The sequence below is a fragment of the Epinephelus lanceolatus genome, chromosome 21 (genome assembly GCF_041903045.1).
Source record: "Epinephelus lanceolatus isolate andai-2023 chromosome 21, ASM4190304v1, whole genome shotgun sequence".
NCBI classification, from domain to species: domain Eukaryota; kingdom Metazoa; phylum Chordata; class Actinopteri; order Perciformes; family Serranidae; genus Epinephelus; species Epinephelus lanceolatus.
In genome coordinates, this window is record NC_135754.1 from 28655733 (window position 1) to 28716680 (window position 60948).

Below are 60948 nucleotides of genomic sequence, written 5' to 3' on the forward strand. Positions count from 1 at the left end.
AACCGTACTGCTCAGTGGAAACAGGGCGTTTGTAATCACCAAGATTGATTAGTAACTTAACTGAATTACATATTTTTTCCTCAGTAACTTATTACATTTACTTTGTAATGTAATTACATTGACAAGTTAATCCCCTGCACTGCCAATAATATAATATAAAAATAATCTGAAGGGGCCATGCTGCATCATAAACACTTATACTTTTCGTACTTTGAATATATTTTGATGCTAATACTTTTGCACCTTTACTTGAGTAAAATTTAAATGCTGGACTTTTACTTGCAACAGAGTATTTCTACACTGCCGTATTGCTGTTTCTACCTGAGTGAAAGATCTGAGCACTTCTTCCACCACTGGCTCTAAGTATTAATAGTAAAAGTAGGTATTTAGAGGACGGCACAGACACACACACATCACAGATAAAATGCAAATAAACTAAAGTACTAAATAAATAAAGCATGTGCAATAAATGCATAACAACCAGTAAGTCTTGTGAGTATCTGTATGTGTGTTTCTAGTGTGTCTTCCTGGTGATGCAGGAAAATCTAACTGCAAGATTCCTGTAAAATTCGCCTCAAAGACTAAAGGTACATTCTGCAGTACCTCAGACTAAACTGGATTATACTGGATTACTTCTTCATACTGTGAATGTTTGCACATCGCTGCACAAAACTGCACAGCTCTGCATTTGGAGCAAAAACATACATACTTTCATAGCATTTCATAGCATAGGTATATACAGGTTTGGAAATTTGCACCAATCACCAGCCAAATGCTGCTTAAATATACAAGTGACTGCTAGACTTGCTTCACTCACCAGCCAAAAAAAAAAACCCACCTAAAAAACAATGGTACTCTACTGAGTGACTCGTAGATTTTGGAATCCACCAGCCACATTTGCAGGTGGACTTTTTTGGTATTTTCTCTTACTACGTTAACTGTATGCATCAAAACACCAATGCAAATTCTGTATACATTTATTTACTGTCTTGTTAAGGACGTACATTTTCCCACAGCACATTTGTACTTTGATTGAACAGAGATCTGACTTTAGCTACAGTCACAACATTTCATTTTGCTGTCTGTTCCTTAAAGGCGCTCTATGTAAGAATGTGGCCAAAACGTTTACTGCACTCTAATTCAAAATACTGCCGCGAGTCGTGTCCGCCCCCCCTCCCCTACAGATTCGAGGTTGCTGGACGGTGGCACTCTGGAGACTGATTTGTTTGCCCACGGACGGCAGGGCCGTGTTGCCGCGTCCTTGATCTTCAGTTTTCCAGCGGACCGTTCGAGCAAGTTTGGCTTCTCTGCTGCTAACGCTGCTGCTGGGATACAGCTCATGAGGAGCTGGCCGCTAATGCTATGTACTGGGACACTGCTAATGCTGCTTGCCGTGAACATTATTCCTTAGTCTCTGTGACATATTAGGAGGATTTTATGACTATTTGCTTTGGATTTCTTACATATAGCTTCTTTAACTCGGACTGAGCTGGGAAAGAAAGCTTTCATGTGCTCTGCTCCTGTTACTTGGAATAACCTTAAAAATTATATTTGTACATATACTGTTTCTATGTTTTTATTGTGTGGTTGTTTGGCTGTAATTTTTTGTGTAAAAGAATTAAATAAAAATCCTCTAACATTCTGTGTATACATGCAACTACTGCTTAATATTACTTCATATTTTATTTGTTATATTTTTATATTGATTTTAACCTACAATACTTTATATCTCTATATCCTAATCTTTAGTTTCTATTTTTGTTTCTACTTGTACGATTTTTATTCTTATGATAATCTGATTATTTTTAAATACATATATATCCTCCTGAGACCCTGTGTCCTCATATGAGGACATCACATTTTGTATTTACCGGACCTTATACTTCATTCTGTTGAACTTAGAACTGTTGTCCTCGTTCTTAGACACTTCTTTGTGCCATCTAATGGTAGTCAGAGCACAATACACTGATCCATGTAAAAACAAGATGGCAGCCATCTCTGCCAAGTCAGTCTGCATCCGATCCTGACACAAAAGTGGACAAGGTCCAAAACCTGATCACATTTTAAGGTTGGAACTTGTTTATTTATGGTTAATAATGTTTGTAGTTTGATATGGCAACAAATTTGACCAATTTTAGCAACAATAATAAGGTAGGACACTCTTATTTAGGAAGTACTCCTTTGAGGACATTGAGACTTTATTATTGTCTCATTTGAGGACATTGGGCCTTAATTATCATTGACTATGTTTCGTTTTTTTAACTTATCAGGTCCTACTGATCCCACATAGCTAGGAGAAATTAAAAATGCATACCAAACAAAAGTTCAGGTCTCAGGAGGACAACAGAGAGTCTGTGACCCAGGTATTTCAACGCCAACAACTGCTCTTTAAACTGTTGTTCATTTGACAAGAAATAACCTTAACCTTGAACAAATTCCTTGCATATGAATACCTACTTAGCAATAAATTTCACTGACTTAAAATTAGCAGCAAAGAAGCAGAAGAAATTAGTCTGGGAGAAACGTGTTTGAAGAAATTCTGGATAACATGGCACTGAACACTTAGTAAGGACAAAACAACCATTTATTGGTCGTCTGGCAACTAGCGAGAAATTTAGGCATCACTTTTGATTCTCAATTGAAACTTGAATCACATGACAATAACCTCATTAAATCCTGCTACTTCCATCTATGGAATATAATCAAAATCAAATCAGCTGTGTCTTTTTCTAACCTAGAAAAGCTTATTCATGCTTTTGTATTCTCGCATCTCGTCCACTGCAATGCACTGTTTACGTGCCTCAGTAAATCTTAAACAGTTCGGCTTAAACAAGTCCTGAATGCTGCAGCTCGTATTTTAACTGGGACAAATGGTAGGTCACATATCCCCCCAAATCTCCCTTCCCTCCACTGGTTGCCAGCTAACTTCAGAATTTAAGATTTAAAGCTCAACATGGTTTAGCGCCGAGTTATATAGCTGAGCTTCTGACCACCTATGCTCCAAGTCGTGACCTGAGATCCTCAAGCCTACCCTCACTAGTCGTCCCTACACTGAGGCTGGTAACTAGAGCTGACGGTGTTTTTGTCATCAAGGCCCCCGAAGCTCAGGAATCATCTGCCTGAGGAGATGAGGCTGGTCAGCACATTACTCGTTTTTAAATCACTGCTTAAAACATATTTTTATAGAAAAGCTTTCCATTTTAATGCCTGATTTGTAACTTTTGTGATTTATTTACTTTGTCTTGTTTAGTCTAATGTTATGCACTTTGTGAAGCACTTTGTAACTTTGTTTAGATAAGTGCTACACAAATAAATATTATCATTATTATAACATGAAATATCACACACTTGGCACTTTATGACTGATATTCAGCCAATGGAAAAAGACAGTCTACGTTTAATGTTATACTCCTGTCTATCATCTATCATGGACAACACCCATCACCTCCCTGCATGAGACTGTAGGTGCACTGAGCAGCTTGTTCAGCAGCAGACTGCTGTACTCACAGTGCAAGAGAGAGTGCTTCATCCCATCAGCAGTCAGACTCTTAAACATCAATACCAGTACGACTTAATGCAGCACTGTTACATCACATTACACATTCACTTCCCTTACCTTGTGCAACACAGTATATCGGTGCAATATTATTTAATCTCCAATGTGAACCTCACTGCAAGTTAGCCTGTACAGCTGTCAATATAAACCCATACATACACTGATCAGCCAAAACATTCAAACCACTGACAAGTGAAATGAATAACTTTGATTATTTTGTTCCAATGCATTGTTCTCCTGGGAAACCTTTGGTTCTGGCGTTCACGTGGATACCACCTGACATGTTCCACCCACTCAAACACCGGTACAGACCAAGTACCCCCCCTCATGGCAACAGGATAATGCAGCATGCCACACTGCAAAAACAGTTTAGAAATGTCCTGTGGAGCGTGACAAAGAGCTCAAGGTGTCGACCTGGCTTCTAAATTTCCCAGGTCCCAATCTGCTCAAGGATTCTTGTGATGTGCTGGTACCCCAGATGTACCCCTTGGATCGGACTTGCTCTGACCTGTAGAGGCATGGACACAGGATCTCTGTGAGTGTCCTGTGATGTCTGGCACCAGTGCGTTGGCGGCGGATTGTGAGGCGGGTTAACAGCACGTGCCATAGATGCTCATTCAAATTGGGATCTGGGGAATTCGGAGGCCAGGTTGACACTTTGAGGTCTTTGTCACATTCCTTGGGTCATTCCTGAGCGATGTTTGCAGTGTGGCATGCTGCATTGTCCTGCTGGGGGAGTACTGTTGCCATGAGGGGGGGTACTTGGTCTGTAACGGTGTTTGAGTGGGTGGAACATGTCAGGTGGTATCCACGTGAACGCCAGAACCAAAGGTTTCCCAGCAGAACAATGCATTGGGAACAAATAATCAAAGTTATTCACTTCACCTGTCAGTGATTTGAATGTTTTGGCTGATCGGTGCATATTCATATAAACATACTCTTTTTCATTCTTTTGGTCATTATCTCTCCCTGTTTCTTTTTATGTCTCATTTTGTCATATGGATCACTGTACATTTATTGTGATTATTTTTTTATTTAACCTTTATTTAACCAGGAAGTCCCAGTGGTATTAAAAATCTCTTTTACAAAAGAGACGTGACCAGCAGCCAATCAAAACACATTCAAAATGCAGCACATTAGACATCTAAGACAAACTCCACACAACACCTCTTCAACTAACCATAACTTTTTTTCTGAGATTTTCTTTTGTACAATGACGGGAAGCCCCGCGGCAGCAGGGCATCAAAAAATTGAGTAAAACTCTTAGTGTTCCTCTCCACGGAAATCTTTAGTAAAAGGCGAAAGATTTATACGATCTGAAGAGAAACAAGAGTGATCTGACTTCACTGACGGACTCTGACCGACCAGATTCGCAACCACACTAATCTAAGTCCTGGTTCACCCTGAAATACACTATACAAAACCAACACCACGCGATCGGCTAACAGAGAAACACATAGGAATACATTGCTACGGACTTCTTATGTAAAAAAAACACACGTTAATTCAACATCGGTTAGCCAATGTTGCTATGCCGCAATGCATGATGGGACTGCACTTCCGCATTGTGTTACGGTTTAAAGTGTTATTATCTCTCTACGTTAGTTACGTTCACTTATTTTCAACCCCACAATCAAAAGCACAACTACGCTGCCAGATGATTAATTATGAATTATTTCCAATTGCTTTAATGACCCGAGTTTTAAATAAATTTTAAATCAAGTTTCGTAAAGACCCGCCCACACACACACTATCACAGAGCTGGGTGTTCAGGTATAGAGGGGTAAATGGTCTACTAACTATAAAGTAGAGACATTAACATTAACTACTTTAAAGATAGGATTAACTGACATACATTAAATTATTTGACTGTGTCCTTATATTAAAATGTAGAAGCAGAGGCAGGAGCAGATGGTAAGTTTGTGATTGTAGAAGCTGTATGTATTAAATCAGGTGACAATAAAGGGAAATATATGCGATGTATACGTGCTGAAATACTAGTGCAGTGTTTTATATTCTTTGCTGACATACTAGAAAGCTCAGCAATGAAGCAGGGCGTCCAAAAATTGAGTGTCCTTGGTTTTGTATTACGTCTATAGCATGTATTTGATCTAATTTTACATACAATAGTTAATATACAGACTGGAATGGCGATTTTTTTTTTTAATATTGTTTGTATTAAAATTTTCACACACACTCACTCACAATATATGAAGCGGTAGGTTACTGAGAAATAGTGATTTCTAAATGCCTGCAGCTTTCATGCAGAACAACGACACCCTGTGGTGACACACTGTTGAATTTCTCACTATTGCATTGACCCCAAGCAGCATTTATAGTGATTTTATCGCTTGGTTTTATCAGCAGAAAGAAAATAAAACTATTGTAGGTCGAAATTGCCCACCACGAATGTAAAAGCTACTTCTACTCCAAAAAATAAGACTTTGTCGAGTTTTAACTTATTATTATACTTATTATTATTGCGTAAAAACACACCAGGAATTCATTAAATTAAAAATAAAAAGTCCAACAGGTGAGGTGGAGTCAGTTTTGAGGGTGTGGATGTGACGTTACTGTTTATTTCGTTTAAAAGGAAGCATCTGAAACCTTTCTGTTGTGTTTTCTTTTGTTTGCAAAATAAGAATAAAAGAAATGGATAATACTCCACCCACTGACGACTCAAGTAGCCCCTTCGTCATCACTAAATAAGTTTTTTATGCCCCTGTAAACACAGTTACAGTGAAAATGAAATACATTAAATAACAACTAAGGTTAACTATAAGGCGACTTACCTGTCTGTAGTTACGTCACGTTATTCCTAATACTCTTTGCTGCAGATTTAAAATAAGGTCCAAAATCCACTTTCCAGCGCAGGTCACTTTTCAGACAGATTATAAAAATTTAATTTAAGTCATGGTACCGGTCTTCGACTTGCATGTCAGCAGCTGGAGCATCATGTAGCTTGACTTTTTCTTCCTTTCTTGCGCTCCGCGATAAATCTTCTGACAGTCCGCCATTTTGGCAGCAGCTAGCTTGACTCACCTCTGCCCCCTCTGGAACGATAGCCCACCTTCTAATTGGCAAAAGGAAACCGCTCAATAATGAGTAGCTGAATTAACTTAAAATAAAATTTAACTGGAAGGTTTATTTGTTGCACTATGTATCCTGTTTTTACATTTTGGTTGATTTTTCAGGCCAGTTACAGCGCCCCATGTCATCGCTCTTTTTTTTTTTTTTTTAGCGGTGGCCCGGATGTTACATAACATTCACGACTCCCTAGGGAGATCAATGTCGAGCACACAGACAGTCAAAATATTAAAATAAAAATTGAAACGCTATAGTGAGCTCACATGTAACATGAAAAAACACTTTCAGACGACTACACATTTAATAGACACTTTATTACATGGCAAAAAAACGCCTCAGTCTATTCCTGTAGCGCAATGCATGATGGAATGTCTTGCTTGATTAGTGACCAGACAGGTTCACACTTTAGTAACTGTCTATACTCAGCCCTTAGAAAAAGTAAGTTATAAACTTAAGTGTGTAGATCTGTCTGTAGGCTACAGCGCTAATTTAGCTTAGCATACAGGTATAAACGGACCGTACCTATGTTCCCCTGGTCCTATGTTCCCCCCTATGTTCTGCAACTGATGATTCAATGCCCAAAGGCGCAGCCCTTTCTAAATATATGTGACTCTTGGGGAGCATTGTCTGCGCCTTAAGCATTGAATCATGCGATCACATGAGGTAAGTGCGTTTTTCTTTCGCATTTCAGGGGGGAACATCGGACCCGGGGAACACAGGACCCTTTTTCTGAAAAACGGGGAACACGGGACCCTTTTTCGGAAAAACAGGGAACACAGGACCCTTTTTCGGAAAAGTGGGGAACATAGAACCCTTTTTCCGAAAAAGGGTTCTATGTTCCCCGGTTGCAGAACAGGGGGGAATATGGAACCCGGGGAACATAGGGATGACGCCCCTCTAAATAGGGGAACCAGCTAGCCTGGCTCTGTCCAAAGGTCGGCCAGCAGACACTAAAAGGTCGCTATATTCATTATGGTCATTATATTCTATTTATTTAGTCCCTTAACAGATGGTTCACTGTTTTTGGGAGTTTTGTGTCTCCTAACAGAAAGAAGTTGTCAGGTAGCCAGTGAGTTTTGGGATAGAGTCAAGCTAGCTTTAGCTGTTTTCCTGTTTCCTGATTGCTAAGCCACACCACCTTCATGTTTACTTTACAATTCAGGCTACCAGTCCTCTAAATTACCTCAGTAAAGATGAGAGTAAACATGTTTCCCAAAATGTTAAATTATTAATTTAACAAGTGACCACATGGGATCCCACAAGAACAATACAAAATGGCTGTAATAAGAAAGCTTTTGCACAATATATTTTGATGAGGGATTTAAATAAAGACAAACTGAGCAGAAATTACCGGACAGGAAGTTACACAGTTTGCATGTGCCGACACCTGATGAACATAGGCAGCAAACTCAGGTTTCATTGCAGTGTTTTAATCAGTTTTCTTTAACTTAAACGTATTTCTTGCTAGGTGTATCCCAACAGCTGTTTTACTCTACTGCCACTTTGCAGCTGTAACTCTAATAGGTCAGCAGGTGGTGCTGTTTGATTCAATAACTTTCAGGGAAATCTGCTTTTCTAAATCAATGTAAGCGTTACTCATCTTTAAGTGCAGGATCCAGCTGAGTTAGAAATTTTGGGTTTTAATTTGCTGGAAGTGAATGCATTGAAAGATATCAATAAAGATACAGCAATAACCAATTTAATGATGAATATCTTAGTTTTAAATATTCATTTTTTTAAATAAATAATTCAATGGAAAGAATATCACAACAAAGGAAAGTTTTCTAGGAATGTCAGATGTCAACAATTAAGAATGCAGATTACAAAAATCTTCCACACATTACCCACTGGATCAACCCAACCTGTTTTTTAGCCTGTGACCCTTAGCCCATGTTTTTGCTGGTGAGACTGACACCAGTTCCCATCTTCTATAAATGGACTGCAACTGGTGGCACATCTTCATGCAACAATGGGGACAAACTCAGAGCTCTTATCAAACATTTTTTTATTCTTTTCACATGCTCTTACTTAACATTTCCTTTTATTTAATTATTAAAATACTTTTTATTATATTATCAAACATATATCTTAGATATCTCAGAATGACGCAACTTCAATTAAAACTAATTGCCACAATTAACTGAAACTGATGCAGTCTGACACAAAAGCCCTTACCTTCAGAAGGTTATAGTGTTTTTCTTAAACTGTTTTACAGGATGTGTTGATTTAACTTTTTGTTCATGGAGGCAGTAGTTTGTAGTGGTCTTAAACTGTGTGTAGTGAGAGGTGTTACTTGTATTTTGTCCACCCCATTTATATCAGTGAGAGTCAAATACATATTAAAATATCTAGGAAAGTCTAACTAAGGTGTAGAAACATCGCAGAAAGACAAACCTGTCAGTTACATACTGACCTAGATTCTTGACGCCATCCTCAGTGTATCAGTATCAGTGCTACTTCGGCTTTTCTGTCCCTTTTTCTGAGTCCGGTCCTTGATAGAGCCTCAGTATTTTGCTGTCATGTAGTTTTTTCCACATCTTCATCTCCAGGATATAGTCATGATTGATGTAGAAAACCACACGTTTTTTCATATTTCTCTGAAAGTAGTAGTTATTGTATTTCTTGTAGTCCTTAGTCATGAATCCGTACGCACTCACCTGAAAACGACAAAAACAAAGGACAGGGAATAACCAACACCAAGAAATGATTTGTGAAAAGAAAAGTTGGGCATTTTATAGAAATATTCTTGTTTATAGAGGCATGAACTGCAGTACAGATGACATGTGGAGACGTTTAAGTAATATTAACTTACAGTGTCACAGGTTTGCAGAGCCAGGAAGAGAGCAAATGCCCCATTAGTCGGTCTGTTTATTGCCCAGAATGAAGAATTCATATGTCGAGACTTTAAGAACCTGTGCATAATAAACAGTTACGTATGAACATACATAGACATTAACAATAAGTCTTCACATGTAAGATGAGACAAATAAACTTTTCTGTTTCATACAGAGTGCTGCAGGGATGTCTTGTTTTGTAGGCCAACCTGGAAGTTAGTGTCGCCATGGTTTCCTCAAGAAAAACCCCATTGGACTTTTCCATTGGATTCTGGATTATTGCAGAAAATAACATGCTAGGGATGTTAGTTTCCGTTAATTTTGCTTTTGACAGCCCTGCACTCATTAATTAGAAACTAAATGGATATTTTTTAGAATATAACCCAATCCCTCCCTCTCCAAAAAAACTACGCAAAATTACACGCAATACAGGAAGCCCTTCCTTTTAGTCCCGTGCTCCAGTGACTCGGCTTTAGATTGCTATCCAGTTAGGTGGTGAAATTTTATTGTTTGTGATGTAAATATCTCAACTTTAATTCTAATCTCTGTTGGCTTTGCTGCCAGACAGCTGGTTAGCAGCGTTGACACACAGAAACACAGTGCCCAATGCCCACCCTCTTGTCTACACTGGTTAGCTAACGTTAGCCTTGGCTGCTCTACTCTGCACACCTCCTAGCTAGCAGCGCCACTCATTCAACGGTTACTGCGGGTCCAGTCTTCCCCCAGGTAACCCCTGTGAGAAAGCGGCTTCATTTAAAGCTGCAAAAACCACTTTAGCACTGTTAACAAAGTTAGCACCATTAGCCATGCTGACATTGCTAAAGGAACTGAAAGAGCTAACAGTAGTTAACGATGCTAAAGTTGGTGCCGCTAGTTAAATGTACTTGCGTGTTATGTTTAGCAAGATGATCTCCACAAATTAACACCACTTTTTTGATTTCTTAAGCGTAAATGCCATCGCCAAAAGTAAAAAGCTAACTTTAATTAACAAATGAAATACATTACAGTCACAGGACTTAAGCATCACTACCACTAAGTGTTCGTCCTCAGTGTGATGACGTTTAATGTCCCCGTCCCCCGACAGCCTCTGTAGTTTCATTTAGTCACTTGTTAGCAACTGCTAACAAGCTTCAAAATTCACAAGCGGGATATTTGACGTATTTTATGTCGTAGAAAAAAAATATGAAAGTCTAATAAGCTTGTGTCAAGTTTAGACCTTATTTCAGGCATCTAACCAAGAACCCATTAAAAAAACCCACTGACTTCCAGTTGACACGAATTTCGAACTCAATCCTGGGTCGTGTTAAGATAGTAATCCCAGATTTGCGAAAACTCCTTAACCCAAACCATCATCTATCCCTATAACCAAGTGTGTTTTGTTGCTAAAGCTAACCAGACCTTAACCACAGCATTTCCACGTCATAAAACAGTGAAACAAGAACATTTTGCAGCGGCTTGCTATAGTTTTGCAAATCTAATGCTACCATTTTACCAATTTTTATTGAAGTCCAGAAGTCCAAAAGTATTGACATCAAAATATAATAAAAGTACCAAAAGTAAAAGTAGTCATTATGGAGAATGGTTCATTTCAGAATTGTGTTCATTATATTACTGGATTTTACTTATTGATGCATTAACACATTAGTATAATGTTGCAGCTGGTAAAGGTGAGGTTCATTTTAACTGCTTTTTATGGGGATCAATAAGGTTTTATCATATACATAATATTACTTAATAATTTGTGGGTTGATTATATTGTATAACTGAAGTTAATAAATAAATGCAGTGGAGATATATGTCCAATATTGTCTCTGAGATGTTGTGAAGAAGAAGTACAAAGTAGCAGAAAATATCAACGTAAAGTACAAGTACCTCAAATTGTACTTAAGTACAGTACATGACTAAATGTATGTAGTTACATTCCACCACTGGTTATTATCATTGTTATCATGAATCATAAAGAGTGAAAGAGCTGGGTAGGATTGTGAGAGGACCTGTTTCGAACGTATCTGAGGAAATCCTGGTGCAGAACATAGAAGCGGGACTCGTTGTACTGCCCAGAGTAGTACATTCTTGGCCTGTGGGGTTAAAATACAAAATCACATGGTGATAATGTGGCAGTTGTAGTTCATCCAAAGCAAATGCCACAGCTCCCTAAAGAGTAGTTAAAAAAAGTTACTGTACAGGCTATGTCTCGCCTAAAATGTCTTCAGAGACATATTTTAGTGCACCGTTAAACTGTAATACGAGATTGAACACTTCATGAAGAACTCTCAGTGCTGAATTTAGAAACACTGTTTCGCAAAGTAAACTGTATAAGTTAAACGGCCTGATTTTTGAGGGGAGTTTTGTGACTTCCTGTCTGAGCCACAAAGGAGCATGAAGTGTTTAACATGACTTGTAACCTCCATGAAATGTACTAACGAATGCTTTCTTCCATTTTTTTGGTAACTCGTGAGTCAAAGTTGATTAAAACTTAAAAACCGGACTGTCTCCATAAACATGGTGACCTGATGACACATTTCCAGGCCCAATCCAATATGTTCCAGCACTGGATATACTGTGTACATGTTTTAGTGTTTGTGTGTTCATGTTACCTTCTACTAATAATAATATTTAGACAGTTGATACTCACCTCCTGTTTTTATATGAGCCATTATTAATCTTTTCTCCTCTCAGAAGACCACCGAGCCAATTGTAATCCCTCCTCCCCTCAGGTATCATCACGTATTTTATACCCTGCCAAAAGGAAGAGGATGACAGGTAAGTGTGTATGTGTGGGGTATAAATTACAAATTACAATATTACACATTACATTCATTCAAGCTTTAATACCTCATCATGAGGGGCGGCTTTGTATCCGAACCTCTTGAATAAATACGTCGCCGAATGGATGGAGTAGGCCGTGTGAACGTACACCGAAGTTCTGTTTCCCACGTCCTCCTCGTAACCTTTAGTGACTGCACCGTTCACCCTGCCGCACAAACAGATCCAAATGTCAAAGTGACCTCCATAAATTAATTTCAATCAGCTTAGAAACCAATTTATGGTTATTATTTATATGATGAGTTTACTATAAGATCAAGCACGACTGCGGCTGTCAGTCACTCTGAGCTTACTCTACTTACATGCAAAAGGCAAACAGGTAAAAATAAATGAATTGAAAGTTACATAAATCTGTGTAATATATCCATGTAAATGCACATTCATTGTGATACAGAAATGTAAAGGCTGTTGAACAAAAGTACCATTTTGACATGGCTAAGGTAAAAGTTTGAGTGTGAAGTGACACACCCCCATTCAGTTACTCAGGGTATCACATGACGGACCAGGAAGTTGTAATTCTACTGTTTGGACATGATGAATATACGTAGAGATAATAAAGAGATTATATAACAAATATATAACATAAACAAAGGGGCATTTGATCTGGCATAAATAATTCATGTTGTCTTAAAAATATGTCAGCAACCAACCTATCTGTCCTTTTCCAAATCCCTTCAATGATGTGAAATGAGGCTGACTCCTCTTGATGTACATTAGGTAGCTAGTTAGCTAAAATAAGATAATTTCACATTTAACCTGGCTGACACCATTGATCTAGTATTGGACTAACACCTCTTGCTCTGGCTATAAATTAGGTAGCTATTTAGCTAAAATTTGCTAATTTCAAATTTAACCTGGCTGAAGTTGTTTATCTGGCATTAGACTAACTCCTCATAAAAACTGTACATTGGGTAGCTAGTTAGCTAAAATTAGCTGATTTCAGATGTGACCTGGCTGACCCCATTGATCTGACATTAGGCAAACTCCTCTTGATGTAGCTATACATTAGGTAGCTAGTTAGCTAAAATTTGCCAATTTCAAATTTAACTTGTCTGACACCATTGAGCTAAAATTTGCTAATTTTCAATTTAACCTGGCTGACCCCATTGATCTGGCATTAGACTAACTCCTCTTGATAGTGTAACCCTCTTTTCTTGACTTTTAGCGTTCCCAGTTCTTCCGGGCTGTGGGTAATAAAGCGGGCTACAATATATCGTTGTTTCTCTCTCTCTTTTAATTATCGCCAACACGGTAGACAGTAACAGCATGCTCCAACTTCAGGGTACAACAACTTCTCTCTCTCTTACTCATTCAGCACGAGGCACTCACCATGCGTCACTAATACCTGTCCCCACAAAACAAGGGCAGGTAGGAACCAATTCACTCATACAAGGGAATACAATAACTACTTAAAAAAAGAAGTGCACATGAACATATAAATGAGACAATATACTAAGTACTATAAATGACAATAAAATAATAATTAACAAGTAACTCAATGATGCCGTAAAAATACTATTACTTAAATATATTAATAATATATGTACGGTACTGCTTAATAAAAAAAAAGACAAAATGACACAATAACTTAAGTAATAAAAATAACCTAAAAATATAATGTGCAGTAATTACAGTTACAATAGCTATACACAGAGCTGCCAACTCTCACGCATTGACCGTGAGACTCACGCAACTGACACTTTTCACACGCTCTCACGCCACATGTCCATTTTCTCACGCAGTGAAAACTAAATTCATAACTGATAACGTCGTGGCGTGAAAAGAGGATACTGACAGCGCACGGACAGACAAGACAGAGCAGCAAAACGCAGCAGCATCACCGTGTTATCCAGGTCATCAGGGGGAAAGCAAGAAATATACAGATATCTATTATAGACGAATTCGGCGAGCGATTTGTGTATGCCACCATCTTGCGGCAGCGCCATTGCTGCGGTGACATGTGTCAGTCACCGTAGCCTGTCCATAATGATTAAATGTCACGCTGCTAGCTAGCTAACGTCAGCACACGTACCGTATGCTAACGTTATATTACACAGTGTTTAATGATACAGTCTATTATCTCCCTATTTCTCTAATCTGTCCTGCTTATCGCTCAAACAAATGATGAATTTCGAAATTAATTTCTGTACTCATTTAAGATACCTTCATCAGTTACCGGAGGCCACTGTCTAACGTTAACATCATCAATCCAGCTATTCATGATGCTGTCATTGTAGAGAGTCAGTTCACAATGACAGCATAATGAATTGATGACTGACACATGTCACAGCAGCAATGGCGCCGCCGCAAGATGGCGGCATACACAAATCGCTCGCCGAATTAGTCTATATTGTAATTTATTCCCATGCATGCAGCAGCATCTCAGTCAGCGTCTCTTCCTCTCCTCTCATGCCGTGCGCAGGAGCGAGTGAGTTACTATGGTTACAGGAATGCTCTGTGTCTCTGTCACTTTCTCACGATTCTCAATAATAGGTTTTTAGGTTGGCATGCCTATGTGTAGCGGTAGCCAGTAAGTACAGTGCTGTGCGTAAAACCTCACTCCCCGACACATTAAGATGCGCACTAGCGACAGACACTCGGGGCCATGGATTTTAGTCTGGATTATGTATGTAACTATCTCAATGCTAAAATCTAGTAATATAATTTTACATTTTTGGTTAACATTATACATGGTTGCTCTTTCTTGTCTTAATCCAAGAGGTTAGGTGGTGTAGAAATGCAGGTAATTTGTTTTAAATGACATGTTTTTTGAACAAATCTCACTCCAAGCTGAAGTCAAAAGTTGGCAGCCCTGTATACATTAGGTAGCTAGTTAGCTAAAATTAGCTAATTTCAGATGTCGGCTGACACCATTCATCTGACATTAGGCTAACTCCTCAATGTAGCTATTTGTTAGCTAATTAGGCAAAATTAGCTAACTTTAGATGTGACCTGGCTGAAGTTGTTTATCTGACTTTAAGCTAACTCCTCTTGATGTAGCTATACAATAGGTAGCTAGTAAGCTAAAATCAGCTAATTTCAGATGTCAGCTGACACTATGGATCTGACATTAGGCTAACTCCTCAATGTAGCTATTTGTTAGCTAGCAACTTAGGTAAAATTAGCTAACCTAAGATGTGACCTGGCTGCAGTTGTTTATCTGACATTAGGCTAACTACTCTTGATGTAGCTATATGTTAGCTAGATAGTTAGCTAGCATTTTGCTAAAATGGGCTAACTTAGATTTCATTACAGTCCGTCTGTCAAAACTGTGACAGTCCCCAAGCCACATTTTTAAAACATCTTTAAAATTTGGTTTTCTTTTCAACATGTTTTAACCAGACATTGTATTTTAAATATAACACGAAAGGGGAAAGTTGACCGTGGTCTTGTCGAGGATATATAAAGAGACCTGGATACAGCATGAAAATTGCTGAGTGGTGTATGAAGCCAGGAACATTCAACCGCCGTGTGTAAAATTACCAAGATGATAAGTGCTGCTTCAGCATCATTTGGCCCATAGACAAAGTGCACTCGAGACTTCCGCCTGTTGAGCAAGCTACTTCCTGTTTAGCGCCCCGCTACCTTGAATGAGGATAAAATCATTTAATCTTGTGGCTCTTCTAGACTTTCCAAATGTTATCGGACCAAATTAATCAAATCCTGATAGTGAAACAAGTCATTTTGCGGGGGTTGTAATGCTAAAAAAAAAAAAAAAAAAACAAGCACTGATTTACTATTTCCCAATGTAAGTTATGGTAAAAAGTTTCATCAGGAGACAGACTCTGGAGTTGTAATTCCACTGTTCAGCCAAGTGAAAATTGGCTTCAGAGGACGGAGGGCCTGGCTCTGCTGTGTTCCAAGCTTGCTCAACTGTTAATGGAGCACAGGCAAAAAGGGGCAGGACTCAGGAACTGCTAATTGTTGTATGGAAGTGGATGAACGGCTATAGGTTGTACATAGTGCCTGATACCACAGTTCACACAATCAAGCACAGGTAGGACCAAGTCACGACTTTGCCAATCACAAGAAAGTCTCAACTCTTTGCACTTACTGTGACGTAAGTGCAATGAGACTTTCTTGTCAAGTGTCAAATCAAGACAGGCAAGTCCAGTTTGGGCCTAAAAAAAGGTTTCTTTCTTACCGGAAAACGTAGTCATGAGCATCGATCTCTTTCCCCATCTTGGAACCGTTGAGGATTCCTCCGGTGCCCACCACAGCACAGCGCACACACCCATCGCTGCCTGGCTTTGGAAGGAGCAGTGGCTCTTTTGGCTTTGGGATCAGCTTCACTGCACTCATCACCTCTGCAGAAACAAAAATACAAACACTTAATGTGTTTTAAAATACAAAACAGTTCACAACAACAACACTCTCTGTGGTTCTGAATGTTGCATACAGAACCTTTAAAGGAGCTTTTTTTTTTTTTTAAAAGCAGCTCGGTCAATCTGTGGCACTGAACAGCTTTAGCTTTTAGAGAAAGTTTCTCATTACATTGACGTTGCCAGTTAGAAAAGCCATCATTCTTCCTCAAGAAAAAGGCTTTTCTTGAGATGATCCATACTAAAACTGCTTCAAGATTTACTGAACAGGTTTGTCAAAGTGGACCTCGATTTGTCACAGCTTAGCTTATGATGTCGAAAAAAAATAAGATTAGTAGTTTGGCAACACCCAAGAGGAAGAAGTAGCATGAATAGAAACAAGTCCATGTCCATTTCTTGGTGACCAAACTACACATAGTGATCATGAAATACTCTAAGTCTCAACACACTTGGTACCTGTCTAACACAGACACACAGAAACACCTACCGTCATAGGGAAGCTGCATAAAGCCAAAAGGATTGTTAAAATGTGAAAGCCGGTTCCACTCGCTCACGTTGATGTTGTCCTTGTGCAGAAACAAACGTATGTTGGGAAGGAAAGCCTTTTTGAAGCTCTCGTCCTCAGAGTTTCGCAGAGACTCAGCGCATGTCTGAGAACATAGGACAAAATATGAAATGAAGAAATAAACTAAGAATCTTTTCCAAATCTAAATTTAATTTGCAGTGTTCATGGTGATTTAATGAAGCCTCCGCTCACAGCTGAAGAAACAACAGACATGAAGCCAAACAGGAAGCTCCAACATAGAAAGTCTGATTAAGAGCAGTAATAGCTTTAAAGGAAAAATCAAACAGAAAATCCATGCAGGTCAAACCAGAGACACACAGCTGAACATGTGGCTGTGCAGATTACCCACTCCCACAAAGGTAATGCATATAATTATTATACTGTCTTGTCTTCTCATAGCATACTTACCCAGGGTCTGGGTGGAGCATCCTGGTTATAAACATCATCAAAATCCCACCGAGGAGCCTTCCTGAAGGATTTTTTGAAGAGGATGGGCATGGGAGTCTCAGCCACAGCAGCATGTGTAGAGCTTCTCATCTGATCCACTTTTAGTTTTGTCACCGGGTTTGTTGTTGTGGAATCAGCAGTTTTTGCCGCACTATAGTTACCTGTTATATCCCAGAAGTCAAACACTACTTCATGTTTGTGTCTCTTCAATCCTGAGACAGCAGCCAAGCTGATGTGGAAGTTTGACCAAAAAATAAGATGCAAATAAAGTTACTAAGACACACTTTTTAAACTATCTAAATTGTGTGCGGAGACATTTCTTTGAAGACAATTTAACAGGATTACCAACTAGAAAATAATACAGATGAGTTTCCTTCTTCCCTCTTGAGTTTTTCTAAAACAACTTACTTGATATTGTTTGAATAATCTCCCCATGTTACAAGAAAAAGTAAAAGGAAAACTGACATCACAAGCAGCACAGAAAAAATCCTAGACTTTGAGAGGGCCATCCCGGAGACTGACAACTGCGCTCAGTCGCGCATGAAGTCAGAGAATTCAACTCCCGCGTCTACAGTCAAGCTTGTACTCCATGCTCCGTACTTTGTAGCCCATTGGCCAGACGCACGAGGGATATCCGGTACTTCCCGAGAGTCCCCGCACGCGAGGGCGGTGCCTTCTGCTCATTAGAATAAAGGTCACAGCGCATTTTAAACTATCCAGTTTTCATCAAGCCCTCCATTATTGAAAAGGCACTGGATTTGAATATGTGCACATTCTATAGCTCAGACATTGAAACCTTAGAACAATCTTTTCTTCTCTTGTTATTCAACTTGGACATTTTTTTTCAGTATTGGTTGAGTTATAATGATTAAAATATTATGACTCTAAATTGTGAGAATATAAAGGTTGGTGTCCAACTTGAGGACAAAAGAGCAGAGTTTTGGACCAGTAATCTAATTATTTTGGCAAAATATTGTATTCACAATTTTAAAAAAAAATCCCAGTATTTTCTGCATTTCTAAATTTTATGCAAATAATATCAAATAAAATGCTGTAAAATTGGAAAGGCCCTATGTACTTTATGAATATCTGTGTACCTTTATTCCTGAATGACCCCTTGTATTTTTTTCTGTCTTTAATTGTTAATTTCTGTCTTGCAGTTATATCAATACTGTGATCTGTATTTAAATGTCAAATGATGTGTTTTTTTCTGATTATAAATAAAATTTAAACAAACAAACAAACAAAATATCCTCTGGCTCATTGATTCTATCCCGTTAAACATTTCTTGTCTTGTAATTTTACCTGTGTGCTGTGGAAGGATAAAGTTGACATTTTCTCAGATCTTACTATTTACCATAGAAATATTACTGCGATTACTGTAACAAAGATATTAATGCATTTTTCCTCATGAACCCCATTTTACTTCTTGACAAATTTACATTCACAAATGTAAATTTACAAACAAAAATAACCAAATTCATTATATTTTTGAAGGAAATGGAACAATATCTGTCAGCGATTTCTTCCTCACAAAACAAAAGCGCTATCAAAATGATAAATGTATGCACTATTAAATGCCCCAAATTAATTGACTACTTCTCTGCTACTAAAAGGTCTGTATAAATAATCTTTGTATCAAAATAAAGGCACTAGTGAGATGTACTACAGAGGTGTAAGCATCAGTATACTAGAAAATGAAGAAATACGATGGAATAAATGAAAGATTTTACCTCCACCTAACAAAACGTAACACTTTTAGTGTAAATATCCCCATGGAATTATGCAATCCAGCCCAAAAACCTCCAGCAAACCATATCACAACATCTGAATATTACCTGTGCATAGATGGGTGCTAATATAATGAAGGAGAACAAATTTAGAGAGCTTTAAGTAATGGGAGCCAAATCCTAAAATTGGTCATTTTAAGTACATTTGTTTACCATCTGTGCCTCAAAGGTAACGTTAACACTCATCTGATGTTAGGAGCCTTTAGTCTGGTGTCAGCGTAGTACCACTTTCAGCCACCAGATGACGACACAGACAGTAAAATAAGAAGCCTTGTTGGGCCCATAGGTTGGGACATGAGACCCTGACGTCAGCTGCCGGCTGAAGCTGCCCCCAGGCATTTAAATAGACCTCTTTCACAGCAGACATTTTGACTGGTCATAGTAGCGCATAAAAGCACAGGTGGATCTGGTGACCTTAACGATGGTTCAGTTCAATTAAGTTTCCCAGTGAGCTATTCCAGTGAGCCAGCATGCACAATACCAGGGCCTACACTGAGTGGGATGCAGCTATATTAAATCTTATTAAACACACCTGTGCTTTTCCAACTATGACATGTCAAAATGCCATTGTGAAAAAGGTCTCTGACAGGGCGACTGCAACTCACTCAAAACCTAGAGACTTTGGATTCATCATTTCTAGTGAATCTGAAGTTGTAAATGAACGAAGGGAAGCTTGTTCCTGATTAATTTAAAGTGTAACTTCTGTTTTTGTTTCTAAGTGATTAATGGGAACAACAGTTTAATGTCACCACCCAGGGCATGTTGGCACCGTCAATGTACGGCCACTAAAACTGCTTGTCTTTGTCACTGACAGACTCACATTATTATTACAAGTGTCAGACAACATTATGGAAAGGATCTCTACAGAAACAGACCTTTTTGTTCAAACAGAAACATCCCGGAAATCACTATCACCAAACCCACCAGACTCCATTTAAATAAACAGTCATTTTATCATCGTAAAACACGCTTCATTCAAAGTCGATAGATACAAAGTAAAACTGTCTTAGTTCACCTTTCCACTGTTCCAATGATCACCACTCTAGTTTGTTTGAAATAAAAACTTATACAACCGGTTAGATGTGAAAACATGCTGGCTCTATACGCGCTTAAATTGCCGTTTATTTAAATGGAGTCTGGTTGGTGTGATGATGGCTATTTTTGGGCTGTTTCTGGTTTAACAAAAAGGATCTCACTCTTCAACAAAAATGTCTGTCTCTGTAGGATCATCTTTATAATGTTGTCAGACACTTAGAATAACGATCTGAGCCTGTCAGTGGCAAAAACAAACACTTTTAATGGATGTATACTGACTGTGTGAACATGGTTACATTGCAGCCTGTTTTCGCTCAATACTGGACAAGTTTAAAAACTGTTCTTCTCATTAATCTCATGGGAAAATAGGGTCCAGGTTCCAAAATACCAAAGTTACCCTTAAAGTCCAACATTTACTGTCTTTTAGCTCCGTTTTTGGTCTCTACCAACTCCTGAGGGAAATATCTGTCTCTTTAGCTGCTAAGTGCTCCACTATTTTCACCTGTCTGTCTCTAACTGTGTCTGTCTGCCACGTAGTGTTGAGCAGGTAGTGTACAGATGATTTTTAAAACATTTAAGTTGGGGCTGTAGAACCAAAACAATAAGCGGAAAGATGCTACAACGCTCCGTGAAGCTGAAGGGAAACTACAGTCAGTGATAATTCTCTGCAGTTGACCTTTTGACATTACACACAGTACACTGATCTGTTGTTAACATAAATCTTTGATAAGTGCAGCTTTAAATAAAAAAGTAACAGTATCCCTTTAAAGAAGTTAAAGGCAGCCATTTTGTTTTTCTGTTTTGCTTTGTTTTGACATTTTACCATGACTGTTTTTCTTTTTAAATTACATTTCGGTAACTGGAGATTAAAGTGGGAAGAAAACTGTGCGTATGGAGAGAAGGGGATTGATAAAACTGTTTAATAAGACAATTTTAAGTCAAATGCATATAATGCTAATCAGACGAACATCTGAGAGCAGCGTTTCATGGTCAGGCACATGAACCGAAACAAAACCTTGCACCGATTAATGAATCTGTCCCATTTAAAATAAACAGGAAATCACTCAGCGACGGTTTAGTTGCAAAAACTTTATTATCCATTTGATGTTTTCTTTGACATTTTCACTCATAATTCTAGAAAAGTGGGGGTCTTACAGATTTGGGACCCATTCCTTTGATATCATACTGCGACCGGTGCCACAGAACGGCTTCATCGACACATTCGGACTGTGATCACGTGACTGTTTGCAGCTTGGATATAGTAGTGCAGTCCTCTTGACCCTAACAGTTCAGGGTCGAGGGAAAAGGGAGCCAGCAACAGATATATAACACTGCAGAAGGATATGGTCCGGTTTTCTGTGTGTGCAGTGATCCATCATCAAGTATTCTACAGGAGGGTGCAGGCTGACCTAGACTAACATGCTTACTCTACTATCGCCTCATGCACCGCAAAGTGTGTCGTCTAGGAAACAGCTAATAGTGCATTAAATGTTGATATTGTCCCTTTTCAGTTATCTGTTATGTGGGCGCACACGTGTGCACGAGTGTGTAAACGTTTACAAATTTTTCACATATTTTCATCCACATTCTAATAAACGACACAGTGTTTTGCAACAAATTAAAACAAGGGAACGGGGAACATCAACAACAGGTGAGCTATACAATAAAGTTATACAAAATCAAAACAACTAAAAGCTTCACAAACGAGGAGAGAAGAGCTCGTCGGGATGAGAATAATATGAGCATGAACAAAATGCCAGCTAACCACGGTGTGGCCTAAATCTCAAATTCACTGTATGATGCTTTTCTCACAATAACTCCCTTTACAATGGCGAAATTAAAATAAAAAATAACGTTGAAATGTGTGAATGTAACAGGCCGGTGCAAACACAGTCTTTGTTTGAACTGCACGTGAGCGTCCTCCTGCAGGAGAAAAAGGGAGGAGATGCAACTTCGGCATCGTTATTGCTTGTTATGGTACTTGTTCCAGTTGCACTACGATAATACTGACATGCTAAGATGGAGCTGCAGAAGGAGAGGATGGTGTGGTGTGTGTGTGTGTGTGTATGTGGGTGTGTGTGTGTTTGGAGAACCAGTTTCAAAGTTTATTTTTAATTCCAGTTTAGGCGACGATTTAAATGTCTCGTACATTCCCCTTCTTACAGATCCACGTCCTACATTCTGTTTGACGTTTTTGTTTCCAGTCCATTTCTGTCCAGTCCGGCCGCCAGTTCTCGGCTCGTACGCCACCTTACAGGTCCGACCGCCTCTGTATTCACATTCAGCACAGGTTGTTTGAAAAATCGTGGCGGGAATGAGAGGAAAACATCAGCAGAGGTCGAAAGCTGCATGCGAGACGGGAGCTCCCTGATCCGAGGAGAAGAGTCAGCACGTTTTAGTTGGCTAAAGTAAGGTAGTCCGGTGTGAGCTGACTTTCAAACAGTGTCCGAGCACTCACTCAACATATAGTTTATAAGAGAGAAGAAGAAGAAGTACATTAGTAATAAATCAGATTGCCGATCACAGTAGCCCCTGACTGTTTGGCTGGTAATAGAGGACAGGAAAAAGGAGGAGAGGAGCAGCATGTATTTTTCTAGAGATAGTGTCACAATGCACAGCTCTCATTGGTTAAACCTACAGGTAATAAATAATAACGTAGCAGTAGGCTAATCAATCTCACAAGTTAGGTCACAGACAAAAAAAATAAACAAAACAAAGAAACTCCTGTGAGATAAAAGTGCACAGACGACAGACACGTGATGCCTTTCTGTTCCTCTTCCCTCCTCTTTCTCCTCGAGACGAGTTTCCAGCAACGACAATCAATCCAGGAAGTGTTCAGACGGATACAGATGGAGGGGGGGGTGTTCCCTGCTCAGTGAGGACAGTATCCAGCGATGCAGCACTATGGCAGGGTAGGAAGAGCTGACTCTGGATGGAGAAGTCTGTGTGTGTCTGTGTGTGTGTGTGCGGGTTTGTTTGAGTGTGTTACACAATGAGTGGTCCGCGGCGAGGATGTTTAGGACTCTGGTCGTCCCTGTTCTCAGCCCCCTGCTCCTCCAGGTTGATGTTGCTGGTGGAGATGTGGTGGGGGAGGGGCTCCAAAACAGGCCTGTAGCCCCCGAGGTACATCAGACCTGACGGAGAGAAGAAGAGTTACATATATATATATTAAAAAAACAACAACAGAGGAAATGTCCCCAAAGCTCTTGAGGTCACAGCTGTATTTCTGGTTTATTATTTTCTGTTGGCTTCGCTGACAGACAGCCGGCTAGCTGCGTTAACATGCGGAAACTTAAGCCCTGTTTCCACCAAACACGTTCAGTATGGTACCTTTGGAACCAACAGTAACCCTTCAGACATGGTACCTAGACCCTAGTGTTTCCACCACAAACAGTACTTTTAAATGTGGGCGGGGTTGTTGTCACTCACTGCTCCGTCCGGCACTCGTTTATCATCCACAGAATGAGTCTGCACGCCAACATTTTCAGAACAAAATAAAACAGGCTGCAGTGAGAGTCTCTCTCCATGGGATATTTAAAAATAGCAGGTTTGTACATTCAGTCCTTCTCAGGCAAGCTCAGGGGTTTAGTGTTGCTGGAGCCCACAGGAACAACGCTCTGTGATGCTTTTTTTTTCTGAGTGAGGGTTAGAATATATGCAGTTCACATAACCCAACCGAAACTAATATATATAAACACTTGAAGATCCACTCATTACTAAAAGTGTATGTCATATAAAAACTAAAGTGATGGTCAAAGTTTTCACAGTGAAATTTAAGGTGTGCTGATGGATTCACGTCGTCACCTCATGCATTGAGTAACATTACAAGTTAACGTTCCACCTTAAAAGTCACCAGCAGTCGGCCCAGTGAATTAAGTTATTTTTTCTCGGACTCCAGCTGCTGTGAGAGGCAGCAAAACATCCTTTCATTTTATAGTTACAGTTTCCTAATAAAACTCTCCACAGTATGAACAGTGGTTACATGAGCCTCAAAACCAGCCACAACTCAGCCCTGAGCAGAGTGACCGTCCTCTACTGACCAATCAACAGACTGCAGTGTTCACAGCTCCACCTTTTAGTACCAGATCTGTGTGCTAGGTACCCCAACAGAGGGGGGACCAAACATGGGGACAGACCAGCTAACCAGTGATAACCAGAGGGTGAGCATTACGAACTATGCTTCTGCATGTTAACGTGTCTAGCCGGCAGTTTCGCACCAAATCGAAAATATTCTCGCAGATTAACAGTTAACCACTGACATCTCTCAGCAGGACACAGCTACAAGACGAGTACGATCTCACCTGATTTCTACTAATTTCTCTTTTCATTTTCAAAGAGCTCAGGGCGGGACGATTTGTAGTTTTATCATGTGTAGTGTGTCATACTGTGACACAACCACTTCTCACAAGGCCCAGTTTTTAACCTTCTCATGCCTGAGTTTGACGATAAGTACATTTCCAGCCACTTGTTTTCATGCAAAGTTTCACTGGCAATTTTTTAAAAGAGCTGAAATATTACAGGAAAGTTTTTAAGCTTGGATGAGGTGGAAAATCTGGTGTATCATAAAGAAAATACAACAAAATGCATTAAGAACAGACTTAAATAAATCTTGAAGCGTGTGACCTTAACAAACACTGAAGAAATGAAAACATGAGATCTGTGTAGAGCCACGAGGAGACTAAAATGTCCCTTAAATCAATAAATTAAAAACAAACATAAGTCATATTTACATCATGATTTCCACAAGTGTCGCCCTTTACCTATGAAATGTTATAATGACACCTAACTGTAGAGTTAGTGTCACCAACTACTGATCTTGATGCGCCCGACTCCTGATATTCACATGACAGTGGAGGATAAACACATTACTTCACATTTTATTTTGATTTTTTTCTGGAAACGTGGATAAAATTTGTGCTCATGTCTCGACTGTAATGAAGGTTTAAGGGCTGAAATGTCATGTGACTAAAAGGGAAATGCAGATGGAGCCAGAGTGTGTGACACTTCTTTCCTACTTCCAATGTCTTAATGACTATCTGTGTTCTATGACACTTTGACGGCTCAGTGTTTGATCCCAGACATTCGTCTCTAACCCCTCCTGCCCAACCACCATGTGAAGGTTCTTAAAGACTGCACTGACTGGTCATGTTTTTCACATGTAGTTTGACATGTGTCTCACCACGTCACGGCTGAATTAAATGCACTTAAGTCACCTAATGTGACAGAGTGGCCATTTTGTAGTTTCGCCTTTTTGCCCCTGTGATGAGCTCATGTGCTTCTAAATTCATTAATTCTGGCTGCAAACACTTACCCTTACAAGACATACTGAAATGCACAGTTTCATTTTGGTCTCTGCTTTAAATGTTTGGCTACCTGTTGGTACACGTCAATATATGAGTCATTAAAAGCAGTTTTCAGTATTCATAAATCAAAGTCTGCTGACTCATCCTGCAGTCTTGGTTGGACCTGCAGACCAGAAACCAGCAGCCTGGACTCTCTAAAGGCAGGACAATGATCAGTGTGCATATCTGGATAAAAACATCATCAGTTATCACCCTTTAAACTTACGCCGGGTGCACAACCTATTTTTCCTGTTTTAACGGAGCATTTCCCCAGCGCATTCCCCACCCCCAGAACAACGCCACGAGGTTCCGTTGTTAACGGACCTGGCCAGATGCGGGCGGCGAGCTAGCATGCTGTCGGCGAGAGCTGTTAGCGAAGTCATCATGTTGACTGTCACTGTACCAACTGAACTGAGACGAGTTGAGTAGTGTACTACTGAAAGAGCTGACATATAGGCGTGAAATGGGCTATGGAAATGAGCGCAAAATTTGAAAATATAGATTAATTATCAACCGCATAGAAATCAAGCTATGGTCAACAATTACTTTTAACAGTGGAAAAAAAGCTTATGCTTATTTTTCTTTTGCATAAATAAATGAGATATTGTTTGTTTACAACTGTGATTTAAACTTATTTCCTACTTCCGGCACCGTAACGCTCTGTTTCTCCCATGTTGTCAACGCCCAAGTAGGAAAAATCCAACACCTCCACAGTCTGATGGTCAATGGAACCGCTACCGTGCTGCGCGCTAGTCCGTTACTATCCATCATTTTCACCTCTATTGGAATGAATGACTTCTGGTCAGCGTCAATCCGTCAATGCAATAGGTTGTGCGCCTAGGGTTAGGCTGCTTGACTTGTTCCTTTGCACAGTACATGATACTCTACTTTCCTTAAAATGCACAGCACTTTGTTGAAATTATTAAATTATTGTAATTTTGACTCACAATAATCACATGTATATTTCTAGCTCCTGTCCTGTACTGAGGGTCACGTCAGTTCGAAGCGACTCAAACGCTCATCAGCCAACATGGTCCTGACTCACAGTGAATAACGGTAAATATCAGCCAGTGAATAAAATTAATTATTGATACTTTTAGGTCTGGACCACAGAGAATATGAATAATGAATAACATCAGCAATGAAAGCTACCTCACTTCAACTGTCACTGTGCAATGAGAAAATATAATGTAAGGCAGATTCTGAGAAAAGATTAAAACCTTTTTACAGATATTTATACTGTATTTTTTAGGAGAGAGATTCTTGAATAAAACTGTGCATGCAAACTACATATATGACCCTAAAGTCTGATCTACCATCTAGCCATAACTCCATACCTAGTCCTCAATGTGCACTGGGCACGACTCCTCATCTGTCCATCCGAAAGAAGGCGAGAGAAGGAAGAAAGAGACAAGGGAGACAAAGGAGAGGAGAGAGGAAGGAAGGAAGGAAGGAAGGAAAATGTCCAAGAAAAGACAGCAGAAAATGTGAAGAATGACGGGGGAAAAGGAGAGAAACAGAGAGATAACAGAACACTTTTACGACACAGAAAGAGAAAACATGTCACACCATCACAGACCAACGGGGTGACGTCAGGTTCGAGGGGATGAAGGGAAATCAGGGGCTAAGAGAGCTGCGAGACGGATGCAGAGCTAAAGGCTGTTAGGCAAGTCTGAACCCAAAACTTAGAAACACAGTAAATCAAGAACAAAATGGACGCCTTTAGCTCTCATCACAGTGACCCGCCGAGTGTTAGGAAGCAGGGAGCAGGATTAGGAGAGGACAGGAGGAAGGGAAGATGGAGGGCGGTGAGAATGAGTTGCAGATGTTTGGCAAAGCGGCTCGGAGCTGGCAGACGCTGAACATGAACTTCAAACTCTGGGATGGACCCGACTCTTTTCTCTCCCTCACACACACTCACACAAACAGAAAACACCAGCATGCAGAGAGCGCTCAAACACACCACATGATGCACTCAAACAAACACACACACACACATCAGGGCTTCAGCTAAAGGAGGGAGAGGAGGGAGAGAGTGCACAGCTAACCGGTACTGAAGAAGCAATGAAGCACCACAACACCAAAGGGTAGGGATGAAGAGAAGAAGGAAGGCTCCAGATCTTCATGCTGGGCAAAGATGCTACAAAACCTCTCTGATCTCTAACTGCTGCGAAATAAAACATCTGATTTCTTTTTAGCTTTAATTTGCGTCAGCGTGTTAGTATGTGTCAGAAATCATTAACTCTTCTGACTCATGCACTCTGTCTCCACCCCCCCCTCATCTTCCTCACCCCCCCCCCCCCCCCACTCTCATGCCCAGTCCTCAGCTCTCATCAGTCCATGTTCGAGAGGTTGCCACTCACCGGCGAATCGGCTGTCGGGAGCCTGCTCATTATCCAACCCCAAAGAGGGCGTGTCACAGAGGGCGACGCCCTGATTGTTATTGGCCAACTCTGGACACCTGCTCCGCCCACCTGCAAGCGAGGGCAAAGGTCAAACAAGAGCAGCCAGGCACAGCAGGGGGGAGGAGGGGGGAGAGGGGGGAGGCAGGCAGGGTGAAGGAGGGAGGGGAGAGGGTGTCAGAGGTGGAGGGGTGAGGACGGCCATGCTGGAACGGCATTAATAAAATAATGAATGATAGATTTTTGCATTTTACCACCATGTGTCTGATTTACACGTCAGATTTAAAGGACAGGCTTGGAGAAACAGAAATCAGCTCATTTGCTCTGATCGTCTGAATCTTACTTTTAAACTTTTTTTTTATTTTTTTATTTTTCAAAAGTTGAATTTGATTTTTTTTTTTTCTCACACAAATTTAGATTAAAAAAACCCTGAAGTATCAGATTTTCAAAAATAGTGTGATTGGTCAAATTCAGAGTCAAAAATTCAAGTAGAAAAATCTGTTTTTTCTTTTTTTAAATTCTGAAATTTAAAGTTTTGAATCTGAATTTGTGAAAGTTGAAAAAAAAATCTAATTCATCTTCTGAAATTGCAAAACAAGACATTTCATGTTTTAATTTCAAAGAGGTGAATTCAGAACAATAAATTCAGATGGTTTTCCAAAGTAAAATATTTCAATACTATGAATTCAGATGTGTTTAACTTTAAATACTTTTGTCTCGTAGAACTAGACCTTCATCAGGCAAACTGTGCACTGTTTGTCATAAAATCAGCAATAAAATCTTTTTTTTTTTTGCGAGTTAGAGAGTGTGCAGGAGTTTTTCTACAAGTTGCAACCTGCTCATCCCTCTCCTACACACCTATTTGAAAACAGATGTGCTAAGTATTCCTTTGTTCATTTATTCTGTATGTAAAATTTAAAAAAATCTGACTCAAGAAGGAACAAAAATCCAACAAGTGTGATCTGATATTAATACACAGATCGCTTCACAAGATTTAATTAAGCAGACTGACGTGTACAAAATGGACAAAGCGAAGAAGAACAAGTGATGTTCATCTTGCTCTATACCTTATTATCAATATATCAGGAGAGATTATTACTTTACCACTTTTCTTAAATTAAATTAAAAAAGTCCTACACAAAAAGTTTCATTATTACCATATTGATATATTGGTTTGGGGCGATATGAGAATATAAATTTGTCAGTCTTAACAAAATGTTGTCATACTGTTTATATTGTGGCTTAAATTATTGTGGGCAATATTTGATTTTTATATTATCTGTGTGATAAGATAACATTGATTTGACAGGTATTAAATTTAACGGGATGCTGCATCATTTTTATCCACAAAAAAAATAAAAAATAAAAAATAAAAAATAAATTATATTTGATCATGACAAAGCGTTCCCTTATGTCCTGGTTAAAAAAATAAAATAATAATAAAAAAAAATTAAAAAACGTATATCATGATTGACATATTTTTCCATGTTGCCCACTTACATTAAAAAAACAAACAACACATATACATATATATATATATATATATATATATATATATATATATATATATATATATATATAAAAATTCAGCTAATTTAATTTAAATAAATAAATAAAAATATATAGAAATACATATAAAAACTCAAAATAATAAGTAAAAATAAAATATTTAAATAAATACAAAATATGAATGAACAGAAAAGAAATCCAAATAAATTCAATCAAAAATTAAAATAAAAGTTTATATGTTATATTTTGTGTTTTCCTTGAATTTTATAAGCAGACTTGTATCTTTAAAACTACCTGCCATTTTGTTTTGAAGCCACCGCTCTGTATACATGTTATTCATGTCTTAACTCGTCACTCAACAGTGTTTGCTGATATTTTAGCACGACACACTGGAGTGAATGATCTTCTGATTTTAGTGTCTATGTTCTCATTAATCAGGCGAGCAGACAAATGAGACAGAAATATTAGTATAAACTGTCTGGATGAGCATCTTCCTGCCTTTTCCAGCGTGGCCAGATAACAGATACTGACAGGTTTCATCAAGTGCCTCATGCCTGCAGCAAGCCTGAGTGTGTGTGTGTGTGTGTGTGTGTGTGCAGCGTGTGTGTGCTAATGAGGAAGAGGATGACTGGATGATTGGCAGCTCAGCACAGAGACACAGACAGGGCACATACAGAAGCTGTCTGGCAGCGCTGCTGGTGCACAAGATGCAAACACACATCCTACAGCGCGTGTGCACATTCACAGTCTGTCAGGCAGCACAGGTCCGCTTGTCTCCTAAAGAACTGAAAGGTCATTCGGTAACTCACAGGTACACAGGTAGATTGTTTCAGTCTGGGCCCAGGTGGCGCACATACACACACACACAAACACACACACACACAATCCACAGAGAAACTAATTTACATATACATGTTTCAAACTTTTTTCTAATGAAGGTGACCTTGTTGTTTTCGCTTCAAACCTTCTCTCTCTGTCCACCACAACAACACTTCTTTTTGCACTCCACCAGTCTCTCTTTCACACATGCGCGCACACACACACGCACGCACACACACACACACAGATGCATGAAGAAGCTTTCACTTCACGATGCAGCAGCTAAAACAGCAAATGTTGCAAAGCTTTTTTGAGCACAAACACATAAATGATACACACCTCATATACACACACACACACAGTAAATCAACAGGCAAAAATACACATGTACACACAAACATATCCAGTAGATAGAGGTGCAGATCATGCAAATACAGGCCAGTCAGTCGCCTGGTGTGCAGCAGAACCTCATCTGAACCACACAGGATGCCTGTATGTGCTCATTTCCTGTTGTGAATGAAAGGATGCTCCGATCAAATGGAATCAGTCAATATTTGTTGCTAATTATTTAATTACCGGGCATTACATTTACCAATAAGGAAACCCTGATTGTAACAGAGAGGAACGACATAAATAAAAGATTCTGATTCAGAGCTGGGTCCTCGGTCTGAGGGATGCAGGGTTGATATCAGCAGGTCATTTTTATTTTCGTAGAGAGACTGGCGGGACATGTGTTAGCTTGGTGCAGCAGCTGGAGACAAGAGCTGGTTAGCCTCACCTAAAACAAGGAAAATGCTCCTATCGCTAACTCCAAAACTGTATTATTTATGTTTTGTGTGTTACTAGTCTGCTTGCAAAAGTTAGCAAGCAGGTAGCGTGCAGTCGGTTTTTAGAGCTTTTTGCTGCAAACAGCGGAAACGACCCTAATCAGCACTGATCAGACAGGAAGTGTTTCAGCAGCTGGAGGCGCTTTTTGTAATTGTTTTTAATGAGAATGAAGCTTTTTGCTCACATTTTTGCATTGCGACGCGTCTTGTGTTTCTGTGCTCTAGGCACATGGTGTTGAAAAACTTCAACTCCAAGTGGAATTATGCCCCACATCATCTCTTCTTTGGTCACTTTTTTCCCATTGTCCAATCAGATGATTTGAGAGGCGGGCCTTCTGTGGTGGTAAACAATGGAGGAGAAACTGGTGGTAGCGGTTGCTGGATGCCCAGAGCTATACGGCCTGATGATAGACAGCAGGTTGTCAAACTGCCCCTGAGTCATCCTAAAATATGCCTGGAAACATCCATCATGGAGGAGAAGCTCCTGGACCAACTGGTGGTATTCCCCATGATCCACCCTCTTTTTTAGGGTCTCATGTACCCACACAGATCTCTGTTTCCCTGTGCCCAACAAACTATTTACTGACAGCCTCTCACCCTCAACCAGAGCCACAGCAAGTACCCTCTGCCTCAACATGTCAGGAGCTACATACTGATTACTGTCAAATAACCAAAATAAATAAACAGTAGATTGATAACACAGGAAGAATAAGGAGGCGAGTTCGTGGTTGCCTGGCAACAATTAAAAAGGCGCAACAAGTGTTTTTTTTTTCACTAGTGGCATTTAATTTTAAAAAAAAAGGCAGTGGGGTGCACCTCGCATTTTGCAACCTGCAAAACACTTCCTGTGTGATCGGGGCCTAACACTTCTTTTCACTAATGTGGAACAGGCTCCGCTCTGGTTCGCGCACCTAATTTCAAACAAGTCGGAGCATTTCCGCAGAAAAGTTGGCACTCAACTGGAACCCAAAAACATATCAGGTTGTTTTTGACCTGAAGTGCAAACTGTGACGATGTCAGTGGGCGTGTCATATTCTACAGGTTGGAAAGAGAGGATGGAGAAGGCGCCTTCTTCTCATTAAAATTTGGTCCATGCTTGTTTTTTGGAAGAACCCAAATATCTGTAGTGACAGAACAAAAGCTCACAGGTAATCAGTGCGATCCGCCATCATACTACGACTGTTTACTTCTGTTGAGCATTGTGCAACGCCCTCCGTTGATGACACATCCTTGATTACAATGGTGCCACTTAAAACCGGTGGAAACTGGTTTGCTAAATAGACCAAATCACTGTGATGTCGCGCTGACAACAACAATCACTTTTGGGCAGACAACTGGCAACTGTTCTGAATTGCGGAGAAATGTGACGTTGGCAAACTTCAGCCGTAACTGTAACATTTAAAGATAAATAGTTAAACCAGACTTTGGAGGATCTGGTCTCTGAATCTGTGCACGACAGGAGGTAGTTAATGTTCCTGTCTATCCCTCCACAAATTAAAGACAAGGACTGGTGTCCGTGGAGGGACTCAGACAGTATCTTTGGGCTGCTGATGTCAGGCTGTGGTCGCAGTCTACGAGATAATGGAGGCAACGGATATGATGTGAGGAGCCAGTTCTTCCCACATCCAGTCCAGTTTTGTGACCACAGAAGAAGACTACAGTGGGACAATCAGTAATAATATTTCAATGAAGTCAGTCATAAGAGCTCAGCCTTCGCTGTGAAGTAGCCTGAGGTTCTGGTGCACACACACTGCATAAGAAGCCATTCACTCCAGTCCAGATGCTGCAGGTTGAGATGGTTTCAGCCAACATCACGTGCATTTCTAAAGGGACTGCCCCATCTAGTGGACGTATCTGAAATAGGATCCCTTTATTTTGAAAGGGTTGTCATTGCTCAGCCATGATTCAAAAAGATTTACTGACAGCAACAGTATTAAGATCGACCACTCAGTTCTTAGTTTGTATGAAAGGGTGCATTTCTTTTTCACATGGCCTGAGAGCAACAAAATGCAAAGGGAGGTGAGAGGTCAGGGGAGAAAGGTGAGGGATGGTCACCATAGTTACCTTTCCCGTTGGACGGCGAGGAGCAGTCCTCTTCAGTGACATCGTTTCCCTGAGGAAAAAAAAACAAACTCGTAAAACTTAATAAGAATTAGATGAAAACATGAAATGAGCATGAATCAGCACCTGCTCTCACCTCTGAATCCTGCTCCTCTACAGCCACTGAGTAGTTTTGTTCCTTTGGCTCCTGGGAAAACTCCTGAACCAAAGTAAAGACACAAAGGGAGACAATCCAATGAGGAGACAAAGATTTACCAGATGTACCCTCCATCCATCCACCCCTGGACTCCTCACCCCGTACTGCTGCGACGGTCCTCGGCTCTCCATGGGGGCGTCCTGGTTCTCCTCGCCCTCAGCATCTTCCCCCTCGTCCCCCCCGGGCTCGCCCTCGGCCCCGGCCAGGTAGGACCCTGACATGGAGGACATGGTGTCAGTGCTGATGTGGGAGTGCTGCGAGTGGGACGAGGCCATGGACATCACTGACTGGACCAGGCTGCAGCTCACTGGGTCTGACAGACAGACGGAGACACACATCACGGTCGGGCTCGGAGTCGGGGGACTTTTTTTGTCTTTGGTTGCCCAGTGAGATTTTTAAATAAAAAAAGCGATCCCTACTCACAGAATTACCGCCAACAGAAAACATATATTGCAGAAGAAAACTTTTATTGTTATCTTTAAAGCTTTGTTGACACGGCGAGAGAGGAGAGGGAGAGACGCTGTGCTGCTGCCAGAGGAGCCGCTGAATGAGTTCCCTCTGAGCGGTAAGTCACTAAAAGAGTCTGAGAAGTCCGGGGCTGTTCATAAAACATTCAGGATGCCACAGTTTATCTCTTGTGTTCTTGTGTTTATCATCTGTACATAAGAGGTTAAGATGAATATATTGATGTTGGAGAGCAGAACAAGATTTCATTTCGCTCTCCTTGAGCTGCCTTTACTATAATCTGATGGCATTAAATTCAGACTCGTGCCGTGCTGAAAGTGACACGGAAATGTTGTTTTCACGGTTATTAACCTCAGAGATATCTTTAAGTCCTTCACCCTTGGCGTGCTTTATGTGTGAAGTCTCTGGTGGTGGTCAAGATGACCTGCTGAAGTTCAAACGGAGCATCAGAATAAGGAAGAGAGGTGATTTAAGTGTCTTTGAACGTGGCATGGTTGTTGGTGCCAGATGGGCTGGTCTGGGTATTTACTGGGATTTTTACACACAACCATCTCTAGGGTTTACAGAGGATGGTCCCACAAAGAGAAAATATCCAGTGAGCCAAAATGTCTTGTTGATGCCAGAGGTCAGAGGAGAATGGCCAGACTGGTTCAAGATGACAGAAAGGCAACAGTAACTCAAATAACCACTGGTTACAACCAAAGTCTGCAGAAGACCATCTCTGAACCAACAACACGTCCGACCTTGAAGCAGATGGGCTACAGCAGCAGAAGACCACACCAGGTGCCACTCCTGTCGGCTAACAACAGGAAACTGAGGCTACAGTTCACACAGGCTCACCAAAACTGGACAATAGAAGATTGGAAAAACGTTGCCTGGTCTGATGAGTCTGGATTTCTGCTGCCACATTCAGATGGTAGGCTCAGAATCTGGTGTAAACAACATGAAAGCATGGATCCATCCTGCCTTGTATCAATGGTTCAGGCTGCTGCTGGTGGTGTAATGGTGTGGGGGATATTTTCTTGGCACACTTTGGGCCCCTTAGTACCAACTGAGCATGGTTTAAACACCACAGCCTACCTGAGTATTGTTGCTGACCGTGTCCATCCCTTTATGACCACAGTGTACCCATCTTCTGATGGCTACTTCCAGCAGGATAACGCACCATGTCACAAAGCTCACATCATCTCAAACTGGTTTCTTGAACATGACAATGAGTTCACTGTACTCCAATGACCTCCACAGTCACCAGAACTCAGTCCAATAGAGCACCTTTGGGGTGTGTTTGGGATGAGTTTCTCATCATGGATGTGCAGCCGACAAATCTGCAGCAACTGTGTGATGCTATCATGTCAACATGGAGCAAAATGTCTGAGGAATGTTTCAGCACCTTGTTGAATCTATGCCACCAAGAATTAAGGCAACTCTGAAGGAAAAAGGGGTCCCACCTGGTACTAGCAAGGTGTACCTAATAAAGTGGACGCTGAGTGTATATTTAAGTAAAGACAACTGAGTTTGTTCTATTATTCATTAAAGTGCAGACTGACCGGAGATACTGTTTTTTGAGACTGCTGTTGAGGTTTTTACATAAAAGTGAAGACATGAGACCGACATGTAAAATCACATTTATGTGACAAGACGCGTGTCTGAAAGAGTCTTAACACATTATGAGCATCTATTACAGTACATACAACATAGAGCATGAAGAAATAAACAATAAACACATATTCTGCATTTAGGAAATAACAACATTCATTGTTTTCAGTGCTACGTTGAATTTTTGTCAGTTTAGGTTTGGCTCTGTGTATGTGTGTGTGTGTGTGTGTGTGTGTGTGAGTGTGTGTGGGCTGGCATGCATCCCCCATCTACCCTAGGTTTACCGTGAGTATATAAAGACAAACGTGTGTGTGCGTATGTGTGATTATGTGTGTGTGTGTACCTTCAGGGGAGGTGATGGTGGAGGAGAGCGGTGTTCCCGTGCAGGACGACTGGTCGATGGCTCCAGACGAGGACAGAGTCAGGTTCTCGCTGTCTGGAGTCACTCCGTTCTGTAAAACAACAGGAGCAGCGGTATGAGAGGAGCTCACAACACCACACCATCCTCCAAACACAAACACACAAACAGACGGACACACATACGCAGTGTCTGTCTCTGTGTCACACACACACACACACACACACACACACACCTCCTGCTGGTCCACGACGAGTTTGTGGCGACAGGCCTCCGATTCACTGCAAGACTTCTCATCCTCCTCCTCGGGAAGCACAGAGGAATTCTGGGAAAGTGACCTGACGTAAACATAACGGACGAGGTTTAGACAGAAATAACGGGAGAGGGTTTGATGCACGTGTACCTGAACTGAAACAACACGACCAGACAACATATGATCTCAGGATGTGGTTATAATGACGAGTACTGTTCATGGTTCAAACAAAAGCCAGTTAATTAATGTCTAAAACCAGATGTATAAAAAACAATAATACAAAAAAAGGGAAATTAGAAATTCGTGGCAGTGACGTTAACATTTAAAATGAACAAATCTATTTTCGACTGTCTCTGTTACTCACTTGGAACCACTCTTCTTGAGTTTGAGTCCCTGACTGGAGTTGGAGTGGTCTAGAGGGGAGAGGGAGCGGGCTGGTGCCGGGTGCGGCTCGCTGCTGTACGGGGGAAGTGCTCCGGAGACGTGGCTGGGGCCGGAGTGGAGAGGGGGAGGATTCACCACGGAGGTGTTGAGGGGGCCGTTCAGCGCCTCCAGGAGCGACACCACCTCGTAGCCTGGAGGGATGTGCTCCGACGCCTGCAACCCAGGAGAGGACACTGGTGAGTTTACTGAGACTGATAATTATTTTATATCTATTCAACGTTTGTTTTTTTCTTGTGTGTGTGTCGACTCTGTCTCACCGAGTGTTCCTCTGAGTCAGAGGTCTGTGAAGTGATGACGGGGTTAAAGCTGGTGGGTGAGAGAGGACTGAGTTTCTTCCTCATGGCTCGGATCTGCAGCAGAGCTCTGAATGCTTTAAGAACAACATGGTGAATAAAAGAGATTTAAATAAGCTGTGGTTCTAAAATAATTTGCACTGACAGTGACATTTACACTTTAGGAGGAAAACAGATGTATTCAGGTCAGGATGAGACAGAAGATTTAGTTAACATCCAAAGCAATGTTCATGTTAGGAAAACAAACTATCAGTGTGTTTCACCACGTTGAGAATTGCATAGTTTCTTTGTCTTATAATTTTCAAGATCTTGGACTCAAATTGAAGCTTATGAACTTTGAAGTTTTCTATATACAAGTGAGGAAGTGATGAGGATTTTTTTGGGCATGTCGCAGGCAATATAGTGGTTAGAGCACTCATCTCTCATGTGGAAGGTCCAGGGTTTGAATCCTGCTGGGGTCGACGTTAGCGAAGGCATGTGGTCACAAGAGGTTCCCACTGCCGAATCAAACGGGATCAGATTCCTTAAAGGGATAGTGCACCCAAACATGAAAATTCACCCATTATCTACTCACCCATATGCCGATGGAGGCTCAGGTGAAGTTTTAGAGTCCTCACATCCCTTGCAGAGATGGGGCTAGCAACACAACTCCACCTAATGAAGGCTTACGGCGCCCCAGATTCAAACGTCCAAAAACACATAATTGAAACCGCAAAGTATCTCCATACTGCTCGTCCGTAGTGATCCAAGTGTCCTGAAGCCCCGACATTAAAAGTTGTTTGGAAAAATGTCATTTGAACTCTGTTTTTAGCCTCATTGTAGCCTGCAGCTCTGACTGCCTCTCTGTGCACCGCACTCACGTGTGCACACTTAAGTGAGACCATGAGATCTGTGCACCGCGTTCATGTGTCTTCACGGGCTTTTGCTGGTTTCACACGCACAGAGAGGCAGTTAGAGCTGCAGGCTACAGTGAGGCTAAAAACAGCTCAAATGACGTTTTTCCAAACAACTTTTTATGTCGGGGCTTCAGGACACTTGGATCACTACAGACGAGCAGTATGGAGATACTTTGTGGTTTCAATTGTGTGTTTTTGGATGTTTGAATCTGGGGCGCCTTAAGCCTCTATTAGGTGGAGTTGTGTTGCTACCCCCTCTCCCCTGGGATCTCCGCAAGTGTTGTGAGGACTCTGAAACTTCACCTGAGCCTCCCTCGGCATATGGGTGAGTAGATAATGGCTGAATTTTCATGTTGGGTGCACTATCCCTTTAAGGAGGCTTCAGGATAAGAGAGTAACTCCGGAATCTGAGCCAAGTCCTCAACAAGGGTGCGTTTCAAGCCCGTTGTAGACGGGAGGTTCCAGATGTAAAAACAACAAACAAACAAAAAAAAAAACAGGCGTATTTGAGTGCAAACACATGCGTATCTTTTTGGTCCCGCTGAGTCTAAAAAGCTGTAACAGTGATTCATGCTTGGCAAAAATGTCTGCATGTTGAAAAAGATATTTTTGAATGACACACACCTAAGTCGCATTTGATTCCTCTGTACCAAATTAGGCTTGAAATACTGTACTTTTTTACTGTGATAAAGTAAAAATGTTAAATGTCTAAGGGAGTAATAACGGTGGTGGAGGCAGCTTTGATCAATTTTAACATTCTTTTCTCATTTTGAAAAGAAATTCTTTAATTTTTTCAATTTTAATCAATTTTACAATTCAATGTCAGAAAAATATTCATAAAACCGCCATGTCTTAGCATCTTTAAGACTTTTAAAAGATTGATTTAAGACATTTTAACACCTATTAAGAACTCACTTTTGGATTAAAGATCTCAATGCATTGTTTAGGGATCCGCTAGAACCGTAGTTAAAGGGAGCATTAACTGGGAGTGCTTTGGAGGCATTCATTCATTCATTTTCTGTAACTGCTTATCCTGTTAGTGGTCACAGGGGGCCTGGAGCCTATCCCAGATGACATAGGGTGAGAGGCAGGGTTCACCCTGGACAGGTCACCAGACTATCACAGGGCTGACACATAGAGACAGACAACCATTCACACTCACATTCACACCTACGGACAATTTAGAGTCACCAATTAACCTGCATGTCTTTGGACTGTGGGAGGAAGCTGGAGTACCTGGAGAAAACCCACGCTGACATGGGGGGAACATGCAAACTCGGTTAAAACCAGGAACCCTCTTGCTGCTTTGGAGGCAGCTTTTATCAATATTAACGATCTTTTCTCATTTTGGAAAGAAGTTCTTGATGGTCGGTGGGAACTCACGCAGTCTGCAGATGGGGCAGCAGTTGGCCTGGTAGCGCAGAGTGTCTGCACAGGCGTTGCAGAGACACAGGTGTCTGCACGGCAGGATGAGCGTGTCTCGCACGTCCGACAAACACACCACACACTCTGCACTGTTATCGCTGATCTCGTCGTCGGCAACCTGGAGATAAAAACAGTTAAATGTTAGGAAGAAAGAGTCATCCACGTCGCTTCTTCTGACACACTCAGACAATGAGACAGAAAAACCCCTGGTGTGATTTCTACCTTTGATTCTTGGCTGTTGTATTTGTTCTCGATCCCGTAGATCTCCTGCAGCAGATAACTCACTCCATCCACCTGGGAAAAGGAACACAGTGAAGAACAAAAGCTACAGGTCTTGTGGGTTCAGGCTTAATGTTCAAGAGGGAAATAAAGCTTTGGCGTCTCTTTGTCTTTTTAACACATTAAATAAAAATGTGACACAAAAGGATGAAGGAAGAAAAGCAGGTGTATTTACCACTTGTTTCTGCTTCAGAGGCTTCACGCAGTAGCTCCCGTCCATGTGCTGCCAACGAAAGAAACAGCTGTTTATTATTTTGTCTAAGTCATTCAAAGCTTTGTGCAGGAATCAGTTCATGTTTCATTCTTCTGTACCGCATCTGACGGACACTCATCTGCACTTTAATGCTGTGTGGAGGACTTCTGATGTTTTTACATGTTAGTCACATGTCAGACAGCAGTTTTGCCTTTGCTGAGCGCCCAGATATGGAGATGTTTTACTACACCAACATTTTTTTGGTTTTTAATCATTCTCTGTAGCATCAGGTTAGCCTTGAACAGAGATCAGAGTCCATACATCTGCCTAGAAATCACAGAAAACTGCAGAACCTGCCTGACAATCATCACATTTTTTAACTTTTCTTCACTTTGAAAGTAATCTTGCGATAGCTGTCTGGTTAACAGTCCAGATTAGCTGTTCAGCATCAGTTACCACGGTGATTTATCCCGGTAAAAAGAGCACCAGCTTCATAGCACTGAAAACCCAGAGCTAACCCTGAAGTTACCTCACCTGTTTCGGGGAGGAAGAGACCTCGGATAGTTTGGCTCCCGGTTAAAATCCTCCTGAACAACACTGAAGGAATTCTAACAGGGAGACATTTCACCTTCAATCCTCACCTCTACACACCACTAAATCCCCCTAATCTTTACATACATATCACTACACCCCTGTTTCCAAGGTAAGAATCGTTTTATAACCACACAGCGGTGTTTGTCTTCGCACTGTTGTCAGTTATAAAAACCACAAAGATATCAAACGTACAGTCATGAGAAGCAAAGAAGGAGAATATACCCACTTTTAGAAGCTGCGGATATTTGGTGACTCAAACAATTGATCAGTTATAAAAAAAAATAGGTACAGAAAAGAATCTCTTTGATAAACTGATTGTTTGAGCTCCATCTGAGAACCCTGGCAGTGTCTGATAGCTTCTCTGATAAGCAGCATCTTATTTACCTTTTCAAACGTAGCCAGCAGTATGTGAGAGTGGCCCAAATGTTCTGCAGAGACAAAACACAGCGGACAGCGGCTTAAAATTCTGCAGCTCCTCTTCCACCTCAGACCATCAGTATGATAAACACTCACCTTCCCCCTCCTCCACGACAGCCTGCACCACCATGGGGAAAACCTCTTTGTCCATATCAAACAGCAGCTGAGGAGACAGACGGAGCAGATATCTATCTGACCTTGTGTATAAAATGGTTTCGCTGCAGCCTCGCACAGACGTGTGTTTCAGTATTCAGTGTACAGACAGGAGCTGCCTACCTCCTCGTCAGCCCACTCGCTGAGGTTGACAGTGTGTGAGGGCAGACAGAACTGCTGGCACACTCCTCGCTTGAAGTGCACCGTCTCAGACTGCAGAGAGCTGTCCTGAGGCAGGTAACTGCAGGAGATACACAGATACTTTGAATCAATTATTTTTGTGTCTAAATTGTAAAAAAAAACAGTAGAATTCTAGGTTTAATAGACCATAATTATCTACTAAATCCTGAAAGTTTCTAAATTGTCCATTTGTACAGACAGGGTTCCTACACATTTGGAATTTCAAAATTCCATACTTTACCAAACCCTGATTTCCAGACTTCTCTGCGTTTTTTATTTTCAGAGAATATGCTACATCTGAGTAAATATATCAGTGTATCATATTTCATATCATATTTAATTATTCTTAATAGGCGATTGTAGCCAAGTACCATAATGGCATGCAAATAGAAACTCAGGTAAGTTCAATGTCTGAGCTGAGGCAAAAAGGTTGGGACTCTGGGTGCAAGCGATGCAGTAACGAGACGTCAGTGTTTTTTCCTTTCATGTGGCTCGGAATCGTTTCTCCCCCATGTTGGTGATGTCAAACGATTTCACACAAAGCTTGCATCTAGCTCTGTGTGTGAATTGGGAATCCTTGGCCAACCAGTATTTATATACGGTACTGTCAAGCCATCCATCCAAAAACTTGCATCCACCCATTGTGAACCACGTGAAACTCGTCTTCTTGTAAAAGGGGCGGTATGTTTTCTGAGACGTTTGCTCTCACACAAACTGTGCTTGGCCCGGCATAAAACACGATCCGGATTGATTAAATTATTTTTGGAAATATCTAATTTTGTATTTTAGAAAACAGTATTTTAGAACAGTGGTAATAGTCTGGAAACATAAATATTTTTCCATACTTTATTTTTCATTTTCCATACTTTTTAATACCTGGAAATTGATCAAATTCATTTCCATCTTTTCCATACTTGTGTAGGAACCCTGTACAGAGGTCACAGATTTTACCTTTTCAACATTTGAGTAGAAGTTAGGAGTGGGCGATATGGCCTTTTATGGACCTTTATGTTCTACCATTTCTCCTCTAATCATCACGCTGTAACCTGTGACAGGCTGTTATGATACCACAACTATCACACACTCACATATATGGAGCTTTTAGTCGAGCTGTGAGCGTCACGTAGGTTTACATTACCAAAGGTTTATGACAAAATCACTTGATGACACGACTCATCGAGAGAGGAGAGGGAGAGACGCTGTGCTGCTGCCAGAGGAGCCGCTGAATGAGTTCCCTCTGAGCGGTAAGTCACTAAAAGAGTATCATCATGAACGAGATGATATGGCACACCCGTAGTGGCGAGTCTACCGTTAAGCGTTCAGCAATAAATCAGCAGGCGCATTAATAAAGCTTCAATCTGAAGACATCTGAGTCGACACAGACACACTATAACAGGCAAATTCTACTGACTGAAACTAGACGTGTAGTGATCAGTGAAATTAAAAATATAGATATTGAACAAAGTGACTGGGTAGTGGATTTCAGCCAATACCTATTAGTTCCCTAGTAAACATGTTTGTACTCACACTGGCACTCCATTGTGAAACTCCTCTATGGCCTGGTAATAGATGGTTATGGCCACCTGCGTGTCGGCATCGAAGGTGAACTCTACGTTGTAGCAGGCCCTGTTCTTCCCTGCCGCCTCGTCACCTGGCAGCTTCAGGTCCTCGCTGCACCTACATGTGAGGAAAGGAGGTGAGCGCGGTTTGAAAGTGGAGAACAAAAATCTGAGCAGGATCCAAACTCCATCTACTGCAGTTATAAAACAGGCATGAAACCAAATTACAGAGTGTTAAAAGCCTCAGTAATCGTACAGGAAAGATCTGCAAAGGGCGGATTCATTTATTGTTTGAAGTCATGTAATGAACGTATGTAAAGTCAATTTCTTGAATTACTTTTTATGTTTTTTTTATGAATGAATCAATCAAATTTTATTAGTATAGCACATTTCATACACGTTAGTGCAGTTCAAGGTGCTTTAAAGATGACTGACAAGACAGAACAAATATAGACCGTTAAAAAAAAAGAGATTAAAATAGATTAAAAATAGAATAAATTCGATTTAAAAAAATAAATAAAAAATAATAATAACTAAACTAGACTAAAAATAGATTTCACAGATTTTTAAAATGGATTAAAATATTTTAAAAAAGACAAAACAAAGACAATTAAAATTGTGAGGGGGACAAATAATCATATTAATGATAATTAAAAAACACTGTTATACACTGTAAGCATGTGAGAAACATATTCTGGTGAAATTTACATTTAATTTTCTCATAGCATTATTTTCTGTGTATGTGACTGTTGTGCTTTCGTGTTAATCTTGTATTTTTTAATTCGATGTTATATTGTTAAACTTAATTGTTTTTTTTTTCATGAATGCGTCTGAAGACAGTAAAAGCTTGACCTACAAGTAAAAACATGAATGATATGACACTATGCCTTAAATTAGCTGTTGTGGCTTGCTGTCTAAAAATAGCCCAGTGGACATTAAATTAGACCTCAGTGGTGCAGTGAGAGGTTACGTATGTGTTTAGGCGGATTGAGGTGCGTACCGTACGAGCCGCAGCGTGTCCTTGCGGATGTTTATAAGGCTTCGTAACGTCTTTACTGGTTCCTGAGGTGGAGGGGCTGCGTACGGGAACTGCAAACAAAAAGCAAACAAATTATAGATGTGAAATACATGTTATGAGACTGGAAAGCAGTAGCATTCATCTTCCCTCAAACCGCCCCAGCATTCCTCTCTTCACCACAGGGAATTCAGGGTTACACAATGACCGCGGCTGCTCCCGGTTTAACCTTAACACAAGTGTTTCGGTTGGTCAGCACCAGCGAGATCCGTGCTGACAAGTGCTGAGCCGGAGCAAAAAAATCTGCTCAGATTGTGTCTTTCCAGGGACGAGGCTGACACTTCAGACAGCGTTTAGGCACATTTCTGCACACGCAGGGACCACAGGAGTGTAAAAAGTCCAGGGTCAAACAGTGCCTGTCTTTATTTCAAGGACCAGATGGGTGACGTTTACCACATCAGGAGAATTTTGATAGCATCAAGTCACAGATAAGAATGTGAAATACTTTCTGTCGTGACCAACCTGATCATTAAAAAACCCTGATGTCAATCTGACACATAACCTTTAAACTTGACCCAAAATAAGGGCCACTTCTCAGCGCTCTCGTTGTGTGTTTGAAGCCTGAAGTTGCTGACTGAGCATGAGGGGAGAGCTGAGGTGGTTTGAGGATCACTGGAGGAGAAACATGCAGGATGTGGTCAGATACCTCCACACTACAACCCCTCATCTGTCCGCGCGTGTGTGTGTATATATAAGTGTGTTTGTGTGGCAGTGAATGGCACCGTATTCAGTACTTTAACACATCTGGGCTCAGCGGGAGTCACGCCTGTAAACTACACAAGCAAACACACACGGAGTAACAGATGCTGAAAAGAGCCATTCATTAAGAAACTCACAGGCAACACTGTGGGTCTTGTAAGGTATTATAAATCAAGAAACATCAGAGCGAGAGTCTGTACTTCCTCAGACATACTCAGACTTAAATAAAAAGACTGTTCTCAAATAACCGTGGGCATTTTTCTCAGAATTTACATGACCATTTCAATAATGATATCTTTGTACTAAGAGTGTCAGCCATGCTAGCAAATAAATTGGTATGATTACTTCACTGACAACACATTAAAGTCACCACTTAAAACAAGCTAATCTTTAACAGCACATTAGCTAGCCAATGTTTTTTAGCATGAAATCTGTTTTTCCACACCCTGCTAATTTTAAAATGCTGACGCCTTCACAAACGTCTTTATAAAAGAGTTAAAATTAAGTTATATTTTAATACTTAAACAAATCACTCCTTTTACCTTTTAACACCAAAATTAGCACGTATAATGTAGCTGTTTTTCTATGCTAGCGTCTCTGCGAGGCTGTGTTTTGAGTTAAATGCAAACAACAGCATGCTAATAAGCTAACAATGACCAACATGCTAATATGCTGATGCTAAGCAAGTTTGACAAAATCTAGAAATCAAAAAAACTGATATTCTGGTGTTTTTTTAACTTCTTTCCCCTTAGCAAAAAAACTGGCGCAGTTATTTCATAACAAAAAACAAAAATCTCTATTCAAAACAAGCTAATCTTTAACAGCACATTAGCGGACCAACATTTGTTAGCTATTTTTTGTCCACATCTTGCTAATATGTCAAAATGCTGACGTCTTAACAAACACCTTCATAAAGGAATTAAGATAAAGTTATATTTCAAAACTTGAACAATTAACTCTTTTAACCTTTCCCACCAAAATGCGCAAGACATACCCTCCTCATCCCCACAGTTCATTTAGTAGTATTAGTATTTAGAGTCACGATCCTCACGCCTCCTGTTTTCCTGCTTACGTGATGCCGGGATGCTGTCTAAAATCACACACCGGCGCAAAATGATGCTGCCGTTGTTTAAACGTGTAAAAATGCAAAGATGGCATGAGGAAGGGACTTTGTAGTGGTCCTATAGTGTGAGGGGGCTGGAGTTATATGGTCGTAATTGACAGAGAATTTTGTTTTTACCTCGTGCTGTCAGAGTTGTCAGGAATAAATGGAAATCGCCTCCTAAGATATCCACGGTCTGGGCCTCTTTATATCAACACAACGCAGACAACACTAGAGTCCACTGGTTACATGTACTAAATTGAGACCTTTCACTAAAAACCCCAAATGTTAACCTTATTGTTAGTAAAGTCGAGGGATCATCCAAGTCAGTAGGATTCATCCTCTCTAGGATCATTAATGTCTGTGCAAAATTTCATGACAGTCCATCCAATAGTTGATGAGATATATCAGTCCAGACCAGAGAGGAGGACTGACCAACCGTCAGTGCTGCGAGCATGGCTAAAAATCCATTTTGACTGTATCTGTGCTTTGGGCAGGAGTTTCTGAAACCTCTAAATATAGCCCCGTCCATTATCATATTTGTAGAGCGGTGCAGGAGACTGAGAGAACACAACAACTGCGGTTGGTTTTATGATTCCACGGCACCATCTGCTTAGAAACCACCATTATATAATGCTGGTAAAGCTTCAGACACACATACAAGAAGAAAAAAAAAATCACCAGCTGCATCCTGTGCCCACAGGAGGATTATAAACACCCACATAATCGGGAGAAAAACTGCACTCCTAATTTTAGCCCCAGTCTAGACAAAAACAGCACTGCAGCTGAGATTAGCACACACAGGGATGGAGCCGAGTCTCTCCGTATCAGCTTCACTTAGTCGACGTCTTCAGCTCCCTTCAAGGCTTTCAGTCTGTGACAAATTCTCTCTTTCCTCTGCGGACTTGAGCTCTTTTTGATTTGCAGCTCTCATTAGTTTGACCTTCAGGTTCATGATTAGGTTGAACGAACCCTTCGGAGGAGCCACCGCTTATCAGCCTCTCTGTGCAAGGGGAGCCGGCAGACTGTCATTTCACTTTTAATTAGTTTGACAGGATGAGTCTTTGAAATACATTTAAATCAGTGGCAGCTTGAAAGCCTGTTAATTGACACTGCAGGAGTCACACCTGCTGAAATGTTATCAACTTCTGTTTCATGATTTAATGACGAGGAGACGGCTACACCTTTGGGTCAAGAGATCTGTTAGTTGATTCACAATTTGACAATCAAGTCATCTGTCAAGCCGAAATACGAAAAAAAAGCTGTATTTTTCTTCTCAAATGTGAATTTTTTTTCTATTAATGATTATCTTTGGTTTTGGTCAGCTAGCTGAATAAAACAAGCAATTTTCAAGATGTCATGTTGGGCTGTTTGATACTTTTCACTATTTTCTGACACAAACACTTATCAAAAAAGAAAACATAATAATAAATAATAATAATACATTGGATTTATATTACGTTTTTCAGGATACTCAAAGACAGTTATGGGTGCATTGGGTGGATTTGATGAGAGATTTGGGACCAATGATGATGACTTCTGATTTGTCACAGTTAAGTTTGAGGAAGTTGGTTTGCAGCAAGGATTTTATTTTTATTTTATTTAGTGAGGGTGGAGCGAGTGGCAGGCGTGATGGCTTTGGTGGAGATGTGGAGCTGAATGTCATTGGCAAAGCAGTGAAACTGAAGTCCATGATGGCGTATTATTTGACCGAGAGGGAGAATGTACAGGATGAAGAGGAGGGGGCCGAGAACTGAACCAAGGGGAACACCTTGGCAGAGGGGAGCAGAGGGGGGTTTGCTATTATTTATGTTGATGAACTGATATCTGTCGGAGAGGTAGGATTTGAGTCAGGAGAGAGCAGTGCCGGTGATGCTGAGAGTGGTTTCAAGGTGGGAGAGAAGGACGGAATGGCTGATGGTGTCAAATGCTGCGTTCAGGTCAAGTAGGATGAGTATGTAGAGTTTTCCGGCATCAGAGGAGAGGAGAAGGTCGTTTGTGACTTTGTGAATACTTGTTAGCTGCAGGCTGAGATCCTTTCTTTGTCTTCCCCTTTGTGTATTCATACTTTTATAACTTTTAATCTGCAGTTTTGTTTAATTATGAGACTAGAAGTTAATTCTTCACCTTGGAATCTTCTGACAAAAACATGGGCTAGGCAAGCGAGAAGTCTCCCTTAAAATGGACAAATTAAAAAAAAAACAAAAAAAAACAAATCTGAATAGCTAAAATTTCTAAAAAATTGGGTAAACTCGAAGAACCGTTATAGCCACTGTGTCAAACTTATGGTGAGACTGTTGGGAGTTCTAACATTTAATACAGCTGTTAGTTGTGTGAGAACACCTACCGCCACAGGTCTGGTCCCCAGGAAGTTAAGGTCTGTGTTTTCCCCAAACAGGTAGCCCTCTGGATGTGTGGAGTCAAACTTCTCTCCCCCCATGATGAAATGGCTGGCGAAGTAACTTCCTGCACAAGCACACAGACACTCACTTTTAAACACAGATAACTCAAAGTATGTCACATCATCTGAAAAACATTAATGCCAAAGACCTTTGTGGTGAGCACAACGTGGCTCTGCTATTGCAGTGGTAAATAATTTGGTGCTTTAAATTGCTGCGCTTGGAGAGGTGAAATCCCTCCCCTTCTGTTGGACCACCGCCTTATTTCGGAAAAAAAGTACAGTAGATGATAGCAAAAGACAAGTTGTTCCTTTATCCCATTTGAATTGTACCATGAATTACATGTTTGTCAATTTGAGAGTTGACATCATATATGCAGAAACATGGCGACGATAGTACATATTCAGTTCATGACAATTAACTTTTCATTAATCCACATATTGCATGTCAATTTTTGGCTCATGTGATTTTAAATATGGTATTAGGTTGTAACCGTTAGTAGCTGTTGATGTAGACTGGCCTTCATTTGATAGAAAAGTTCTTTGTTAGTTGGGTGAAACAATGTTTTAGTAGTTTTAGGGGATGAACTGGTGCAGCAACAACTCCAGGACAAGGTCTTTGTGTGTAGACCATTGCTAAGTTACCTAGCTAGCTAGCTGGTTGACGGTAATGTATATTAGTGGCAGTACGGTACGGTTCAGTCCAGTTCGGTACGCTTTTTTTCCCACTGTAAAACTTTAGCCCCTGTTTCCACCAAACACTTTCAGTATGGTACCTTTGGAACCAACAGTAACCCTTCAGACATGGTATCTAGACCCTAGTGTTTCCATCACAAACAGTACTCTTAATATGGGCGGGGCTGTCGTCACTCACTGCTCCGTCCAGCACTCACTGTATTTCCTCCATTATCAGTCTGCCCCTCGTTTATCGTCCACAGAACGAGGCTGCACACCGATATTTTCAGAACAAAATAAAACAGGCTGCAGTGAGAGTCTCTCTCCATGGGATATTTAAAAATAGTGGGTTTGTGCATTTAGTCCTTCTCAGGCAAGCTCAGGGGTTTAGTGTTGCTGGAGCCCACAGGAACAACGCTCTGTGACACTTTTTTTCTTTTATCCGAGTGAGGATTAGAATATATGCAGTTCACATAACCTGGTCAAAACTAATATATAAACACTTTAGGATCCACTCATTACTAAAAGTGTATGTCATATAAAAACTAAAGTGATGGTCAAAGTTGTCACAGTGAAATTTAAGGTGTGCTGATGGATTCACGTCGTCACCTCATGCATTGAGTAACATTACAAGTCAACGTTCCACTTTAAAAGTTGCCGGCAGTCGGTCCAGTTGCTGCAAGAGTCAGCAAAACATCCTTTCATTTTATAGTTACAGTTTACTAATAAAACTCTCCACAGTATGAACAGTGGTTACATGAGCCTCAAAACCAGCCACAACTCAGCCCTGAGCAGAGTGACCGTCCTCTATTGACCAATCAGACTGCAGTGTTCACAGCTCCACCTGTTAGTACCAGATCTGTGTGCTAGGTACCCCAACAGAGGGGGGACCAAACATGGGGACGGTACGGAACGGTTCCATTGGTACCATCCACAACTTTTCACAGTGGAAGCAGAAAAAAAGTATACTGAACTGAACTGTACCGTACTGCTCGGTGGAAACAAGGCTATGGTGCCCACTGCCCACCTGCAAAATGGGAGAAGGAAGGAATTTCATTTATATATTCTTCACATTAGGTTAATGAGCTGTTTTGAGGGGGAAAAAGGAATTGAAATCCCAAAACTTTTTGAGCGTTGCAAGAAAAATTGTGAAGTTAACATAATTTTTTTCTTGCACAAATAAAAATTCTGTCTTATTAAATTAATGTGACAGCAGCTTGAAACAAGAAAAAATAAGGCAGATCTATAGTGTCAAGATTAGGAGACTTAATTACAGTAAATATTTAAGAGGGACATCTGGGGTGCTGCCCCGCGACCCGGCCCTGGATAAGTGGATGAAAACGGATATATGGAAATATTTAAGCACTGATTTTTTTTTTTTTCAGCTATTCAATTAGTGAAGCAAAAACAAAATGGCGACACAGGCTTACTATCAGACTCATGCTCAATAAATGGAAACTGCATCCAACCCTGACAAAATAAGATTTTAGTGCTCAATAACCGACAAAAAGACTAGAAATTTTATGCCGTCATTCCTTTGCCAGTTGCAAATTCTACCCATTGCACCCTTCACTGGACTGAAATATTAATATTTCCCTTGAATAATTGAACCATTTGGCTGGCGCCGTTATCCACAGACACCTCCAGTAACTCTCAAACTGCTCGAGCTTCACATCCTGGAATCATCTGGTGTCAGGTACAACTGCACATGAAAAGTTGTTTTTCAAACGAATCCCTGAAAAGCACCTGTGAAGGCGTTCTGACTGGAGCTGGGTTGTTATTGGGCGTGCTGCAGCTGTTTACCATGACTTTGGGTCGATGACAACAAAACTAAATAGCCGTTGTGCCTTTTAATCACAGGGTGAGCTAATATCATAAGACCGTAATAGCGGTTCGGAGTCTTTAAATACATGTTGGATGGGCAAGTCACGTATCAGCTGGAAGGACATCTCGTCTGGCATCTTTCACACTTATTAGTGCCGGAGAAGAGGAAGGATGCGCTGATGTTACAGCCATTCACACTGTAGAAAAAAATATTCAGAACACGACGAATCATGAACTAAAAAAAGCCACAATGATGACGCTCTTCTCTCTCGCCCTCTCTTGTCTTTGTCACCTTGTTATTATTTACAGCAGGTGGGAGAGGCGAGCTTGGCCGAGGCTTTGTCACCAGATCCCAGAAACAGGAACTGGGGCTGACAGATCGGTTTCACCAGCAGCCATCGCCACCACCTTCCTCCCCTCCCCTCCCACCACCACCAGGCTGCAACCAGGACTGTTATATCACAAATTCATCCAGCTTGTAACTAATTCAGCTACATTTCGGGGAGAGGAGCGCTAATGGCAGCCACGAGGCAGCAGTTTTTCTTCTCTTTCATTCATCCTCCGGCACCTAACATCCTTATACATCTAAGATATTACTATTACATCAGAGAAAAAGCCCAACATATCACACTTGACTATAATTAACTCCACTTCCAGTCCCCAGCTCTGCTCCAGGTCTCATTTTCTGAGAGATGTTCATTTACTTTATGTCTTTTCTTACGACAGAACTGAGAAGCATTACCAGGGTTTCTTCACAATATGATTCTGTGATGGTGATATTGGATTACTGCTAAACCCTGGTGGGGGAGCTGAATACAGTCAAAGTGTCACACAGAGTAACAAAAACAAGACAGATTCAAAACACAGAGGTCAGCCTGAGGTCCAAAGGACAGTTTGAGTGACGTTATGTTTTGATGCAGGCGCCAAATACCTGATATCCAGTATCAACATGAACCTTTAAAGGTCCAGCATGTAGGATTTAAGGGGATATGTTGGCAGCAATGGAATATTGCATAATGAGTATGTTCTCTTTGGTGTAAAATCACCTGAAAATAAGAACCCTTGTGTGTTCGTTACCTTAGATGAGCTGGTTATATCTACATAGGGAGCAGGTCCTTGTCTATGGAAATCTCCATGTTGCACTGCCATGTTTGTTCAGTAGCCCAGAATGGACAAACCAAACACTGACTCTAGATAGGTCCATTCGCTTTTATGTGTTGGCCCCCATAGTTGGCAGCCCCTCAGCGAATGTGTCAGAAAACCATTTTTTAAAAGTGAAACTGCTTCATTCAGAGTTTTACCCATTTAAATCACCAGTTCCATTTCTTTTGGAGGAAGAGACCTCTGTGGACTATTTTGGCTCCCAGTAAGAATCTCCTGAACGCCTGGATCTTAAATTATCAGAGAAAAAAGGTGAGCACAGATTAACAGGAACTAGGCTAGTGGCCCATCTCCGACACTGATTCATTACGCATAACTGCTTCATTCAGTATTTTTACCACTTTAAATCATCTGATCAGTTTGTTTTGGGGAGGAAGAGACCTCTGTGGATAATTCAGCTCCTGGTAAAAAAAAACTTCTGAATGTCTGGATCAGAGAAAAACATCAGCACACATTCACAAGCACTGGGCTAGCAGCCTGTCTGCGACGAGCTGAACAGCATCAGAGAAACACTAATTTGTAACGTGAAACTGCTTCATTCAGTGTTTTTACCAGTTTTAATCACCTCATCTGTTTGCTTTGGAGAGGAGGAGGCCTCTGTCAATAATTCAGCTCCAGGTAAAAACCTCCTGAACATCTGGATCTTAAGTTATCAGAGAACAAAGGTGAGCATAGATTAGCAGGGGCTGGGCTGGCAGCCCGTCTCCGACATGCCAAACAGCATTGGAGAAACACTGATTTATGACGTGAAGCTGCTTCATTCTGTGTTTTTAACGGTTTAAATCACTAGGTCTGTTTGTTTTGCAGAGGAACAGACCTCTGTGGATAATTTGGCTCCTGGTAAAAACGCCCTGAACAATGAACACTGAAGGAATTCTAACTGGGAGTAGTTTCAGCTGGTTGCAATCTGCGATCCTCACCATTTGATGCCACTAAATTTCCCTAAATCCTACAAACTGTTCCTTTAAATAAGTGCTTATTTAACTGCATGGTAATCAAATTTTAAATAAACATGAAATTGATGAACACTTTTAGAAATCTAATCATTTAATAATTCATAAAGATAAAATACCAAATGTTCTCCAGCTCCTAAAATGTAAAGATGTTCTGCTTTTCACTGCTTTATATCCTGTAAATTTTATATCTTTGGCTTTTGGACTCTTTCTATGCACTCTGAAGACACTAGCCTCAGCTCTGGGAAGTGTGAATGACATGTTTTTCACTATTTTGACATTTATAATCATAAAAATGATCTCCAAATTAAAGGATAATTGCTTGCAGTCCTATTACAATCTAAGAAAACCTCATTTACACCAAACACACCAATAACTCACACAGACAAAACCTCTGCTGCTAATGGTGATGTCGGTCTTTTCATTTTCATCCTCTTGGGATCCATCATGACTTATTTATTTTACAGACAGACTGTGCTAGTCATGATGCCATCCAGTCCTGCTCCCTGCTAGCACATGCTCAGAGATGCACCAAGGTAAGAGCCAATCCCAGTTATGTATCTGACACTCTGCAGATAAATGAATATATAACTTGTAGACGGGGGATATTCTGAATGCATGTAAGTAGACGTGTCCCTGTGTTGCTGTTGGTGTCCCTCCATGGAAAATTCAACAATGCTGCAGTGACAAAACATGATAAAAACGTGACAAATCAACATGAAGATACTGTTGAATCTGTTGAGGGGAAATTAAGTTGCTCAGAAAATGCACCCCCCCCCCCCCCCCCTCCCTCCACAGGTAGCTGCTCTGCAGGCCTGCAGCTACAAGGTAAAGATGGTGATGGCTTTGATGGTGATGTCCACTTTCCATTCCCACCATGAAAGCACAAATAAATCATCTGCATAAAGCTTTAAAGCATGAACCGGTTACCCACCCCCGGTCTGACCTGTTGGTCGATGACTTACCAGATTTCGGTGGATAACGGTACACCGAACTGGACGGAATGTCCACTTCTTCCACGCCTATGTTTTGTCTGCTTGTTAAAGCTCCCATTTCCAGTCAAATAAAGACCGCACGGATTAACGGGCATAACACTTGAGGTTGGCTTTGTTCGCTGCGTCTCTTTTATTCCCTATCATGTAATCCAGTTCGCGCTGCCCTGTCCATTTCTGTCGGGTCCAAGCCCCGCCGTGAATCTGTGTGACCGTCCTGGGGATTAGTCCTCCGGCTGCTTATCCCTCCCTGGTCAACAGCTCGTTTTGAGGCAGAAAGCAGCCCTTTAACAGCGGACAGGCGCTCTGCTCATGGCGCGCCGCAGCCGCACCGTCACAGCGGAAAATCTCCCGTGAGTATGCGGCTCAGTACAGCCGTGTGCTCGTCGACATCTCCCGGCCCGCTGGATGTTGATCGCACATCCCCGGTGCTTCTCGTTGTTGGATCCTGTCAGAGAAGTCTGAGGCTCCCCATGACGTCAAGCAGGCACAAATCCGGGCCGTGGTTTTTGCGCAGTCCTCCTCTCTCCAGCAGCAGCTGCGAGTGCCGACCCACTTTGTAACGTGACCTTCCTACGCCAACTGTGCGAGTGGCGCTGACTGCAGTGCAGAGAGGACGGCTCTGTGGGACACACACAGGGATACACAACCGTAGCAAAACTACATTACCCTCGGGACATGTGTGGGAATGCCACTAAAAGTGCAACAATCTACCCAACAACAACTGTCGCTATCATTTTTAAATGCGTTTTTTCCCGCAACAAGTAGGATTCAGACTGTGACAGTTGTAAAACAACCCACACAGCAACCATACCGGGAGTTAATACGCAGCAAAACAACCACTAACTCATAAAAATAACTACTGTGATATTTTTAAATTAAAATAAACGGGACAAAGGCAGAACAACGGTACAATACAGCCGTCACGAGCAACTCCTCACCGACAGAGGGCAGTGTACAGATATAAAAACAGACTGCTGGGTCGCACGTCGGTGGCGCCGCCATCTTGGAGAGGTCAAGACGGTAGGATTCAAATTGTGATAGTTGTACAACAGCCGACACAGCAACAATACAAAGAGTTGGTACACAATAAAACAACTGTTAACTCATGGAAAAATAACTACTTTGATATTTTTAAAAGAAACGGAAAAACGGCAGAGCAGCGGTACAATCCAGCCGTCATGTGCGCCTCCCCGCCGACAGAGGGCAGTGTATAAATATAGAGGATGCCTCACTGCTGGATCGTACCTCGGCGGCGGCGCCATCTTGGAGAGGTCAAATGGTAGGCTCTAAATAGTGAGAGTTGTAAAACAACCCACACAGCAACAGTACCCAAAATTAATATACAACAAACAACCGTTAACTCATTAAAAATAACTACTATTATATTTTACAATACAGCCGTCTTAGGCGACTCCCGCCGACAGAGGGCGGTGTGTACACAGAGAAACATAGATGCCTCACTGCTGTTCCGCCATCTTGGAGAGGTCAAGACTTGCCTGTAAAATAACAATAAACAGAGGAGCTGCAGTTTTTCTTTATAAAAAAAAAAAGCAGTGTACTGTTTTTATTTCTCAACTGATTGTAATGAGTTGTTAAAGTTTTATGATCTATGTGTGATAGAAAAAAATAGTTTTGTACCCAGTTAATTATAATCTCAATATTTAGGCTATAATACTGCTGGGTGCTCAATGGAGGAGGGTATATTAGGCTTATAAACTGAATAACGTGTGGTTTAAACTCCTGAGACTGGAACTTTTGTTTGGTTTGCATTTTTAATTTCTCCTAGCTATTTGGGATTAGTAGGACCTCATACGTATAAAAACCTAAACATTGTCAGGGATAATAAAGCCCCTATATCCTTACATATGATGATAATTAAGTCTCAATGTCCTTGAACAAGACAATAATAAAGTCCCAGTGTCCTTCAATGAGCTGATGATAAATTCCTTATGTCTTCAAATGAGTACTTTCTAATTTACAGTGTCGTGCAAATTTGTTGATTTGTGCAGATTATCTCGCTGAACAAAACGTGTAAGTATCATAAACGTTTGGTTGCCACAGAGGGTGTTTTCTAAGGTAATCCAGAATCCAATGGAAAAATCCCGTTGGCTTTCTGAAGAGGGAACCAGTGTGATGCTAACTTCCTTATCGGCCTACAAAAAAGTCATTCCTGTAGCACTGTAGCATAAATATCAAGGTTGAAAATAAATTGGACATAAAACGTTTTTTTCTACTACACGTAGATCATAAACCCATTAATATAAAAACGACTCATTATAATCAGTTGCGAAATATAAACATTATAGTGCTTTTTATTCAGAAAAACTGCAGCTCCCCGTTTACTGTCATTTGTTTTGAGATAAGTCTTGACCTCTCCAATATGGCGGCGCCGCAGAGGCCAATTAAGCATCTATGTTTCTAAAATCGTTTTGTCGCAACATATAGGATACAGACTGTGAGAGTTGTTCAATAGTCCACACGGCAATAATATCTGGAGTTCATATACAACAAAACAACCGTTAACCCATAATAAAAGCTATGATATTTTTAAATTTAACTAAACGGGACACCAGTCCACTACAGGCGCCATAAGCGGCTCCCCGCCGACAGAGGGCAGTGTACCGGTAACTGAACAGTCGAGCAGCCAATCAGAGGAGGCCAACGCGGGCGCAAAGAAAGGGAAGAGGAAGCTTTCTTGCCGCCATTTCACGTGAAAGCAGCGCGCGACAAGGCCGACAACCAGTGCCAAACAATTAAACAAAATCAGACAGAATTTGAACCGGATACACCAGCGGGAGATTTGCAAACTAACCGTAACCGTTTACATAACGGTAGGGTCTAACTGGTTTCAACTTTCCTGTCCGGCTGTGTTGCCTGGAGACGAAGAAAATGAGCAGTTACGGTAGGGCGCCACCAGACGTGGAGGGGATGACCTCCCTCAAAGTGGATAACCTGACTTACCGAACTTCGCCGGAGACTCTGCGCCGGGTATTTGAGAAGTACGGCCGTGTGGGTGATGTGTACATCCCCCGGGACAGGTACACCAAGGAGAGCCGCGGGTTCGCCTTTGTGCGGTTCCTCGACAAGCGTGACGCCGAGGACGCCATGGACGCTATGGACGGCGCGCTGCTGGACGGGCGGGAGCTCCGGGTGCAGATGGCCCGGTACGGACGACCCCCGGACTCCATGTACAGCCGGAGGGGTGCGCCGCCGCGCAGATACGGAGGAGGGTACGGTGGCCGCAGGAGCAGGAGGTAAACGCTGGTGTGACTAGGTTAAATCATGAACCCCGTTCGTTGTAAAGCGAAGAAGAGCACATGGTTCAAAGCGAAACTAACAGATTGAATTTGAACCACTGCTTGTTTTTCTAGTGATCATTAAGTAAATACTGTCATTGCGAAATTACATAACTGCACAGCAGTCATCATGATGTCATTATTATAATAATGTGTGCGATAATGCACAGACTGATGTGTTAATATCACTTTAGGGCCTCAGCTAACGTTTATTGTCATTATCTGATGTTACTAGGCCTAATCCACAGATTATGTTGAGCAGGTAATCAGTTGGCAGGGTTGGAAATTAACTTCTTTGTCCACATTTACATTACCATTGTTTTTCAGGCTGGTGACTGAAGCAAATCTAGCAGCCACTTAAACATTTTACCAGCATTTGGTTGGTGCTAATTTTCAACCCTGATTCGGTCTAATGGTTGTAGCTTTGTAGCACCCAGTCTACCTAGTTTTATCAGGTGGTTGGTCATTAAAATAATTTAGTTAGGGACGATCCTAGTAACTTATTTCCCGAATGTTTAAACAGCCATTTAAAGTTAGATCATCGGACTAGTCTAAAGGTAAGATAGCATTCAGAAAACAGTCAAAATGGAGCACAATTTAATGTGTTTGTTTAAAGTGTATCTGAAAAAATATTGATTACATTAAAAGAGCCATTTGAAGCCATTAATAACATTTTTTAGTTACCAAACACTCATTTTAATACAGCTGATTCATGTGGAACTTTGCACCATGCTTATGAACATTGCACATTATCCTACAAAACATGAAAACAACTCATTATCTAAAAGTTATTAAGTTGTTGAAGACAGTGTTTCTTAGGAAAATATATCTTTAAAAAACTTGCCATAATTTTGCAAGAAATGATAATGTTTGACATAGTAGAATTTCTGGTGCCAATGAGCAAGGGTAGCAAGATTTATTCAGCTAGTAGACTGATCACGGACATCCCTAAATTTAATGTGCAGGTTTTCCCATATATTAATTTTTAGCAGCCAGCCACGATAACAAAACAGCTGCCGCCACATATTGATTTTGATGTTTAGGATTTTGATCTTAAGGAGCACTATTGGAACATGTGTACTGATCTCTTATTCATTGCGTCACCCTCAGAGCGCAGAGCACTCTGCCTGCGATGTGTTCATGGACCCGTAACAACCTCCACATTTAAAAAGGAGTCAGGACACACACACACAAACCAAATCACGCAAAGTTTGCTCATCCTGCCACATGTAGATCTCTAATTCTGTGGAAACACTGATGTGTACTTCTTAGATTACATCTGTCAGTGTCCATGTTACTTTGATTTGTTCCTGCTGATTACTGAAGTGTTTCACTATGTGCCCACAGCCGTTCAGCCAGTCCCCGCCGCCGCAGACGTAGCCGAAGCCGCTCCAGGAGCAGAAGCCGTTCCCGATCCAGGAGCCGCCACCACTACAGCCGCTCCAGGTCTCGCTCCGACTCCAGATCCAGGTCGAGGTCCAGGTCCAAGTCTAAATCCAAGTCCAAGTCCAAATCCAAGTCCAAGTCCAGGACCCCCAGGCGGAGCAAGACAAAGTCTCCCTCCAGGTCGAGGTCCTCCAAGTCAAGGAGTCGAACCCCGCCTTCCAACAGAGGGTCCAAATCCAGGTCTCGCTCCAAATCCAAGAGTAGGCCTAAATCTCCAGAGGACAACGAAGCAGAGACTTAATCCAGACTTGGACACAACATGACGGTATTCAAGGGGAAGGGTGGATGATGTTGTTGCAAATATTATATCTGAGATGGCCATCTGTCATCACATGGGTTGATATCCTGCAGTCTTTGTGTCACGTTAAAGTCATTTGCTCACAAGCGACAAAGACTGCAGAGTCCTGAATGTTTTTATAAACATAAAATAAGCTTGGGACTGATATAGTCTACAGTCTGAGGTCTGTGTGTGCTTTACTTTGCCTTCTTCAGCCAATGTAAAACACACACACATGAGAGATTTGGGTTTTATGTTACATAATGTATCATATATTTAAAATGGGGTGTACATATAGTGTGTATGGGAGGGACGTGGGGTGCTTCACTAAAAAAAAAACGTTCACCTAAATGTGGAATTCTTTCCTCCAAGCTGCGGAGTCCTGTTTGCAAAGAGAGGAGGAGGAGGAGGAGGAGGAGGAGGAGATGGGGGTGTGGCAGTGTGAGAGCAGTTAGTGTGTGACCCGCCCATGTGACCTGCCTGTTGCTGAGAGCGATGGCAGTTGCTAAGGAGCAGGTCACCAAGGCAACGGTGGTTGCTATGGAGCAGGTCGTCATGGCGGTGGTTCGGGCTGTCAGTTGGTGTATGAGGTGGTGTGGTGAGGTACGTTCGCGGGGATCACAGGCAGATGCACTGAGCACTGCACCCACCTGTGCCTGTGGGTTCCTCCGCCTCTCACAAAGGGAACCGAGGTTTGTTTTTCAAATTCGCCCGAGTGTAAGAGTCTTGTTAGAGCTAGTTTTATTTGGGGGGGGGTAAAGAAATGTGAACATTACTAGAAATGTTAGGTATGATACATGAAGATGGATGCACAGGAAATGCAGTTTGATAAATGTTAGCATCAGGGGAAAGAAGGTCAGACCAGTACTGCATTTAAATACCCAGGTCAGCTGCAGGTGTTGGGATAACCTCTTTGTTTTGCTCTTGTTAACTCTGCTCTGTCTTTCCTTCCAGATCTCAGATGATTGAGCCTTTGTTGAGGACATCAGGATGAGTCTCACAACGAGCAAGTGGACTCCACTATTACCACTGAATGCAGACTGAAAGGTTATTGGAACTTGGTCTAAAATGTTTTAAATTTGACTTAATTTACACATTCTGTAACTTTGACATTGTCATCGTTTGTAAAGTTGAGCATTTCGAAAGGGATTTGTAAGGTGTTTTTTTTTCTTCTCTCGTTTAAATTGGGCTTTTTCCATTGGATTACATTTGTACTTAATTTTTTTTTAATTAACGTAGCGTTCTTATCGAAATCCCTTGTTTAATACGCTTTCTAGATGGATATGAGTTTTATTTGCAGGGTGTCATGTTGGACGTTCAAAGCCTTTACAGCTATGTTAGACCACTCTTTTTGGAAATTAAAAAAAAGGTTTACTGTACAATGACATTAAAGTAAAACATTTAAGTATCGCTGTGCCACTTAATTTGTGATTTGCTAATCCGGCAGCATACATTTTCTTTTCTGTCATATCTCTATTTTCTGTCTGGTTAAAGTTGCTTTCCTATGACTCTAACCCTCTTTCTTGTGTATCTTTTGTGCACTAGGCGCAGTTGTGTAGCAGTTGAGTAATGCTGGTTAGCTGTTAAGATGCGGTGCAGTGCGGTGGTGACATGGTGTGGCGTGTTGCGGTGCTGAGTGCCCGGCGCTGTTCCGGGGCTCGACCCTCCGCTGCTGTTTGCCGGTTTGTAAGCTCACAGGTGTGGCAGATCATCCATCCTCTCCTGTCTTGTGACCTTTCCTTCCCTCCATGTGCTGTACAGATTCTCTCCTCCTTCCCTTTCTCTTTATTCTTCTCCCTTCTCCTCCCCTCTGTGGTTTTTCCACTGTTGATAACTGGTTTTGCTCGCTTTGTTTTTTTTTCCATTCTGAAATTGGGTCCAGTGTGACTCCTAGTGAAGGGTTTAAAGGGCAGTCCAGGCTGCTTAATGAATGATTTTTGTGTATTTCATTCCTCTGTGAACCTCTCAAATGTCTTGTAATTGCTTCAGGTGAATGCTAATAAACATCATAGTTCAAATCAGGTTTCAAGTCTTTATTTGTCACATGCAAAACAATTATAGTTGAACAGTTGTCAATCAAATTCTTGTTCTCAGGCTGGAGATGAATGTGTGAGACATAACACACAGTAAAGCAGACATTTATGACGTCTCTTATTGTGCTACTGCCACATTTGTCTCACAATGCTTCCTGCTGCCACAGTGGCTGCTGTTTGGTAAAAACTACATAGCTTTAAGCTGTTGATTGTAAAAATGTTTGCATATTCACATTCTGGATTTTTTAATAAAGAAGGGGGCAGCTAACATTGTATGAATTTATTTTTGAA

The 60948-nt window shown here is 41.1% G+C and overlaps 3 protein-coding genes and 1 non-coding gene across 9 annotated transcripts; 1 reads left to right on the forward strand and 3 right to left on the reverse strand.

Moving 5' to 3' along the window:
• Nucleotides 1-4778: 4778 nt before the first annotated feature.
• On the reverse strand, nucleotides 4779-4892 carry LOC117247738 (U5 spliceosomal RNA). Its single transcript, XR_004500846.2, has one exon. It is a non-coding gene; the product is annotated as a U5 spliceosomal RNA (small nuclear RNA).
• Nucleotides 4893-8424: 3532 nt separating this feature from the next.
• Nucleotides 8425-18221, reverse strand: LOC117247568 (alpha-N-acetylgalactosaminide alpha-2,6-sialyltransferase 1-like). Of its 2 annotated transcripts, XM_033612151.2 has the most exons (9): nucleotides 18046-18221; nucleotides 17599-17866; nucleotides 17113-17275; nucleotides 16448-16610; nucleotides 12313-12451; nucleotides 12113-12216; nucleotides 11472-11555; nucleotides 9456-9555; nucleotides 8425-9300 (listed from the first exon to the last, which is right to left on the reverse strand). In XM_033612151.2, the coding sequence occupies exons 1-9, from the start codon at nucleotides 18144-18146 to the stop codon at nucleotides 9097-9099; spliced, it is 1326 nt and encodes a 441-aa protein (XP_033468042.2). In that variant the 5' UTR covers nucleotides 18147-18221; the 3' UTR covers nucleotides 8425-9096. The 2 variants fall into 2 exon arrangements, with proteins under 2 accessions (XP_033468042.2, XP_033468044.1); XM_033612153.2 differs by lacking the exons at nucleotides 8425-9300; nucleotides 9456-9555 and adding an exon at nucleotides 9576-9748.
• A 3315-nt stretch (nucleotides 18222-21536) lies between these two features.
• Nucleotides 21537-54209, reverse strand: rnf157 (ring finger protein 157). Of its 4 annotated transcripts, XM_078163601.1 has the most exons (20): nucleotides 53576-54209; nucleotides 47947-48065; nucleotides 43724-43812; nucleotides 42692-42841; nucleotides 41108-41225; nucleotides 40928-40994; nucleotides 40799-40842; nucleotides 39803-39850; nucleotides 39571-39642; nucleotides 39307-39466; nucleotides 36992-37104; nucleotides 36655-36887; nucleotides 36273-36375; nucleotides 36023-36131; nucleotides 33717-33931; nucleotides 33559-33621; nucleotides 33426-33474; nucleotides 28168-28278; nucleotides 27142-27176; nucleotides 21537-23596 (listed from the first exon to the last, which is right to left on the reverse strand). In XM_078163601.1, exons 1-19 carry the CDS (start codon nucleotides 53661-53663, stop codon nucleotides 27142-27144), a joined length of 1986 nt encoding a protein of 661 aa, XP_078019727.1. In that variant the 5' UTR covers nucleotides 53664-54209; the 3' UTR covers nucleotides 21537-23596. The 4 variants fall into 4 exon arrangements, with proteins under 4 accessions (XP_078019727.1, XP_033466932.2, XP_078019728.1 ...); XM_033611041.2 differs by lacking the exon at nucleotides 27142-27176 and having other exon boundaries at nucleotides 33717-33832; XM_078163602.1 differs by lacking the exon at nucleotides 28168-28278.
• Nucleotides 54210-56302: 2093 nt separating this feature from the next.
• srsf2a (serine and arginine rich splicing factor 2a) lies at nucleotides 56303-60642 on the forward strand. Of its 2 annotated transcripts, XR_004500826.2 has the most exons (4): nucleotides 56309-56859; nucleotides 58249-58612; nucleotides 59579-59671; nucleotides 60170-60642. XR_004500826.2 is itself a non-coding variant. In XM_033612046.2 (3 exons), the coding sequence occupies exons 1-2, from the start codon at nucleotides 56495-56497 to the stop codon at nucleotides 58586-58588; spliced, it is 705 nt and encodes a 234-aa protein (XP_033467937.1). In that variant the 5' UTR covers nucleotides 56303-56494; the 3' UTR covers nucleotides 58589-58612; nucleotides 59579-60642. The 2 variants fall into 2 exon arrangements, 1 of the variants encoding a protein (XP_033467937.1); XM_033612046.2 differs by having other exon boundaries at nucleotides 56303-56859; nucleotides 59579-60642.
• Nucleotides 60643-60948: the final 306 nt, after the last annotated feature.

Excerpts from the sequence above, each read along its gene's own strand:
- srsf2a (XM_033612046.2), top strand. The coding sequence starts at position 56,495 with ATGAGCAGTTACGGTAGGGCGCCACCAGACGTGGAGGGGATGACCTCC. Across the intron at positions 56,860-58,248 it reads GGTGGCCGCAGGAGCAGGAG|CCGTTCAGCCAGTCCCCGCC; the intron begins GTAAACGCTGGT and ends ATGTGCCCACAG.
- LOC117247568 (XM_033612151.2), bottom strand. The coding sequence starts at position 18,146 with ATGGCCCTCTCAAAGTCTAGGATTTTTTCTGTGCTGCTTGTGATGTCA. Across the intron at positions 17,867-18,045 it reads GATTATTCAAACAATATCAA|CTTGGCTGCTGTCTCAGGAT; the intron begins GTAAGTTGTTTT and ends CTTCCACATCAG. Across the intron at positions 11,556-12,112 it reads GGCTCATATAAAAACAGGAG|GCCAAGAATGTACTACTCTG; the intron begins GTGAGTATCAAC and ends TTAACCCCACAG.
- rnf157 (XM_033611042.2), bottom strand. The coding sequence starts at position 53,663 with ATGGGAGCTTTAACAAGCAGACAAAACATAGGCGTGGAAGAAGTGGAC. Across the intron at positions 43,813-47,946 it reads TGGGGACCAGACCTGTGGCG|TTCCCGTACGCAGCCCCTCC; the intron begins GTAGGTGTTCTC and ends TTTTGTTTGCAG. Across the intron at positions 36,376-36,654 it reads CTCAAGAAGAGTGGTTCCAA|GTCACTTTCCCAGAATTCCT; the intron begins GTGAGTAACAGA and ends TGTTTACGTCAG.